Raw genomic sequence first — 71833 nt, 5'->3', positions numbered from 1 at the left:
CAGAGCCCTCAAGGCCTAGGTGGAACATTCATGGACATGCCTCAGAAGCCAATATTAAGATTGGTGAGTATGTGTCAAATGTAGCTCCTACAAGGCCTCGGTGGAACATCCATGGCCATGCATCTGATGCCAATATCAAGATTGGTGAAAATGTGTCGGAGGTGGTCTCAGCTAGACCTCGTTGGAACACCCATGGGCACGCGTCACAGTCACACATCAAAATCGGAGAACTGGTTTCAGATACAGAGCCTTTGAAATCCCGCTGGAGCCCATTTGGACACGCATCCCAGTCAAGCATCCAAATAGGGAAGTGGGCCCCATCTACAGAAAATGATCCAATACCTCATCGTAAAGCCATTTCAGGTTCTTCATCCGACTCCACAGTGCAGACACTTCTGTACAGTGAAGAGTTATCTCCCGCTGAAGGGAGCAGAAAGGAAGCGAAACTGTCACAAGTTAAGGAAGAAACTTTGCCACAGTCACAGATGCCTGACAGTGTTACAGACTTTGATGCTAATATTAAAGACAATAAAGAAGAAAATATAATGGAAAAGAAACAAGAAGGTAAAATTAAATGAAATGGAATTTATTCAGTCAGCATTTAAGGGCTCGTGAAAGTAACTGTAAATGTTCAAAATGGGTACTTACTACTTAATTCCTTGCATAATTTTTCAGATACTGCTAGAATTCAGACGAAAGAATAGAGCGTAATCTTGTCTTTTACAGACAAGAAACACAGCATTAAAAAATTCTAGCCTGAAACTCTATGAAACAGGGCATTGTGGGTTCTTGAGCAGAGAACATGCATAAAAATGGTGGGGTGGGACTATGAGGAGGGACTCTTATTGGGATGGTTGTTTCTGTGAAGGTTTGTAAAGAAATTTTGAATAACTTCAGAAGCAGATCTGAAGTATGAACTAAGTATTATAAGTAAGTATAAGTAAATGCTGTCTTTAAATGTATTTACAGTAATTGCAGACGTGGTCAACAAGGACCCTTCTCCAGACTCCTCACAGAGCTTACAGGTAAGAAACAGAAGTAGTTGTTGAAAAGATTTATTTTTCCTTTGAAGAATTGAACATACTGGTAGTTCAGGTGATAAGTTTCTCTCCTGATCTAATAGTCACTGTAAAACCATGTTGGTTTCACCTGTCTGAAATGTACAGAGTAGGCTCTTGTATTTTCAGTTGGCACAGCTGGTCAGATACACATTAAGCCTGAGCAGACAAAGCCAGCATCTCTCATAAAATTGTCCATTTATGTGTTTTAGGCAGAAGAACCTGAAAAAGCCATTCCACAAGATACTGTACCTCAAGAAACTTTAATTTCTGAAGAGAATGCTTCCAAGACTAAGGAACGGGAGGGGGAAGAGGAAGATACATGGAAGAAAGAACAAGCTTATTTGAAGGCCTTATCGGATCAGTATTGTATTGAAAAATATCAAGATAGTTATGATTTGATGTGTGAGTACAACTGTTGGAACAGTAGATCAATAGAAGATGTGACAAACCTGATCAAGAAAGCTGAGTGCCAAAAAAACCCCCTGACTTAACAGTAAATTACTGATGTTATGAACTGCAATAGCCAAATAATTTGCTCATAGGCACAAAGAGGTGTTTGTAGAGTTACCCTAGAGGTGTTTGTAGAGTTTAATAGGAACATATTATCAAACTTCTTGAATCTAATAACTTACAATGTTTATATATTTTCAAATTTAGCAGAACTACCAGTTTCTCATCTCTTGCATCATGTGATACCAAGATCATATACTTTTCCTGTGGATCCTACGGTGCAGTCGGCAACAGATGAAACTGCTGTACAGCTGAGTGAGCTCTTGTCTTTGCCAGTGCTGATGAAACGTTCTATTACTGCTCCACTTGTATCTCAGTGAGTATTTATTAGAAATTTAGCAATTAATTTAGCTGTTAATGTTGTGTTCGGTTTTGAGACAAGAGTTGCATAAGGGTGTGTTCTCTTAAATTTACTCTTTGCTCCTAGAAGTGATTCAGTGGATGGTCCACTACTAATTAAAAAGTTTAGATCTATGTGATAAATAGTAACATAAACTTAGATTTTTATGTATGAATTAAAAATTTGAATGTCTGTTTGAAATACAAGGGCTTAGAGGGAAGTGTTTGCTCTCCAGCTTGTGGATTATGCAGCGGTGATTTTGACACCATTGGTTTCGTTGTTCTTTTAAAAAGAAGGTATATTGTTTATAATGTATATGGTTTTATTTGGCAAATGAAAACTAAGGGAGTAAAAGAAGAAAAATCTTTTGATTATGTGGAAGCTCATGCATATTGATCAGGGCATATTTCATGTTTCTATGGGAATTCCAGCTTCAGGCCTGTTTTGAAGTATAATAGAAGCTGTTCTTGTTACAATTGGGATATACAGTGAAACCACATATATGTTTTGCAGGTATATCTAATGGTGTTTTAAATAAAAGTTTTTGCTATTATGTACAAGATTAGCTTCTGTCACGAAAACAGTTGATCACAGATGCATTAATTCCCCTTTTGGAATCTGCTTTCTTGTAGGTCTGAATTTCCATTTACTAGCTCTGAGTACGCTATACTCAAAGTTTGGTGCAATGTAGAAAGATATAATTATCTAATTTAATTTTAAACATCCAGACTGGCTCCCAGAATGATCTGTGTACAGATTCACGCATCTGGCAGAGCAAAGTGAGCAAGCCCGAGTTGTGTGCTGGCAGAATTAGCCAATCCCTGATAGGCAAGTTAAATTATTTAAAGCTATGTTGAATACCTACATTACACTGTAAACTGTAGTGTAGACCTGCCATCAATGTCTGGTGACAGAGCTTTACCAACTAGTGTAATTCTTCTTGGGGATTTAATAGTCTTTCTTAATCTATTTTTGTAGATGACAGAGATAAGAAGGTTATTGATAAGATATTGCTCCAGGTCCAGCAGCATGTTCTGAAGATCTTTACACGTAGCTGGCCTTAAAATACATCCCCAGTACTGTTCAAAGCCCAGTTACCTGAAGTGATAGGTTTTAATTCTGGTATATTCTGGATGAAGATTTTTTGTCTCATTTTTTTTGCCTAAGTGGATATCATACTGTCTTAAGTTCTGAAGCATTAATCTGATGTAGCCACAGCTGAATGTTAACAGTAAGGAAGGCATTGCATTTAAGTATAATACCTTTTCTGTGGTTTTATTCTTAGTGTTTCTCTTGTGAACAAAGCAATAGTTGATTACTACTTTGTGGAGCTGAACGTAGAGAAGCATTTTGAAGCACTGAGACACTTTTTATTAATGGAAGATGGGGAGTTTGCTCAGTCACTCAGTGACCTGTTGTTTGAGAAGGTATTTGCTTTGTTGTCTTAATCGTTGTGTTTGGGTTGTCTGTTTCGGCTTGATACCTCTGAATTAATTTGGATGGGAATGAGGGAATGGTGTGAATTAGACCCTGGCTTTTGGCATTTGCCTCTTTTGTACTGTGTTGACAAGTCTTGTATCAAGAAACTGTTAACATTGTAAGGACAGAGGCAAAAGGAGGTCTTCGGCAGATAAGGAGTCATGGAAGGGTATTTCACTCTTTACTGTGAAAACTGCTGCATTACTGCTGTCCCCTCCCATCTGCTGGCAGCAGGGCTGGAGAGCCTGTAGCCATTTGCTAAAATCCACTGGAAGGCCCTGTGTTGCTAGATACCTTCCCTTACCTTAAATATCCTTAAATAGAGAGAAAAGAGAGCTGGGCCCTCTGATGAGACAGTATTTTCATGACTTACTGCTGTGTCTGGGGGGAAGACAGCAAAGTAGGAGGGTTAATATAGCTGGTTGCCAGTGGAGATGGGTGGCTGTAGGGGAGTTACAGCATTTCCATGAGTCCTAAGAATGCTTTAGACCCAAACTAGAGAAAGCACTCAATGAATGGCTTTATTTGTAAACCTCTGAGAGTGCTGAGTTGAAGAGAGAGGCAGATTCAAGTCAGGTAAATGCCTGTTCTGTCCCTGGCTTTCTAAAAACTGCATTCCCTGCTGGAGGAACGTGTAGCAGCTCCTGAACCACAGCAGACATATGAAAATAAATCAGTCCAGGTATGAGATTACCTTCATGCTATGAACAGCAAATAGTTCAGAAGTTGCTTCTTATGCTGTTCACGCATCCCTACAGCAGATGTAAAAATTTTTAATCCAGGCAGGGTTGTCACCACTTTCTGCTTTAATTCACCTGTTTTCAGGAGCCAAGACTCTTTACTGTGTAATTGGGATTTTTTTTTTTTTTTAATCCCTAGCTTGGATCAGGACAGACACCTGGGGAATTGCTGAATCCACTGGTTCTTAATTCTATTTTAAATAAAGCATTACAGTACAGTCTTCATGGTGATACCCAGCTTGCTTCCAATCTTTCTTTTGCCCTCAAGTATCTTCCAGAAGTGTTCAAGCCCAATGCACCCGATGCTCTGAGTTGCTTAGAGCTAAGGTACAAGGTAAGAAAGCATGCAGAAAGGCAGAACAGTGCAATTATGCCATGGTTCTTATGTACCATGGTAGAGTGAATATGTTCTTAAGAATGGAGTAAAATAATTGTGTAATGGAAGTTACAGGATTTATTGCACTACATTATTAAAATATGTACATTAAATTGTTGAAATACTTGTATTTTTAATAATCTTATAATTTCTAACAAACAATGTAGTATGATCAGCACTGTTATTTCTTTTAGGTTGACTGGCCTCTGAACATTGTCATTACTGAGAGCTGCATGAATAAGTACAACAAGATCTTCTCCTTTTTGCTTCAGCTGAAGCACATGGTATGGACTCTCAAGGATGTTTGGTTTCACTTAAAACGTACTGGTAAGTATTAGGAGTGAAATAGAGAGCATCCTGTTTAAAATGCCTTTAGCACCTTCTGCTAGACAGTTGCTTATAAAGAGTCATGTCAAGCTTCAAAAGCCATAGTTTCTTTAAGAATCATCCTTGGCATTTTAGACAGACTGTACTAACAGAAACCTTCATTACTTTAAAAATCCTGGGTTTAGGTGGTCTCTGTGGATGCTGACGATAATGCATTTCTGGTTTTATTTTCAGCTTTAGTGAGTCGTGCATCAAATTCAGTTCAGTTTCGACAGCTCCAGCTGTATAAGCATGAAATGCAGCATTTTGTGAAAGTTATTCAAGGTTACATTGCTAATCAGATTCTTCATGTTACATGGTGCGAATTTGGAAACAAACTGTCTTCTGTGGGCAACCTGGAAGAAATTCACAGAACCCATGCTGAATACCTCAACAAAGCAATCTTCAGGCAAGCTACCATTCTTATTTTTACTTCAAATATTTAGGTTAATGGAGTGACCAGTCCTAGCCTAATGTATTTGTGCAAAACTGACTTCTACCTGACACACTAAGTGTGTAAGTGTTTCATAAAAACTACAAAAGTATTTTTATGTAAGGAAAACAAACTTCATGGTATGTTATGAGGTCTGTACTTTTCTGATGCTTTTCCTCATCTATCCATCTTTTTCATTTCCCTGAACTCCTTGAATTACCTCCTGCTCCTGTTCACTGTGCCTCTGCAAGTTTTCCAGTCTACTCAGGACAGCTCTAAACTAAGACCTCTAAACTAAGGGCACTCTTGCCACAGTTCTGTTTTGCTTTCACCCCATCCTTTGTCATAGCCTTTGTAAATTACTGCTGTTCAATTCAGCATGAGTAGTGTGCACAAGTAAGCCTTGCTGAAGGATGTAAAATGCTTCTCCTATACCTTTTATGTGCCTTTAATATGCAGTGACCAGGGCTGGGCTTTGAAGGGACAAAAAGATGTCTCTGTCTACATTTATGAGCAATGCTAGAGACACCTTTTAGGAATCACAAGCTTTTAGTCCCTTGGTTACTGTATATGAGGCAGAGGGGTGATGTGAAGAAAGAAGCCTAGAGTTTATTTGGTTTCTTCTTGAAGAGTGTACACTGGAATGATAAAGGGGTGATATGGAGGGAGAAGAGATGATAAAGAACAGAAATTATGAACAAGAGGAGAAACCTCTCCTTTCACGTGTCTTCCAGTTTTAATCAGAAACAACTTACTAGAGCTGCTGTTTGGATACCGGGGTGGGTGGGATGAGAGAGGATTAAAGTTTAAAGAAACTCAGAGCATAATGTTTTTAAATGTCATCTCTTTTGCAAATGCAGATATCATTCTAGAAATCAGGTCAGTTTCTTGGAAGTGCAAGCAAAGTATATTAGTTTTAGGCACCTCATTTAAAATCTCCATTACAGTTGGCTGCAGTCTTGTGGATTTTTTTCAAGCAATTACCTCCTTTAACCTAAGGGATTGTCGCCCCATTGTATTTTTAGTCTTGCAGCCAATAAATTATGTCACCTAATTTCTAAAGTTGTTTTTTTTTCTTTTAGGGGTCTGTTGACAGAGAAGGCAGCCCCTGTGATGAACATCATACACAGCATCTTCAGCCTTATTTTGAAGTTCCGCAGCCAGCTCATCTCTCAGTCATGGAGCTTCGATGCAGGGAAGCAAATGGCTGTTCATCCCAACTTTGGTCTGATGCAGCAGTCATACAATACCTTCAAGTATTACTCCCATTTCTTATTCAAAGGTGAGAAATTGCATAAATTTTAGATAGAAGAAAAAATAACTGACAGCTGAAAAATTACATAGATGTTTTGGTAGTGTAATGTAAAAGTAGGAACATGTGTGTACTTAGTGTTAGAAAATGTAATTCCCAAACGAAAACTTCATTATTGTTGTTTGCAAAGATCTGCATATCCATTAATTAAAATGTCCACACAACAAATCTAACAGATATCCCAAAACTGTAAGTTTTTGCTAATTTACAAAATAAGCATTTGGTATTTAGCTCTATATATGTGCATACATTTTTTTCTTCTCTCTGGAATTGAGTTCTGGAACTTTTTATTGGCAGCAATGAGAGATAACTAGATAACACTTAGAAGTAATGTTAGATATATATGCACTAGTTGAGTATTGCTATGGGTATCAGATTTGAGAATTCTGATTCCCATGTTGGATTAAAGCTCAGAGAGCCTCCTAGCACTAGCTGGAGCTTAAAGCCAGTGCTCCAGGCAAGTGTTTTGCAGCTACACAGATCATTTGCCAAATGTTCTTTCCTTTAACATGATAAAGTTTTATCTGTCAGCTTAGGCTATAGTGTGAAGAAATGGTTACCTGTCTTTCCTCTCCATTTCTCTTTCAGATCTTCCTTGTGTTTTTAGTACAAGTTCCTTATCATTCCTCTAGTACAAAAGTGGTTCGTGGGGTTTGGGTTCCTTTTTCTAGAAAATCCCGAATCCCTGAAGGAGGTGCAACTGTTTTCCTTAGATCTATTTCTAGATCTTTTCTAGAATATTTTCTAGTCAGACTATATTCTTCAGGAAATGAGCTGCCCTTTTTATTCTTTAAGGGTGTCCAAAAATGGTGTCAAAGGACCAAAAACAAATATTTCAGGATGAGTTAGAATGGCTGCTTCCAAATTCTACAGGAAGTCAGAACACCTCTGGGAGCCGCCTAAGTCCATACTACGAGATCTATGGTTGCTTCATGGACAGAGATTAATAGACCATTCCGTAAGGAGATTTGATGAGTGACCCAGTTCTTTACACCCTCATTATTAAGCACTACAAAGCAAATGTGTGCTTGTTCATTTCCACTTGTACCTTTAGTCACCATGTATTGTAAAATGCTCTCTTTCCACAGTGGGTTGATCCAGAATCCATTGAAAGCCAATACAAAGTTGTCTGGACTTCAATGGCTTTGGCTCGGGCCCTAACTTCTAACAATACACTTTCCCTTCTTCCTTGCATGCTCCTGCTGCTTGCTAATTCCCTTTATATTAGTGCATGGGATATTTGTGAGCTTAGGGAGTTTCTACTGGCTTTTTTCCTTTGTAATTAAGGATGTTTAGAGTAGTTGGTTTGTTCATTCATAGAGCCTGAGGGGTTTGTCCTAGGAATTTTTGGTTTTTCTCTCACAATGGACTTTGCTCGAGAAAACTTCAGCAGAGCTGAAGGTCACCAGAGGACCTAAATGTGCTTCCTGGTCAGTTGAAATTATGATAAGAACATACTACCTAACTGTGAAAGATTCTATGATTTCCATGTTTCTGTGAATGCAACTTGATAAGGAAATGTTCTGTTAGAATAATACACTTTCACTTAGAACCAACACATAGTCTTCTGCATCTTTTTTGAAATAGTTCATAATTCCAGAAAGAGATACTGGACTTACGTTGAAATGTACATTTGTTTTTATTGTCCTCAGATTTCTACATTAGGCACTTTTTTTTTTTTTCATTAAAAGGCACAGATACTGTCAAGGCTGACTTTGGAATATTAATCTTAGTTGAAGCTTACTTTTTTTTTGTTTTTCTTCCAGTGGTAACGAAGCTTGTAAACAGAGGATACCAACCACATTTGGAGGACTTTCTGCTGCGAATCAACTTTAATAACTACTACAAGGATAACTGAACTCTATATAGAGTAAGGATGACTGATAACATAGTAAAACAGAAACTATATATATATATATATATGCTTATGATTTATAGAAGCTTTTGCAAATGCCATGCAAAGGGCATTTTTCTTCAGTGAAATAACCCACTATCTACAAGCATGAAGAAAATAACCACCAAATACAGAGCATGATGCTTAAAAATCCACCAAACCTGCCCGTTGTTTGATCTGCTGAAAATTGATGTTGTCGTTATTGCAGAGATAAAAAAGCTGAGTGCCAGATCTTCACACAGAAGAGTGCAAAACTGTATATCTGTGAATGTGTAAATGTTGTATTTTCAGTGATGTGAATTTCCTTCAGTGTAAATACATGTATATGAAATAAATTAACAGATACTTTCTAAAACTGCACTTGGTAATTACTGGATAAATCATGCCAAATTTAGTTTCTTTATACCTAATTTAAGCTGTGCATCTTATTTGGTGGTGATTATGTAGAACATCAAAAACAGAAATTCAGCATCACTAAAGCAAAACAAAATATATTCCCAGTATATTCCAACTACTGCTTTCAACTGAAGGATCAAATTTTCAATTTGCTAATAATTTTCCTTTTCCTTCTTCATATTTTTTTCTGTATTGTGAAAAGCAACAACTGAACTTTCATCTTCATGGTATGAGAAGGTTTTAGAGAGGCAGTCAGCTTTGAAATATGTTGATTTTGAGATTCTGGAGTCACAGTTGCTTAAAATGTGGATATATTCATCAGGAGCTCTTTGTCTGATTAGGGAACACTTATTTAAAGGTGCAGGTCTGGCTAGCATGTTAACAATACCATGAAATATTGAATAAGATTATTTTCTTCTGATGTATAGGTAGTTTTATGATTTTTTTTTTCTTAAATAGAAATAAGCATTAGAGTCAGAACATACCAATGGTGAAGTTGACCTGAGTGTTTCTGCTCCTACTCTGATTCCAAAGTCAGTGTAAAACGTGGTAATGCACAGTTGTAACATACATGTTCTATGCTGTTTCTTTATCTGTGATGTATTCAATTGACTATCTGCCTTCTGTTCTACAGAACAGGGGATTGTAAGAGCAAATGGCTTGCAGACTGAGCTATTTTGTTGCCTGGGCAGGCAGAGAGCTATTTTGGGAATTTGTAGGACTGGGTGTCTATGTGCCTTCTGGTGCGAACTGATGTCTTGTCATGAAGCACCTAGACTTCCCACTAGAGAGCAGCCACACAGCTTCATGGGGAGCAGTATCTGATGTCTGGGACTTTGGAGATTGGCACTGCACTGTAACTGTAGAAAGACAGTTTTATCTTTCCCATGAGCCCAGAGTAACTCCTGGAGGAACAGCACACATACCTGCTAGTCAGCTCTCCAAAATGCCTGAATGCTGCTGACATAGGCAGCCAAGAGAGGGTAGAAAGAGGGAAGAGAGAAAAAGGGATTCAGAGCACCTAAATGAAAGTCCTGGTATGATTACACAAGAGGAGTAGCCTTTTCTCGCTTGACTTCTGAAGGAGCACTCCCTGGTGAAGGAAAAGACGGGCAAGATTAGTAATAGCTACAAACTTCTCAAATGCAAGCCCTGATGAATACTGCAAAGTTAGGACTTAAGGTGCAATCTCAGAAGGATGATCTCCTTCCTTAGAGACAAGCCTTCAGAAAAAAAATGAGAGCAAAGTATGGAAATTAAGACACATAACCCTCCCACACCACTTCCTTATTTTCATTGCTGAGCACGATGCTATAGAGCATGGATTAGCCCCTTTGGCCAGCTCAGGTTAGTTGTGTCCCCTCCTAACCACTGACCTACCTCCTGGGCAGGGGCCAAGGGAGGGAAGAGACAGCCTTGACACTGTGCAAACACAGTTCATCAACAGCCAAAACACAGCTGTGTTATCAGCCCTGGTTTAGCTGCAAATCCAAAACACAGCCCAGCAACAGCCTGCTAGGAAGAAGGTTAACTTCATGCTGTCCAGACACTGCACAAAGGAAAATTAACTTTGATTTGGAAAATACTGCTTGTTTAGGAAGAGCAGTTAGGAAATATCAAGAATGTCCTAAAACTAAAAAAACTAATGTGTATCTTCAACTATTGTAGTGTTATATAGGCACTTCATATAGAAGTGGTTGTATTAGCTCTCTGCTTTTCTGCACAGTAAAACTTTTGAGTGCAAGGGACTGAAAATCATCTACAAATCAGAATTCTGATCCACACAGTGGCACTGCTAAATCCTAAATAAAGGTGGAAGGGTGAAAGCCCGACAGCCAGCACAGCTACAGTGTACAGAGCCTGCCAGAGGCAGCTCAAGAGCATTCCCTCCTTGACCTCCTTTTGCCCTGGCTTCACATTTATTGATAGGGGATCTGCTATCTCCACTTCTGGGAAAGAGTTAAAGGTGGATGGATCACCTTTTGTTTTTTTTGGCTGCAAAGGAACAGAGGTGAAAAGCCAGTTTAGGTAGGAGGAATGTGGAAATGCCAGTCCTGGTGCTGAATTAACTCAGGGGAAGAGCATTTCAGATGGGAGATTTCCTGTCTGACAGGCTGAGGGGGTAGAAGCTGCCTATTACTGATCCCAACACTTCGCACAGTGTCAGCCCAGGTCCATTTCTGTGTGCAGCTCATGCACCACACCACAGCCTGCTGCTCGGGGCATAGAAGACCTGTTCGGTCACCAGCCAGGCCTGGGAGCCAGCACAGCTTTGCTGTCTTCAGCAAAATCACCTAATCTCTTGGTGCTTTAGATTTTTTACCTGAAAAAATGGTAGCAGTATCCATCTTTCTTTGTACCACTTCAAAAATAAAAAGGGAAATGCTCTTTAACAATTTAACAATCTAATGTTCTACTGTATAAAAATGTCAACTTCTAAATTGACTCCAGAGTAGAAAACACGTGAAGTAAGCTTTGTAGGTCAACTTTGACTACCAAAAAAAAAAAAAAAGAAAGAAAGCAGCTTTCTGTTTATACTTGCCCAAAGTATCATTAAATCTCACCTCTGGGTTTATCTGCTGAAGGTGCGTGCTCAGCAAGAGCTCTGCAGTGCTGCAGCACTGTCCTTGCCCAGCCAAAACAGCAGCAGGGACCTTCAGATGTTTTGCATGCCTTGGCTAGAGACAGATAAGCCTTCCCTTGGGGTTTCTGCTGCCTGGTTAATTAGGCATCTGCTGCAAGAACTGCACGAACAGAAGAAGGTAGAGTCTATACTTGTGTGCCTGGAGCTTCATCACTGCCCCTCATGTCCTTTGATTTACATAGCCATGGTACCTGCCCTGACACAGCCTTCAGTTCCATGGCTGATTTGGGAGTGAGGGAAAATAGAAGTGTTAAGGGGAGGTGAAGGGACCGAATGCAACATTTTTATAGAGTTGAGAGGAACTGAGAACTGTCACTGCACACAAAAAACCTCCCACTGTAAATGCAGGAAGCACAAAGTCAAATGAAAAGATGTAACAGAGGTAGTGGCTGCATTATTTAGAACTCAGCCTTAACTGTGTGATGTTACACTTGATGTGACAGCATCATGAAACCCTCCTCTTGGATTCATATCCATTACCCCCAGCTGTCACCTGGCTCTGGAGGGGTAAGTGCACGTTACTGCCTCCACCTGTCTCATCGACCCTGGTCAGAGGTAAAGCTGCCCGAGTCCCACCCAGCTGTGTTAACAATGCTGAAGGATCAGCTGAGAAGGGGCATTGGTGCTGCTTGGACATTACTGAGCAGCCAGAGCATGGGGCACTGTGTGACCTGAGGAAGGGTGCAGTCTGGAGGGATACACACTCAAATGTGAGAAGCACAGAACTAACAAAGGCCTGAATTTGCTCTTTCAGCGGACTGTCTGGATGCACTCTGTGCAAAGGCACAAGCAGCAGGTTTGACCTAAACCCACTTCCATCACAGACAAACTCAAATGCAGAATACCAGAAACCAACCTGTTCAACAGATATTTTGGAGTGCAGAGATTTACCCCAGCTGAAGCACCCTGAGAAGCCACATGTGTGTTTGAATAATTTGGCTTAAATAAACTAATAAACAAAATACAACTTCGCTTTCCACCTAAAGGCCTATTTCTGTGAGTTAAAATCCCATCCTGCATCTGCTGACACCAGGTGATGCATTTAATTCCAGTGACGTAAGGAAGAATTTAAAAGAGGTGTCAGCACAGGTTTATGGCCAAGTGGGAGGGAGGTTTCCCTTTGAAAAATGTGAGGGCCTTACCTTGCTCCAAGCATACTACCCAAATAGCTCACAAGTCAGGAAACTGAGTTCTCTCTTCAGAAAACACTGCAAAAATATGAAGTGAGGTTTCTGTGATATGACCTGGCCATCTGATATTAACAGAGCGAATACTTCTACAGAAGTGAAGTTGGCAAATAGCATGGGTAACAGCAAAACTGTTTTCGGAAATAGGCATGAACAAGAATATTAAAATTGCAAGTTTTATTATTTTTAATAAAAGAATCAAATCTGTAGCACTTACTGGGGAAAAAAACCCACAAACAAACAAAAAACCCCAAATCCAAAACAACCCACAAAACATTCCAAAGTAAGAGCTGACAGTAAAACATTTGGCAACTGTAGATTCACAAGCTCATGAAGCAGAGTTACAGTGAAATCTTACCAAGTCACAAAAGGAGCCCCACTCCCATACAAGACTACCCAGAGACAAATCTCCAAGAGGTTTCAGTTTTACAATCTGGGTACCACTTGTTTTTATGCAAGGGTAGTTCACATATATAGCTACAGGCTGTCTTAAATAAAGTATTTCCACAGAAAACTGTTGATAAGAAGAGTCACCACTTTACTTTGAGGACAGCTCAGAATCACAGAATCATCTAGGCTGGAAAAGATCAGAGTCCAACTTGTGACCGAACACCACCTTGTCAACTAGACCATGGCATTACGTGCCACATCCAGTCTTTTCTTAAACACCTTCAGGGATGGGAACTCTACCACTCCCCTAGGCAGCCCATTCCAATGCCCAGTGACTTTTTCTGTGAAGAACTTCTCCCTGATGTCCAACCTAAACTCCCCTAGCACAGCCTAAGACCATGTCCTCTTGTCCTACTGCTGATTGCCTGGGAGAAGAGACCAACCCCCACCTGGCTACAACCTCCTTTCACGTGGTTGTAGAGTGATGAGGTCTCCCCTGAGCCTCCTCCTCTCCAGGCTAAATAAAGCTCCCTCAGCCACTCCTCATAGGAACTGTGCTCCAGACTCTTTGCCAGCCTCACTGCCCTTCTTTGGACAATCTCCAGCACCTCAACATCCTTCCTAAACTGAGGGGCCCAGAACTGGACACAATACTCAAGGTGTGGCCTCACCAGTGCTGAGTACAGGGGCAGAATCACTCCCCTGCTCCTGCTGGCCACACTGTTCCTGATCCAGGCCAGGATGCCATTGGCCCTCTTGTCCACCTGGGCACACTGCTGGCTCATGTTCAGCCTCCTGTCGATCACAATTCATCACCATTCTCTGCCCGGCTGTCCAGCCAGTTCTTAACCCAGCAAAGAGTGCACCTGTCAAACTCCATGACTTTTATACAAGCAGAATATTTGACCAGTAAGTAATATTACTTTCAGGTTTATCTATTGCAAATACAAGCTGCAAAAATAAAAAAGCAATTTATGATTCAAGTATTTAGACTCACATGCTATATGCTGTATTCCCTTTTCTCTGAAGAACTGTGCTAAGAGATAAAGTTCTTACCTGGACAAAATTTGGTCTAATTGTCCTGAACAACCTCTTGCTTCCACACTGCTCCACGAACAAAAAGACAAGAAACTATCATCGGAGATGAAACTATGACCTGCCTTCTGAAATGAGAGTGCTGGAAGAGCACAAGCATTCCACTTGGCTTTGGATCATCACACTTCTTCAAATACAAAGCACTGATGTTACTGCATGCACTGAGAAACTGAGCAGTTTTCAGTGGATGCTCAAGGATGTCAATGCTGTTAGATTATGTGGATACACTCCATATTTTTATCTGTTGGTGAAAATCAATGACAAATACAACTTTATTAAGTAGCACACCAAAGCAGCCACACCAGACTGCTGCATCCATCATTTCAACCTTGCTAGACCTATTACACTTGATCTACACACGTAAGCAAAGAATCTATTTAACAGCAAACATCATAACATTTTTGTTTCTCACTGTAGGATTCATTTTCCTTTTTAAGGATAAAATTCCTAGTAGATTATTTCAAATTACCTCTTTCCATGATTTTGGCATTATAGGTGACAATAATTTGGTAGTTAATTAAAATTCTCCTATGTCCAAACACAGTTGTAATATTTTTCTCCTTCTCCATACCACTATTAATGCAGATCTACTCAATGTCCCTAAATTATTATCAGAATGCCATAAGACTTTATCCCTTAGGTATGGTTAAGAATCATTACATTTCAGACCACTCTGTTAAGCCAAAAGCTTGGACAGAGCTCCTCTAAAACTCTGTTCCCCTCTGCCTCCCACAAGGAAGGACATCAATTGAGAAACATAATCAGCCCAGAGTTATCTTAAGTTGATCAGCTTCGAGCAACATCTTCCCACTCCATTAACTCCCTTCTGGACCAGGCACACCATAAGAGAACACTGATTCTGCAGGGAAATGTCTGAAGCCTCTTTCAAACTGCTGGCACACTTTCCTTCCCTGGTGCAGCTCTGACTTTCTGCTAGAAGTTTCCATTAAATGATTTGGTTCCTTCTTCTTAGGTTCCATTAGGTTCCATCCTAGAAGATGATCAGCTGCACTGGCTGGCATTACTTACTGCCTACTTCTTCGAGGTGCTTCCTCTTTCAGCTGCACCATTCTTCCATGGGCTACATAAATACACCTTCAAAACCTCACAGAAAGTGCTGTGCTTGTCAGAGATTCTAGTTTGTCACAAATCAGTTTCTTCAGCTTGAAGGCAGGACAGAGTGAGTGTTCACATTCAAAACATTGTCTACATACTGCAGCAGCAAGGAGGACAAACTGATTATTAATACAGACAGATAAGCAGCAGTCCAACTGTTCTCCCCGTTTTTCGACAGCTTGTATTGAGGAAGACTTAAAAGAGCACAATTCTACCTGAGCTAATGCCAAGCTTGCACAGGGGTAGTGGAAGAATTTACTTGAGTACACATAAATCACAGTGTAAGACAGCGGTCTCTTTGGAAAAGAGGAGTTTTTGCATTAAACCAAACTTTGTAGGTATCTGAACCAGCCTTTTAGAAAGAAGTTCAGAAAGCTAAGTAACAAATAATTACAGAACAATTCTCTTTTGCTAATGTAGCAATCATGGCAACCAACTTTCCCCTGAAACCTCAGCTGAAACTTTACCAATAAGTAACTTGCAAGCATGTCAGCTCCTGTTCTTTTCCCACATCCTCCATCATCTTTCACACAAGCTCAAATAGCACACTTCTGAATGGCAACTTCCAACTTAAAGACTTTTCAAAGACCATGTAAGTAAACTAAAGGTGCAAGACTAGACTGGGAATGGAAGAATCCCACTGACCAGTGTGATGAGCAGCTACCCCACCTACACGCTTCTCATACAGGGAGACTGAGAAGCTCAGAAATAGATACACAGTGAACCTGGATTTGAGTGCTAGGGCAGTTTAAGGTTCATACTAATTTGGCCTATGGATCCTGCCTGAGGCAACTGGCTTACGAACTGCACTCATGAGTTTAGTAAATATTTACACACGTTGTATGCAACATACTGAACCTGAATAAACTTCACCACCAAGTTTTCAAGTGCAAATGTATATAAACTCCCTTAATTCTGCTCTTAAAAAAAAAATTCCTCCCCCCAAACTTGAGCCTGCCCTGCAAAAATTCTCTGAAAATAGATAATGATTAAATACCAATCTGAAGGTTCACAAGAAATGAACTACTTAATTAAATGAAACATAGCTTCAAACAAGCAACACTGAATATGTTCCTCCATTAAAGAGGACTAAAAGTCCTTGCATAGAGAAAGCAGTAAATAAATACTAGAAGTACTATTAGTTAAGACATCAGACAAAAACAGATCAGATTCCTGACTTGCTGTTTTTGTCTTCACATAACAACAACTGCATTTGGATGTTCAGAATTCAGCCTGTCTCAGCATAAAATATTGCTTTATACTTGTGATGTAGTATGGATAAAGGAAAGACTTTCAGTTTCAAAACATTTAGATTACTGATTTATAGGAACTGTTAATTGTCACGGGTTTGTTCCAATGATCAACACTTGCTTCAACTTAAGCACAGCTGAAGAACGCTGCAAACGCATCCAAATGTAGGGTTGTTTCAATAACTTAATAGCACTTTGACGTTTGCCTTGCTGAATTCTTCACTGCTGAAGGAGGATCAGAGTCTTCAGTTCACAGCAAAAAACAAGACAAGGCAGTTATGAAGATCATGTAACGCAGAGCTCTGAAGCCCAAAGCGGAGGTTTGCTGCAATATGGTAGTCTGCTTCTGGTCTCTTCAGCACAAGCAGCTGCTGTAGCAGTTGCTCCCTCCTCTTCTGCATCTTCCTTTACCTCCCTGAAACCCTCTGCTTCTTGGAACGGATGCTCTAAAAGTTTCAGTACATTTCTTACCTAAAGAGAAAACATTGCATGGTTACGAGAATTTAGAAAGTGAAGGGAAAATGATGTGGAGAAGAACTTCACACCAAATAACGAGTATAATGTATTTAATACATGAACTCCAAACAAGCCAAATATTAACTAGCTGAGCAATATACACATCAAATAAGCTGAAATCAGAAAATTAGTAATTGTAACTGGGTTTGTATCTGTATGGGACTCAAGCTCAACTAACCTGAAATGCAGGTACTTTTCTCAAAATAAATTAATTTCCCCATATTATACATGTAACATTCCCTGTGCTGAAGCCCACAGGTGAAAACCAAAGGTGAAATCTTTTAAAAGATAACACTTAGCACAGCAAGGAACAAGTATAAATTGATCCTCAGCTGCACCCAAGATAAATGCCACTCTCAGGAAAGAAAAACCAGGGTTAAGTGTCTTGTCCTGGGGTCAACCTACAAAACCTGGTGAAGAACAGTCAGATTTTTGATTCAGTTATTTGTTCTGCAGTCATTAAAATTACAGCCTCCTCAGAAACAATATAGACCTCCTGAACAGTGAATTCCCAGTGTCCTTACTGCCCGAGATGCCAGACAAAATCTCGCCAAGCATAATGTCAGTCATCTATAGCAGCACTACATATGCATGCAAACCTAGAGAGAGTGTAAGTATTAGTAGCATACCTCTGAGAAATCCCCATTTTCAGCTGCTTCTATGGCATTCTGGGCAATATAATTTCTCAAGATATATTTTGGATTGTTTGAATTCATGACCTTCACATGATCAGTGTTCCAGGCATCAGCATCACCAACACTTTCTATTTCTTTTTGCAAACGGACTCTGAAATTAAGCAAGTGACAACTGGTTTGGATCAAGAATCACATGTGGAAGTTAGTATGTTTCCCTGCTCTGAGATCCTTAGTTTGCAGTTCTTAATAAATATTACATTATCTATAATCCTCTCAGTTTATAAAACGCAGCATAACAACAGAATATAAAACGTCACTTCATTCATAAAAGCAGACTGTCCTACAGACTGTCAGCAGGTCCTGACAAGGCTCAAGGAAGTGGCACACCACAGCTTTTGTGTTCTCCCAAAGTCAGATCAAGACACTGGTGCATGGTCTGTTCTGCACTGCTCCACAAAGACTGCCACGTTCAGGTTTTGTCTTTTAAGTATTTCTATGCTTGTTTATTGGTTAAGGTTTTGCTGCTCTGATAAAAGCAAAGGGATGCAACACAGCTGAGGCAGCTTGATCTACTTTTTATCAGTAATACTTACTAAAATTCAGCCCCACTGGAGAACAAATCAGCCAGGTAAAGAAAGGACCTAATCCACACAGTACAAACAACTAATGCTCTACTCAGGGGTTTTCTTTACAAAAAAACCTGCTAACACTTAGGCTTTAGAACAGTCTGGACATTTTTTTTCCTGGCCACGATTTCTTTTACAGTTACGCTTTGATTAAGAATAATTCTACTTGATCTACTTGATATTAATACATAGATTTTTCTTTCAGAAAAAAAACTTCAAAGGATAAAATGCTTAGAGGTCAGTCAGTTGTAGTTACTGAGCACTTAAAAGTTCACAACTAAAATTAGTCTCTGTTAGAATTAACATCAACACTCTTGAAGCACTTTTAATACTAGATTTGATGCTAGGCGATTTCTACACCCTCACCCTACCTCAAAATCTGGCAAACAAAATATTACAAAGATGCCCTTGAACTTTCACAGCAAGAAAGGCACTGATCATGGAAGCAGATAATATTCTGAGCTGCATGTCCTCCCTGTTCCTCCTAATCTATGAGAGAGGGTGCCTTTCATGAGACAGGCACATCATTCTCAAAATGCAGAAATAAAATACAGTGCTATGAATACTGAGAAGCTTTACCTGTATTTCTCCAGCCATTCCTTCCAGTGTCTTTTATTCCTGCTGAGTAAATCAGCGGCTGTTAACTGCTGCAGTTTAGAGAACTGATCAACGCGTTCTAACTCTTTATTTATGTTAGCTTTTGTTCCAATTAATGCAAACAGCTGCGGATTAGACTGAGCCAACATCAGCATCATTGAAAGTTGTCTGGGAACAAAAGGAACAAACACATTAGATATTGAAGTTGAGCTGCCTGTCAAGAAGCAACTCTTAGCAATCAAAGTAGATATGAAAACATTCACAACAAACTATGATTTAGAAATAACAGAAATTAATAATTAAGAAAACCATTTTAAAAATCATATATTATGCTAATGTTACTGTTCTTTCCCCCTTCTTCAGTAGAATTCATACTTCTGTGGTATATAAAGAGCAGACAGTAGATTTTGAGAATTACCAGTTGAGTTTAGTTGTGCAAGTCTCATCAAAATACCCTTGGAACTTTGAAATTAATTTGGAATAAAAAATTTGATCTTACTTAGCTATCAAGATAATACAGAATTCACAGGTTTTGTTGTTTGGGTTTTTTAATTTCTTTAATACCTCCTGATTTTATCAGTAGTAATAAAATCCTAAATGATATGGGGAAAGATACTTCATTTAAATCTCATGAGACAACATTGTGTTTAATGTTTTCAGTTAGCCAGCCTAAATCACAGAATGAGAATTGCATTTCGGTAATAAATTCCTAACAATATCCAGACTATTTTGTTGCAAGTATGACTAGGACTGTATTTTTTCACATTTTACTTTTTTAGCTGGTGCCGTACAATAGTTTCACCTTATTTTTTGATACCATGCTAGCTAGCTTTTATTTTTCCTGGATTAATAACTAAACTACACCATAAAGTAAATTAAAAAAACAGAGTTGCAGCCTATCAAAATACAATAAATATGTTTATAAACAAAGGAGAAAATAAATATTTTTGGCCTCAAAAGACAACTCATTATATCAGGTTATAGTTTCCTACTTTTAGTAAGCAGAGATAAGCTGGGTGCTTTGATTTCTGAGTTTATATAAAGTACTATCCAAATATGATTTATACATCTGACATGTCTACCTCTATGATATCCAACAGCTGCAATTAAAAAAATCAGTTTTGCACTCACCCACATCATGATGATTTATAGCTGCTTTTCATGTTTCTCTAGACCTGAATGCAGCATTTAAAAAACACTGTCTCATCTCTATCACACAAGCTATACTCATATTGTGGTATCAAAACACAGAAAAAGCTGAAGAATTTGGTAGTTTGTTACCTCCATGGAGCACTTATTAAACAAGTGTTGGGGGGAGGGGAACATACTGGAAAGACCTTTATTTTTTTCCCTCATCTGCAAAAAGTGAAAACCAGATGCAATTGCTGTTATAAGCAGCAGTTGAACATGCTCAGAGTAGCTGGGCTGCAGAACAAATTGGACATGGACTACACCTAAAGTGGGCATTTAGGTTATGCTTAGGCCAGAACACTGGTGACTGAAAGTGACCTTTTTTGCTGACAGTACATTAGCAGAACACAGTAGCATTACAGTTCACATCCTTTTTTTCTGTAGAATACTTTTGTATCACTTCATTATTTGGCACTCTCATTGCCTCAGTCAGCAGAGACAGGGAAATAAAAAAAAAAAGTAGCAACTAAAGCTTGGAAACTTTAATCCCAGAGCCAACTGCTACAAGTCATAGATGTAGATCATGACCCATCTACTTGACAGTGACATTTCCATTGTTAAAATTAGTCAAATATTACATACTCTGCATACATGCAGAGTTCATTATGATTATACTGAAACTACAAGCAAAAGCCAAAAGCATTTAAGTAGGATAATACCTTGGATCCATCTGTGGTTTGAAAGCAACTTTCAGTTCTTCCACAGAAGCACACTGACTTGTAAGCTCTTCTAAGAAATCTTCAAATTTTGAAGGATCAGTGTCTACTGAGAACGAACTCAGCAAGTAGAAAATATTTGTGAAGTCTCCACCTGAAAAAGTGTGGTATGAGTAATGCAACTAATAAATCAACAGGAAAACTGTCCCATACCTCCTTTCTACCTCCCCCTACAGCAGTACCAGTCACCACTCTGAAGAGGCAAATAAACTATTCCCTCAGTGAGGGTGCAAATGAGAGACAGGAGCCCTATATAAGGCAACAACTACTCCACAGTTCACGATAAGGTAATTATTTTTCAGTCTTTTGTTCTTCTCTCAGATGACAATGTAGTTGCACAAGGCTACTTTCTTGTAAGGTGAAGATATAAATTATATTTTGGGTTGATTATAGGTACTGATGGGCTATTAAATAATAACCTGTGCTCTTCACCAACCTGTGAGATGCATGGTTTCGAGGAGTTCAGATACTAGCTTACTATCTTCTTCTAATTCCAGCTGGATTAGGCCTAGTTTTTTCCTCATCTTCTGCAAATAATGTTTCTCAAATTCTGCATCATATTCCTCTTCCAGGATGAGCTCACTTATTTCCAAAGGCAGCTCTGGAACTAGAGCTTCAGCAAGTTTCCCCAGGTTCCACTTGCAAACCTCTGGCTGTTTGTTGTAAGCATAGCGCCCTGTATTATCAGAACCATTGCAAATGTGCTCAGGGTCGTACCTACAAATGAAGAAATAGTTAGCATTCTTCTAGATAACTGTACACCAGAACTGTGAAAAGCAGACTTTTATTACTTTAGTCTGCTCTAGGAACTAAAAAATTTGAGAGGGAACACTCCTTGATTCTTTTCCCAAAGCCATGGGCTACAGTTAGAGATGTTGTGACCAGTTTAAAAGAAGTTGAAAAGAAGACAATTAGAAATAGCTTAACCTACTCTGCCGTAAAGAGAATTAATAAAACTGCTTTAGAGTTAAAATATGAGAGCAACCATGAATACTAGGACTGTTCTACACAGCAAACACATATGCACATTTCAAATAATGCTGCCCACTGACCTGTCCATGAATCCGAAAGGGCCGTAGTCAATGGTCAGTCCCACGATGCTCATGTTATCTGTGTTCAGCACGCCATGGCAAAACCCAACACACTGCCACTCAGCCACCAATCTCGCGGTTCGTTTGGTTATCTAAAAACAAATATACTTCTTTCATTTTTCATCACAACGTATTTCCAACACATTCATGTATTTCCAAGCATTTCCTAGTCTGAACTGATGTTTCTCCAGCTCTGATGGAAGCAGATTCCGGCCCACAGTCATCTTAAGGACAGCTTGCCTCTCTCCTGTTGTTAGTAATTGTCCTGTTACTCTGTCTCCCATTTCCATTTGCCTCCTATTCTCTCCTTCCATGCTTAACTTGCAAGTCAACTGAATAGCTTTAAAATGCACTGGAGACAGACTTCAGTACTAGTTCTAGAATTTTTCAGTACTAGTCTAACCATTAAACAAATATACTCTTTTGCCTATTAATAATTTTAAAGACTAACTTCAGGCAGGAGAACGCATAAGCAAAGTCTAGGAAATAAAATTAACTATATGCAACAAAGCCCAGTGTGATGTTATTCTTTCGGTTTACGTAGGAGTGATTTACAGGATGTTAAATGGCTTACGCAAAAAAATTATTCCCTGGGAACAGGTTTGAGTGCTGATAAGCACTACCTTCAATTTGCTGAGAGTGGAAAAAAGCTACAAGACTAAGTAAAAATATTCCAAGAATGACAGTTTTATTTAAATGCAATTCTTTACTGCATGCGTGCTTCATCAGAGATATTTCTGCTGCTTAACTGAGAGTTATTTTTATGGAATCCTTAACCGCAATCACTGCATGAGCCTCATCCTCCAAATAAATAGTGGAATATTCTAAAGTAGTCCTAATTATTTAAATATATTAATCCACCTATCAATGAGAACTACTATGTGCTATGAAATCTAAAATTCAGGAAGCTAACTTGTTTTTTAAATAAACCTAAGTAGTTCTAAATACCAAATTGCTGTCAGTAAAAATTTTATGTAACCATTAGCTAAAACTTTTAAATCAAATTATTTTCATAGCTAAAATCACTCATCTTCCCAAATAGCTATCAGTGCACAGAAATTCAAAGCGACTATTTGCTCCAGACTGCAGTGTGAGTGAATTTCATTAAGGTTCAAAAACCTGTCTAGGAATTGTTTCTCCTTGAACATTTCTATGTGTCTGTCTTCAAACTCAGAATTTTTCTATTTTTCTTTTTTTTTAAAACATGTGCAGTCAGGTAAAGAAGAAAAATTAGACAAATCTTGCTCTGACAGGTAGTGGAAACTACAAATGGTGCTTGGAACATAAGCTTTTGGTTCACCTTGAGATCCCATGCTTCTACTTTTTCCAATATTCTCTTGGGAGGTACTTTGCCCATTTTTCCTGAACACTTCCTCGAGGGGCAGTTGGAAGCCAGCAGCCAGCTACATGTGTCCAAAAAAGATGACTTAGGCCCTAAACCAGTAGAAGAGGCACACCCTGCGCAATGGTTCTGTGCCAGGAAGATGGTCCAAGCTAAAAACAAAAAAATCCTGGCCACCAGGGCTGAGATGAAAGCACTGCAGTAGTAAGGCAGGATGTCCTTGTATGAATCCATCACATACCACCAGCGTTGTGGTAAAAAAGAAATCCCTCTAATGAGAATGCCCAAAAGCAATTAAAGCTTGGGTGCCACTCAAAGATGGGTATATTGCTGAGAAAAGATACAGCTTTGCACTCACTTTGACCTTTATTCTTTTTGATCAACATTTTTCTACTGCTAGACAAACTAGAAAACAAGTATTTTGTACATATAAATAAAAGCACTATCTGAGGGACATGCTCATTTAAATTTAAACAACAGCTACAAATTATTTGAGAGGTACAGACAATGTTTGTTTCCTCGACAGTGCTGTGAAATGCAGTCACTTGTACTTTTTTTTCCATTTCTTTCACAGTGCAAAAAGAAAGATAAAACATGTTAAGAGTTGAGCTGACAGCACTTCCCTGCTATTAAAAAAGATGGATGTGTTTGTCAAATTAGAGAAGGGACTGGTATGCTTTTCAGGTAGAGAAAAGTCTAGAAAGTCTCCACTTTGAGAGAAAGGATGAGAGAAAACACAGGAGGCGGTGCTAGCCCAGACATGGAGTGCAGACAGGCAGAGGCAGGAGAAGCACAACAAATAAACAAAAAAATGGATATGGGGCAATGAGAAAAAGGATGCAAGGGGGTGGGGGGGCAGTCAGGGAGTGGGATGGGGCCCGGAAGAAAACCAGTAGTAACTGGGCAAGGAAAAGCAGTCAAAAGCAGGAAGAGGTAAGACTGGGCACTGCACAAACACCTCCAAGTCCCATGCCTTTTCTGCTATTAGGAAGTAAACATGCCATCAACTACATGCACACAGTGGGTGACAAGCCAAACTTCTCCTCATCAGGTGATTTGTAGTCAACAGTCCTGTTTGTAATTTGGAAAAATGAGACATAGGAAGTGACTCAGCATTCTCACTATTCTATAAAACAATGCTTTTCAAGTGATGTTTCAGTACTGTCAACTCATCATCTGACACTCAGGGCCAGAACTTTCTCTCACAGTCCAAGACAGTCTCAGCAAATGCAGAGAAGTCTTGGGATGCTTCCCTAGAGCAGGGGAAATCACGATCTACTGTTCAGAAGGTAAAACTGCTTTCATCGGTTGGATCAGTATCAACACTGCTTTCATCAATAAGCAGGTCTACTTAAGAGTGCTTTCTTTGAATAAAAGAATAGTTCAGATAATGAGATGATACAAAGTATTAACTGACTCCAGTCATCTGTGCTTGCAGATGAAGCTCCTAAAGATGACCACTATGGATTATGAAGAGACTCTGATTTTCCTTACCTCTCTGAAGAAAGCAGCATTCCTCTGAATATTGTTATCTGAATAAGCCTCCTGGATTTCTGGGTAGAAAGTGCTGATCACATAATCAAGCATCTGTATTCGAATATCATTTCGGTTAACACTGGGACCCTTGCGTCCAGTGTATTCATCAGGAGGTTTAAAAATTTCAAACGAACCAAACCTGTTTCAAAATAACAAACATGCTTTAGAATTATCTGATACTATTAACTTCATTTGATATTCAATGCAGTAAAACCATTTACTGTTGTTGCAACAGCACGTTATCTCTTAAGGCCAATCCTTCAACTGACTGTGAGAAAAGACCTCCAAGATTCCTACACTGAACCTGGTGAGGCTCGGTGGCTCCGTGTAAGGAAGCACATACATCCACTGAACCAAACTGACAGATCAAGACCCTAGCCAGTACCAAACAGCAGTTCAATACAGTTTCTTACAACCGCTTCTACAGAAGAATTCTTATCCTGAGTAAATGTACAGAAATTGGACTTTATTGCTAGACTGTGTATCAAGCATTTGAGAGGTTTTTCCACACATGTATACACACACAAGAACATATACACATATAAACATACAGATGTTCCTTATACCTCACTTTCCTCTAATATTCTGGTACCTTTCAGGAAGCAGTGCAACTTCTGAAATGCCTAATGACTTCTGCTGGAGCAGGAACCTCATACACTTATCAGGCAGGGAAAGTACAACCAAACTTTGACAGTACTACATTAGAATTGGAATTAAGGGTAGAGCTACAATCCACCACTACTATTATCATCAAAAAAAAAGCATGTCTTCTGTGTAAGCATAAACATGAAAAATCTCTTAATAAGTCTGCAGAACTTCCTTCTTTCTACCAGGTTAACATCCCTAGTGTTTTATCTGTCTCTGTGCAAAGACAACAGCTCATCCCATCTGCTGGGCAAGGAAAACAGCTTCCTACAGCCCAGCAAAAGAAGTTCCAAGCCTCCAGAACAAGAAACACACAAACAGTGCTGTTAGGGAAATACACTTAAAACGGTATTTTAAAAAACTACTGTGCTTGGTTTTAAAAGAAAAACAAACAAACAAACCAATCAACAAAATAGGTTTTCACCTTAAAAATGTGGAGGCTATTCTCAGAACAACTGTACACCTTTCGTTTTTTGGATTCCCATCATAAAATATGTCACGGACGACTTTTGAGTCAGACGTCACACATGTCCCAGCCCTCGTTGTTGGTATTCCCAGGTGAAACATCGCCTCGCTGCACAGGAACTCCCGTATGCTTGACCGCAGGACCTTCCGACCATCAGCTTGTCTGCAGCAAGAAGACATGGACAGTTTTTAGGCTATGAAGGCAGGAACTCCTGCCTCCTCTGTAGGAGTGGAGAAATAAAAGCCTGAAAGTGTCATGCTCTGTCCACAGTTACACAAAAAAGTAGTGGCATATCTGAAAACAAAAGCTGGACTTTCAAACTTCTGTTAAAGTTCAATTAGATGGACAAAACAGCCTTGCAATGAAGACCACACAGATGAAAATAAACCTTCCAGTTACACACATCCCTTCTAATCATTAACTCTGTTGGTTCCATTTCCAAAAAAACAAAAAAAATGTGGACAAGTATAGCTATTTTATTGTATATCAAGTGAATGGTTTCCTCTTAATAAAATGAAAAATATTATTTTGGATCTTTCTGGGTAAGTAATCTAGAAATGGGGTGTTAAATATGGGCATGCAATAGTATGCATTAAAAAAACCCTACCTGAACAGACAGAAAATAGCAAACTAGTTCATTTAATAGATATTAAGTAAATAGAACAGACACAGGTGGTTTTCAGCCCACACTCCCAGCCCTTTAGAAGCCACAAGAAGCAGGAGAGCTGCCCAGGCAGATATATGATGCTACTACCAAATCTGGTATTTTTACTGTGATTTCCTTAAGAAGACCTGAAGGAGGCTGACAGAGGACCACATGTATGAAACTAAGGTGTCACTGAGCCTGTGCACAGCTGGAACAAAAATATGGAAAATGCAAGTGGGAAAAATTACATGAAATATTTAAAGTAGTGCAGACTCATGGACTAATGAAGATACACAACCCTTGCAAACAATTTGGTCAGTATGCCATTTTGGTGGCTTTTCCACTATTCCCTCCCACGGTTGGGAAGAACGGGGGGGGAAGGACCAGCAGCACAACCAAACACCCACATTTAAATACCATTTGTGTGGGCCATAGAGCAGCAAGCAGCCAGGTGGGTATTACACAGTGCTGTCCCCACTGTCATCACGGTCTCTGTCCTTCCAGAGGGGGAAAACCCGTACAGGCTGAAGTAACATGCCACCTGAAATACTTATTTTCCAGAGGAAAAGTTTGCCACCTCCCGGTCTGGCATTTAAATACTACACTTGCTGCTACCAAGATTAAAAAAAAAAAAAAAAAAAATCCACGAGGGTTTAAGGGATGATCTCTGCCTGGGGAACGATCCTCAGCACGGAGCCAGCCCCTCGCTAAGGCGATCTGCGGGCCGGCAAGCTGGTCCCGGTCCTCCCTGCACAGCGAGCTTGCCCCGCAGGGGGCACCGGGCGCTGCTCCCCAAACCTGCGCCTCGCCGGGCTGTTCCCACACGGTTCCGCCCCGCTCCCCCCGGGCCTTACCGGGAAAAGGGGGTGATGCCGGCGCCCTTGAGCTGGATCTCCCAGCGCTCGCCCCGCGGGCTCAGCACCTCGCCCAGGTACATGGCGGCGCCGTCGCCGAGCTGCCCCGCGAAGCTGCCGAACTGGTGCCCGCAGTAACAGTGCGCCGCGGGCTCCGCGCCCGCCAGCACCCGGTTCCCGCTGAAGTACAGCGCGGCCTCGGCCTCCGCCGCCTCCGGGTCGGCCGCGGGAGGTTCCAGCCCCAGCAGCGCCAGCGCCGGCAGGGACATGGCCACGAGCCGGGGGTTGTGCAGCGGGCTGGGCCGCACCCGTGCGAAGCAGGCGCCGGGCACGGCTCGCGGGCCGCCCTCCTCCGAGGCGTCCACGGGCAGCGAGCGCAGCGCCAGGTTGTCGAAACGCAGCGCGCCCAGCCAGCCCCCGCCGCCCTCGGAGCCGCCCGGGGGCTGCTCCATGGCCGTTCCAGCGGAGCCGCGCCGGGCCCGGCCCGACGCCGCCAGCAGCAGCCTCGAGGGGAAGCGCCGGGCGCTGCGCAGCGCCGCGTCCATGCGCCCCTGCCGGGCGGGAGGGCCGGGGGCGGTGCCGCAGGGAGCTCCGCCCGGACAGCGGTGAGCAAGGAACGGGGCCGGGCGCGGTGGCAGGGTGGGGACGGGCAGCGGGGTGGGGCCGTGTATAAACCCTGGCCGTGAGGCGCGGCAGCCCAGCCCGTCTGGCTGCATCGCGAGCGATAAACCTCTAGAGCCGCCCCCAGGTTGTGGTGGGCGCTGTCGGTGCCCTGCCCAGGTGCTCGCACTGGTGCTCTGTGCCCGAGCCCCGGTGCCGCTGAGCCCGAGGTGCCCTCGGTCAGCGCCCCGCCCTTCCTTGTCAGCTGCGCCGGATCCGGCCGGCCAGGGAAAGCCACAAGGGCGCTCCCGTGGTCTCGCCCGAGGCTGTCCCGGCTTGGTGCCTTCCGGGGCTAGCTGGCACTGAGATGTCCTGGCTAACCAGGGGGGGGAAATCGAAGGAGAAGGAGGAGCCAGAGAGCTCCCCGACCCAGGAGGAACGGGGACTGCTGGTGCAAGCCATGCTGGAGCACGGCGGGGACCCGTGGGACTGTAAGGTGGTCGGGCAGGACCCCACGCTAGAAGCGGCGGAGCGGCACTGGCTGAACTACGTGTCCCTGTACCATCCCAAAGGAGAGAAGAAGTGCTCGGCACTGCAGTGGCTGCTCTTCAACCTGGCGCGGGCCTTACAGGCGGCGGTGGAAGAGAAGGAGCGGAGCATCCAGAGCCTGCAGGACAGTCTGCAGCGGGCCCGCGACGAGGTGCTGGCGCTGCGGTGCGATAGCTCCCGGCGGAGCGAGCAGGACGAGCAGCTGCGGGAGGAGCTGCGGGCCGAGACGGCCGAGAACGCCCGGCTGAGACGCAAGGTGCAGTGCCTGGGCACCCTGCTGTCCTTGGGGAAGGGTCTGGGTCGGAGGAAGGTGGCGGCTCTCAGTAAAGGAGACTGGGACCCAGAGGTGTGGGGTGGGGACGCCTGGAGTTTGGACGTGCGGGAAGAGTCGTCGGTGCAAGGCATGTGTGCTGGGGCTGCGAGGAAAGTGAAGCCGGTGGAGGGGGATAGAGACCAGGGAGAGGGAGAAATGTCCAGGAAGGAGGAGGTTTGGAGAAAACAAAAGGAGGGATGGCCCGTGTGGGTGAACCGAATATGGACCTTGGAGCAGTGTACTCCATTCACCCACGAGGCGGCGAAACGGGTGGTGACAGCCATCGGGCTGCCCTGGCCCAAGGTAGGGGCAATTATCAGAGCCCTGCCTGCTAATGAGATATTGGGAGGAGAGATTTTAAGGCTAGTGATCAGAAATCTGGGGGAGTATGAGCCCCTCAAAGACAACATGGAGGGGGCACCTTGGAGAGATGTCCAGGAGATGTCAGCCTACGTGTGTGGGAATGTCTTACTCCGAGCATTAAAGCAAAGGGAGAAACCGGTGACCCCTGACTTCGATATCTTTGAGGTGCACGTGGAGCAGGGGGATGTGGGGGTGCTGGCCTGCCGTGTTCCTGAGCTGCACAAGGGGTTTTTCATCAGCATGGGGTCTACTTTAATTGGCCGCCCCCTGGGTGAGTGCATGGCTACCTTGGAGAACATGGGCACCCTGATGGGACCCGAGGGGAAAGGGATGTCAAACAAAGACAGGATTGGGGCAAAGGGAAGGAAATACATTCCTAGACGGACAATTTGGAGATATTTAATAAGCCAGGGGGTGAATGAAGAAGAGCTAGATAGTCAGCCCACAGGAGTTTTACTTGCCAAAATGAAGAAAATACTTCAGGAAAAGGGGATGAAGCAAGAGGAGATTTGGGAAAAACTGAGGCAGATGAATCTGTCGGCTCCTCCCCCTGTCCCAAAGAAAAAGCTATACCCACGCTCAGGGGACCCTAAAGATTAGGAGTCCCAACTCCTGGTGTCACTGGGACTAATTTACATGTCACTGACCTGGTGTGCAGCAGGAAGCAGCTATGTGGAGATACTATGTCTGTTGAAGGGGCATTGGGGGATTTACTGTCTTAATTGCTGTGTGACAAGAGACATCACTATTAGATTATCAGGGTCCTCTACTCCTGTCTAAATCAGTCTGGATATTGGGAGTAGGAAGGGGTAAAAGAAAGAGAAAAGAAGTAGAAGCTTAATTGTGGGTAGGGTGGGATAAACTGGATGGGTGTATAATTCTGGTAAAAGCAGGTGCAAGTGTTTTAGAAATGGATCTCCTATCTTAGTTCAAAGTAGATTTGTCCAAGGGAAAATTGTTCTACTACTGCCTCAGAAAGAGAAGTGATCACAGGAATCCTGAAGTCTGTGAAGTGCTGATCTAAAAGTAAAAGAGTAATAAGTATAGTAAATGAAGAGCGTGATGTCGTTCCAGCCAAAGACCTGCCTCTTCCCACCCCAGTACCCATATGGTACAGAAGGGCCATGAGGAGACTCAGGGTGTGCAGCAAAGGCTGAATAGACTTAAAATCCCTATTTTCACAATTTCTGTGGAAGTCCAGGGATGTGGAGTACGTAGGTGTTGGAAACCCCTTGCAGGAGTTTTTAAAGGGTCTTTAAAGGTCCCATCTAACCCAAACCACTCTGAATTGTAAGGCTGTGTTGGGTAATGGCTCTGACTCCTGGGAGTGGGCACCACTTGAACAGTTGCAAATTGATTACATGTACCCACTGCCAGGAAATCAAAGAGAATGTTTTTGTCTAAGGTTGGTAAGATTAGTCTTCAGGATCAAACATGGCTGTAGAATCAATCACAGGTGTAAACCATGGAGTGCTTCACTGAGAACAGTTGTCTTCAAGATGCTTATTGTTGTTTTAAGACAGCAGCAGGAGTGTTGTTAAAGCACTGCTGATGCTGTTCATTGTTCTGCTGGCTTCTAGGTATAAGAGCAATGGTTTGGATAGGAGAGGAGCATCACCACTGCTGTTAATAATTTTTTATTTCCTTCAGAAAATATGTCAAAGGAATTTTAATGAGATCTGGAGATGATGCGGATGACCTCAGATAGTTAGCTTCTCAGAATAGTTAGTTCTTCCAGAATTAACTGACTTCACCTGTAAGACAGCATAGACTGAACGAAAAGACTGAACTAATAGATTGGATCCCAGTGTGGGTCAGCTGCAGAAGTTGCACACAGTACCAATGGTACCTTTGCAACCAGTGAGATGATGGGAGATGCAGTTGTGTCACCTGATATGCTCTTAATTGTTCAGGTGGTGCAGTTTTAGTTTTGGCCACTGAGCATGTCTAGAACTAAAACTACTCCATCCACAAGTATCCACAAACCTTATAGTACCCATAATAATCTTCTAAGATGGGGAAAGAGATGGAAAATTGATATATGAGACATATAACTATTCTAGAATACTCTGAAAAGTGACCAGTATGTACATGAGTTTTGCATCTGTTATGATTGCAAAGTCTCCATCGCTGGAGATACTTAAAAGCATCTGGAGACAGTCCTGGGCAACCAGGTCTAGGTGACCCTGCTTCAGCAGTAGGTTAGATCAGATAATCTCAAGAAGTCCCTTCCAACCTCAGTCGTTCTGTGATTGTCTATGAAATTGGCAGTGTTTTTGAATCATAGACAAGGTAAATGGATAACAAACTTCAGACTGCTGTTTAATGCAATAGCAGTGTTACCTACCAAATATGGCAACTGCCAAGTTAAAAAAACCCAATCAAACAAAACAACAAACTGTAAGGGATTAAATAATATATCTTTTGAAGTCAGACTCAATTTTTAGCTATTAGAACAGCCTTTTTCAGATGGATCAGCTCTGTTCTTATGGATAGTACAACAAAAAGATCCCATATTACAAGGGAAGTGTCATCAACTGCTGTTGCAAATGGACAACTAAATGAACCATATGTGCTCATTCTGTACAGTCAGCTGTGGACTCCTTGAGGATGTTGCTGCTCATCAGTGGAGCATGTTAGCAGGGCATGGTGTTTGGTAACAGTGCAGGCTGTGCATGTGTTGCCTCACCTGTAATGGAAGAGTGGGAGGCTCACATGGACCTGTGGCTCCACCAGAAGATGAAAGATATGGTATTACATCCATTGCCAGTGTACATTGATTTGCCTGTTCTCAAAAGCAGGATTTTGTTACAGACTGAGGGACTAATGATGTCTGTCTGGGAGCTGAGAGGCCTAGCTGGGAAGAGATCAACGTGACAGCACACAGAAGAGAGCTGAGAAACCAGAGAGCAGACAAGAAGTTGCAAGCCTGAGACCACCTTGGCGGCGAGTAGGGAACTGTCAGAACTGAGGACTGAAATTGTGAACCGTACATTGCTGGCATGACATATCCACAGGTTGGTTTCCAAAAGTACTTCTGTGCAGCTCTTAATGCACTTAATTCTGTACTTGTTATTAGTTATGATAGAAGTTGCATTGTTCTTTATTTTTATATACTTTGTTTCAGAAGGAAAGAGTGTGTGAGTAGGTGCCTAGCCGAACATCTTGCCTGTGTTGCTAACAGCTGTGGTGGCTTCTAGCCAAAAGGGATTGAGCTTTCTGGGCACCCAGAGTGTTTTGAATGTCCTTGAAGGAGGGCAAGCAGACCAGGGGGTGGCTTGTGAGCAAGAGGTTCTGGTGGAGCACACAGCCCCACAGAGCTGAGGCCCCAGCAGTGCTGGCAAAAGGGAGACAAACAAGTGCCTCTGCTGCTGTTCTCCAGTATGTAAACTGCCAGATAAGATCCTGCTAGTGCTTGGTCAGCTTGCACAGGGATCAAGGCTAATGTGGGACAGTCTAGTAACAGCAGGAGATAAAATAAACCCAAGGGGAGAACTAGGAGTCTTGGGAAGCCAGGATGCTTGCATCGAGTATCCCTGCCAGTAACACCATATAAGGCTGGAACTGCCTGGGTCAGGACATCAGAAATACCACAGTTAGGTATGGCTGTAGAAAAAACAGGACCAATGGGGAGGAAGTAACTGGGGGCAGTTTATTTATTTGGGAAGGATTTGAGTGGAGGAGAGGAGGTGGCAAAGGTGGGCCCTGATGCTGAAGGAGAAAGGATGAAGTGTGAAGTCCAATGAAGAAGACCAGAGGGCTCCACCTGATGACAGAAGTGTGAACACCTATGACCCATAACAACGATAACCTGCAGATTCCAGGCCTGGGAGGCTGGAAAGCATCACCTGGAATAATCCACTGGATTCACTCCATCAGGTCTGTGACCATCTGTTGTGGCATGGGGAAATGAACCTGCACCTTGGGACTTAAAAAGCCTGCTATCTATATAAATTATATATAAATATTTATATAAAAAAGATAAAAATTATATATATATAAAAGGCTGTGTGTGAGAATCATTAGATCTGAGATTGAGAGTTTGTAATTTCATAGCTGTGCCTTACAGTTTTCATAAATATGTAACTTGATCAGTGTATGGTCCTTAGGTTGTTTTTCTGTTTGGCTGTTTTCCTTCTGGTGTGTTCGCCAGTCAATAAACAGTGTGCCTCAGTTATGTCTCGGGTAACTGGTCTGAAGACCCGAGAGCCACACCTCAGCACAGGTGAGGAAGAGGAGAGCCACACCTCAGCACAGTCACAGAGCTGTGGTCCATGGAGCCCAGCTGTCATGGGAGTGCTGCTTGCCATGAGCCTTCCTCTAACAGGCCTGAGCATACCAGAGAGCATTTAATCCTGTACTAGCAGGCCCAGGACAAGGTCTGATTTACCCGGGAACACCATTATTGGCCTGCCTGTGCACAGTCAGAGAGGCAGAAATCTGTGTATGTAGTGGCCAGGCAGAAATTGCTGATAACCATGATAAACCATCAAGGCTGTTATGGGTTGCCCAAGTCCTCCCACTTTGCCCAACATTGAAGAGCCAGCACCAACAGCCTGCCAAGGTGGTCATGGTAGATGTGGTTTTGGGTAAGATGCTCACAGTCTCCAGTTGCCTTGGAAGAGCAGCAGTCACTCAGTGCAACAAACAAAAATGTTAAAATTTTTGGAAGAGTGAGAGTAATGGTCTTCCGAGGTGTTGGGTCTTACATGATAGGCAAATTAAGTCTATCCTTGAAATGGGATAAATTAAACCATTTGCACCAATTTAGGTAATTTTAACCCCCTGATTCTTAAAAGACTAAAATGGTGGTGTGATTAGCAGTGTAATTCTTTCTTTTCTATGAAGTACCCTGGAATCAATATAATTATGGGAGATACTTTTTTTTTTTTTTTGAGGGAAGGTTAAAATGGTATTGCTGATTTATCAAGAATCTGCCTCTCAAGCATCAATACAATCACAAGAAGAACAAAGATAAATGAATGCATACCACAAGTCATACTTATTCAGGATGTTCCTGATTTGTGTCATTTCAGTTAACAGCAGGTACCACATGGGTGAGTCAAGACTAAACCTCTCCAAGGTGTGCACACTTACCTTCTTCTCTAGATTAGCCTCAGAATCTATTAACTACCTCCACTTGAAACTGGACATACTGGGTAAACCATATGCAGTCAGTAGGTGGCACCAAATTATTACTATTACTTGTGCTTTCCAGCTAAATGCAACAGCGTGTCTCAGCTCTAAAGAACTGGGGCTGTAATCATGAGGTGAGACAACGGGTATGGCAGCAGGGAGGTGGAGAGAAGATGCTCAGTGGCAGGTGGTGAACACCCAGAACCCTGCTGCACTCATGCAAAGGTGAAGCCCTGAGCAGTCTTGCCCACACACAACTCCAGGGATGGAACAAACACTCCAACTGGCCCTGGAGAAGGCAGATGTGTAGTTTAGTCACTGCAGAGACACATCAAATTAATAACCACCACACTGTAATCAAGTACTACTCTTCATTTCTCTGTTCAGTTTCTGAATCATCTCTGTAGCCTAAAGCAGAGACATCTTACCACTGAAAGAATGTCACTTAGCTAGGAGGAGACCTATTGCAACCAACCTATTGCAACCAGAAGTGTACAACAGGTGGTGGTTTTTGTTTGTTTGGGGTTTTTTTAAAGTCTGATCCTTCCCACTTTCCCTCTTGCATCAGTCATGATACATCAGTACCAAATATCTTGGATAAGGTGAGTGTCAAAGTGACTGTTTGCATCTTCCCCAACCAAACTAACACTACTAAAGCTTCCCTGTGTAGTACTACGCAAACTGACAAAGCATCCAGCAAAAGTGTTTCCTCATTTTGCAGCACAGCCACCCCCAGCAGGGAGATACTGAGGAGGAGTCAGTGCCAGCCCAAGCCTCAGGACCCAAAGGACAAGGTCTTGTGATGGAACAGTGCACAAACGCCCCCACCTCCCCGCTTTTCCATACAAGGAGTGAGGGTAAGGGTAGCCCCACCTCATCAGAAAGCAAGCTTCCTTCTGCAGCAGGCAGAAGGCAAGTGACAAGGGAGGGATAATGAGACATCCCCCTGCCAGCTTCTTTGGCTGGGACCTGCTGAACAGGACAGCTGCTTCTGCTAGTCCTGGTCTCTCCTCATGTACTAACTGACACAAGACCTGCTGCTGTGGGGACATGCACAGCTGGTGCTTTTTTTCACCTGAACAGGCAGTAGACCCATTTCAGCTTTGTATCTTTGGAGTTACTTTTGTCCTGTGCTTGATGTCTTCCATCTGCATTTCCACAGCCAACTGCAAGGGCTCAGCACCACACTGAAGTCTGTTCATCAGTCAGACACCCTTCTCCTGCAAATGCTTAAAGGCCCACGTATCTTACAATAATGTCAGTCTCAAAACACTCAAGTCCAAAATTAAAGTTTATTTCAGTTTTAAAAAGAAACAGGGAAATATGTACATAAGTACATTAAGAGTTACACAAGTGATAATGTGCTGTTTCTTTTCCATGTGTAGTTCCCACTGCCTGGCACTTGGAGATAACTTGATATATTTCTCAGTGCCTTTCAGATATTTGACAATACACACAAAAATACAACTTCCAGTGGGAATCCCAGAAATTTTAATCCACCTCAGAAAGTAAACTTTAAAATTTTGTTCAGTATTTGGTATAGAAAAGACACCTCAAACATGAGCTGGGCCAGCAGTATGCCTGTAAGGCTGGTGAGCGATACTCTGAAAGCAGGCAGCTGCCTTCCACCCGCATGGAGGTGGCAAACTGAGGCTGCCTGACCCAGCACTGCTCAAGAGCAGAGGTGCTGTGCAGCCTGTTGTCTGCCAGTCCCAGGGAGAGCATTTGACTGCAGGATTTAAAGTTGTTCCTTCCACCTGAATGGCTTACCCAGCACTTCTTTGCAGATGCAGCTCCCAGTGCAACCAAAGGGAACTTTGCCTGATCAAGGAAAACGGGGCTGCACTTTGCTTTATGTACAAACAATCAAAGAAGTATGGACCACTGATTGACAATGGGTACAAACACAGGGCTATTCAGATGTACACTGTCTGTATGGAATACAGCTTATATACTTTCAGTATGAATACAAGGTCTCTGTATTAATACATTTTTTTTTAGAAATGGTCATATTGATTTATCTGGCTCAATTTGAAAGATTAAACTCTTTGCCACTCATTCAACATCTTTTGCACTTAAAGGGTCTGTCTTTAATTCCCACGTGGAGAACAGCACTTTAAGCACAAGTGACTGTGCCTGATTTTAGGCCAATGTTGGAGCTCTTTAATGGTCTGGGACTAAGGCCAACATCTCCTTGCATGACTGAGCACTGGAGACATTAAAAGAAAAGCAACAACAACAAAATCAACTCACCGTAATTAATTCTGGACTCTGAATTTAAGTACTCACATTGAGCAGTCAAGTCTCCCTGTGTGTTCAGTAGGGCAGGGAAACTATCCTTTCCTCTCTTAAGCCATTACATGTGGTAGGCAAGATAGTTCCTCTACTTCATCATTATGATCAGATACCCCTCAGCAGGAGTTAATTAATTCAACTAATGTTCTTCAGAAAAATGTGTTAGATAGTGAAATTATCCTGTACTAGCTCTAGCTAATCAGTGTTTGCTCTCAGTAAAAATACTGGTTAGTAAGTAAAACAAATGCCTTCAACAGAAATGGTGGTTAAAATATTTTATTTTTTATATAATAGAACATACTGCTGTTTACTTTAAATCACTTTAGAGTAAAGGCACACATTGTTAAAAATACTTCAAATTTACATTACATGTACAAATGCATAAAACAGATGTACATGCCACCAAAAAAAATACAATATGGCTTCATAAGGTTGAGGCGGGGCTGGGACAATTCAACATATATTTAAATTTTACAGGATGCTGTCAACACTGAAAGGACTGACTAGAACAGAAGAGAATGGACCTAAAACACTGATTATGTTATATAAAATTACAACACACTGAATATACAACATCGAGAATTTTTGTATGGATTCATAGAATTGTTAGCTCTGCAAATTCATCACTTTCCAGTGCCACTGAGTAAACAGTGCATGCATATGATCTGCCAATTTGCAACAGTGGGAAGATAAACTGCAAATTCTCCATCCACAGACAGGTTCCTTGAAGAATCTGCTGATATGCTTTGTAAAGAAAAAATCCGAAACAACAAACTAAAGGTACTGACTGGAAAGAATAACTGAATAACAAACAGACAACTTAGATGGTAATCACTTTTGGCTAAAAAGCATAAAACATTAAGTCTGCAAGAATGCTCCATGACAATCATTTAGCATTAGTCCCACCCAAGTTTAAGGCTCCTATCTAAAATTTATCTTAGATTTGTTTTCCTTTGTGTAAAAGTACCTGAGCACAGATATCAAAGATCTACAGAACTTTTAAAATATCTGCAGATACTTTAAAAATCTGTAGGTAACTTAAAGCAAAAACATCAATATATTGAATTCTACCAGCTAAATATTCTTAAAAAAAAACAACCAACAGAACAACATTTTGGTAAGTCAGTAAAGCCAGGAGAAGAGTGAGCTTAAGCTTTTGCTTTCTTCTTTTAAAAATGTACATAAAATGTAATATAATTATTCAAATAGGACTGCTTAATTGTAAACAATACATTAAATGTTTTTTAAAAACAGGAATCAAAATTCAGGCAGTCACTCTACTCTTCTATAAATGGTTTATAAATGCTGCTTTTTCTCTTGCGAAAAATGGCTGGTGGTTTCTTAAGCAGTGATAGATAAAAAATAAAAGGACCTGCCCCCACTGTATTCTGTATTATCTTTTACACTTTGTGTCCGAGAAGCATGAATTGCTGTCATTCTCATTTGCAAAGGTTTATTCCCTGCAAAACTGTAAGGCCCAGAGAAGCACCTAGCATCATCTTAAGAGCTCTGCAGGATCAGGTTAGATTCAGTACGTTTAAAGATAAACATGCACTTCAATAATTTGCTGCACTGGAACTCATAAAATTTTCAAAGTGTCAAGGCAGAAAAGCATCAGGTTGCATGGACAGACCAGCTCCCAGCAAAGTCAATGCCACAGCAGAGAGGAGCATCAGACCCTTAACTTAATTTTAAAAGCTCAAAAAAGACAACACTACACAGAAGATACAGGTACATACTTTCAGCAAACAAAAGACTGTACAGGACCATTTCCAGCACAAGGCTTTGGAAATACATCCCACTAAAAGTGGCTTGTTGATTTCATTGAGCCAACTGAAAACAACAAAGGAACAGAAAACATATCACCTTTTCTTCCTCCTGCCTCACACACTGGTTCCCATCTTTCATTCCCAAAAGAAATTAATACAGATAAAAACCTCACTTTACGCAACTGTCTAAGAGCCTGAGAAGCAAATGGGACTTCCATTCAAATACATCAGGTTAAAACTTTGATATGACAATGTTATCTGTATTGTTGAACTGCGACTAGCTGATTGCAGAGGGCACTTTACAATCACTGACAATCCTGTATAAAGGGAGGGTACAAAAAAATTCCTGTGAATTATGAAATTAGAATAAAAAAAAAAAAAAGGAAGAAATAGATTGATGATGGATGACTGTTCTGGATAATTATGAAAGAAAATAACAGCAGTCTGTAGTACCCATAATTCTATGTATAAATAGCAGGTAATACAAATCAAATGCTAGAGCTAGTTTGAAAAACTAAATTGAACATTGCTTTCCTATTAAATAGATTAAAATACTCATCCACTGGGAAATTACATTGATAAATAAAATATTTTCATGTATCAAAAATGAGGGGCAGGTACTATCAATTCCAGACTTCTTATCCCAAATATGAAAGGTCTGAGAAACAGACAAAAGTAAATTGTACAGTAGTTCTAGCCTCTTAAATTTACAATACTGAATCCAGCAGGATTTGGCTAAATAATACAGTTTAAATAAGCTAATCTAAAGGAACAGAATGTCCTATAAACATCTGACACAAACCACATTGTGTTCTGATGGGGTGGCTATTCCTTCTCTATGCAGGAGAAAGACAATTCAACTGGTGATGGTAACAAGGGATGCAATCTAAAGGCAACGTTCCTGTTCTTCAGTAAGGCTTGTAGAATTTTGAGCAGTGTACGTATGACAGCCTGTACAACTCTGAAATTCCTGGAAAGCTCTCGAATTAAAAAAAAAAGCCTAAATGTTTTACGTATAAAACACACATTGAGAAGATGTCCTTTTAAATTATGTGTAAAAGTGTCTGGCACCAGAAACAACCACTTGGTATTATTATACCTAAGAAAAAAAAGCAAAGAATCACTCAAGACAAGTGTCCCTGAACTTCGGCAGAGATGCAGCCGATTAGGTTACTTGGTGTTGTTCTGTTCCTCTGGAAAAGAAGTAATGAACACACACTCTTTAAGCTGCCTGTACTACATCATCAGTAATATATATATTATATATACAGTATGCATATATAATATATATATATCTGCATACACATTTCTTTTACCTCAATCTGGAATCATCTGGTTTCATGCAACACAGTTACCAGGAATCAAAACTATTAATTAGGTCATAGCTGGTGTAACTTTAGTATCAAATCTTTTACTGTATAGTGATTGACATTGTTCAGCATCAATCAGCTCTGACTAGAATCCTCATCTTCTTTAAGGACAGTTCACGGGTTGCCTCTATCACCCTTTTTTCAGCCCCCTTCTTCACACAGTGCCTCCACTGGATATTCAATGCTGAGGCACCTCTGTCAGCCTCTGAAGATAGCTCTGTGCTGCTGGCATCGAGAGAACAAACTGAACTGTCCTGTGACCTATTCGGTAGCAGCCATATCCCAGCAGTCCAAAAACTGTTGCTTTTAAAACAAATTTGAAAATCTTACTTGAAGTTGATGGAGGAGGCACACTGAAATGAAAGATAAAAACCAGTATTAATATCTGCATGGCTGGAAAGAGTCAGCATTTTTCAATCAAAACAAGGATCTTTTCTTTCCCCTTCCCCCTTACAGTGTAGGAAATTTTCAGGTAACAGATGCATCATGAATGAACAGTGCACTCTTTCATGTTCAAGGGCTGTCTACAAATTAAATAACAATAATAAAGCCTTTTCTACTTATGTATGATGCCACTCTTAATGGCTAGGGTCTCTCTAAATCTTATTTTAGACACCTAAATACATCATCTAGGTGGGTCACAGTTTTTTCTGATTTTCTTAGACTGAAGAGATGGGTGAGGTGGTTACATAAACACAGTAAACGGATGTAATAAGAAAAAGTGTCAATATTTGAAAGGCTCTATTATCATAAAGCACCACAGACCAATATTACCAGGTCATATTATAATCCCTTCTGTATTTCTGAAGTCCTGACCTTTGTGGCTTCGTAGGATATGCAGTCTGAACATTTTCGTTCTTCAATTCTGTCTTTTAAAAAGCACATGGATCTATTTTAATAGGTATCTGGAGCATGGCTTAAATCAGCCCATATTTAGGTATACACATAAAAACAAGTCATTGCTTACATATACAGTTAAAAATAGGCTACAAGCAACTGTGACACTAAGCTTGCCAGAGCCAGCAAGCAAAAGCTTTAAATCCAATAGTTTATATTTACCTAAGGTAGACTGGAAGCCTGGTTTTGTTTTCACCATCTTCTATAGCTCCAATTTGAATTCTCATTTTAAAAGACTTTAATGAGGACCAATCAATTTTCTTTCTAGATAAGGACATTCTCATCTCTACTTCCCTCCATATTCAACTATTTACTTTTTTCCCTTTGATATTTTTCTTTCCTTTGCTGTAAGCACAATCTGCAAGCACTGCATAGCAAGTCAGTGAGCTGACAGGGTAGGGACGACAGGAGTGATGTTTCTTCAAGCTGTGACAACCAACCAAAAAACCTCCAAAGGAACTAATTACTGCTGGTTTTTAGCAAGAGAAGCAGTTACACCAACATGTAGGAAAGGACGACTTACCTCATTATTTCCTGGATCTTTAAGTCAGAATTCCAGTTCTTCTCAATTCCAGGTACATGACCCATGCCAACAACACCAACTACAACAGCTGGGATATACCTTCTAGGCTCATCTGAGAAACAGAGGTGGAGAGAAGGGAACATACTCATAAAAGAACTCATTTCAAGCTAGAAATAAATAGCAACGTGTGAGAATACAAAATTCATTTTTCCAGCACACGGGGACTCCTACGATCAGATATTGAAACCCTGTTATGTACTCAGCTCACCTACTGCCTCTTTCACTGGAAGTCTGAAAAAATCAGCACAGTTTTTGGATTTTCAGGAATCACTTTTGTAAACAGACATGGTTGGTGCTCATACTCCAGCCTCAGAGCTGAAAGGCTCAGCAGATGAAAGGTAAATTAATTTCTTTCTTTCTCCGGGTAGGTCATGTTTCTTTACTGCTTATCAGGAACAGTGCTGGTCTTTGCTGTCTACTGAACAGAGAGCTTTCTCCACCACTTTGGACAGTGGCAGCTGGCACATACCCAAACTGTGACAACACCTGGGCTAACAATCAGAGAACAACGCTTGAATCTGTCAAGTTTACTGTTACAGACCTGGCCTCTGCAACTGCAAAACCCAGACCATTGATATGCAGCAGTTGACCAGTCAGCCTTAGCCCACTGCAACACGTGCCCGCTCTCATCCTCACCTCCCAGCTACCACCCAAATTTCACAACACCCAGTGGAGATCAAAGTATTGCTCCTGCTCTACGTGGTATCAGCCAAAGAGATTAACAACCCTTCTTAATTTTTTTAAGCACTGTATCTTATGTGACATGCGGCATTCATGAACAGAACATCCCAGATTTCCTGAGAACTGAACTTTGGACCAGTACACAGAGAACACCTTGCTGGTTATGATATCTGCTTTAAAACAATTACTTTCTGAAGCTCGAGGTAGTTCTATCTGCTTTGCTGCTTGCTTCAGCATGTATGTCAAGTAAATATCTCGTTCCGAGACAATCGTTCGATGAAGATCAGGGAATTCTCCAATCATTTCTGCCATCATCTGCTCCAGTAAATCCTTTTGTTTGCATTTCTCCACATCATCTTTACTGAAAGAAAGGTAAGTTTTCTCAGTATCTGTTATGGTTTTGGAGGCCAACACAGACAAACCAATGAATAAAAACAATTGGGCATTATACACATTATTCACCTAAACACACATTCTACAGTTCTCCCCCAGTTATCCTTTCAAAAAGGGAAACAATCTCCATAAACCTGTAAAACTGGACACGTAACAATGCCTCTACAGTGAGGCAAAGGGAAAGAAGAGAGGTCACTTGCCTTTAGCCAGTTCAACTGGATTTATCCCCTTCTCACTTTAAAAGCTGACAACTCAACCCAGCAAAACCACTAGGGCTTCAAAGGCAACACTTATCGTGGTGCCCACTTTCAGTCTGTATTAAAAGCTTAGAAGAGCCAACACAGAGCACTCCTGAGAAGCAGATCACTGAACACTCAGAGGCTCTACTTAAGGAACAAAAAAAGCACGCCATAAGGCACAGTCTGAGGACACGTAAAGAGATCTGCAGATTCTTAGTGTCAATCACAGGTCTTCAGCAGGGAAGTCAAAGTTTTAAGTCAGTTCCCAGAACAGAATAGAAAATGGGCAGGAAATGAAAAATAAGAACTGCAGGAGTAAATGTAATGAGCTTTTCTAATTTTTGTAGGTGCTGTAAACCCTTCTGTTTGCACCCACAGCTGTGGTACAGCCATAGTTTGCAGCAACAGAATTATCTGGTTTTGCATGTCTACTGAAGAATTACGTCAAACACGCTTCCTTTAGTTTCCAAGATGAAAAAGACACTACAAGAGTTAACAGGGGAACTGAAATCAGAAATGCACTGCTAGCTTCCAACAGATCACAGAAACATCATGTTGAATTATTACTCCATTTTCCATAGAATCTCATGTGGATGGCTGGGTGCACAGTATTCCTCACCCCCTGCACCCTCCCCAACGATCTCCCAATTATAAATACATTTCCTTTTCAACCTCTATCCACATGTTATGTTAAAAAATCAATTGTATGACAACAACTGAGATGTTACAGCCAGGCTTCAGGGGGAAGCTGGCATATATATACCACAATTAATAAACTAGGAACTCTCCAGCACCAAATCTTTCACTTCACCTGGAAGTAATACATCAAAAGACAATTAAAGAAAGAGCTGGAACAAGATCAGGAAGGAAGCTTTCTTTTCAAAAATACCTATTCTTGCAGGGTAGTTTGTCTATTTATCCTTCTTGCTAACTTCAAATTTTATTGCATCAGGCTGTGTACCCTTATACTAAAGTCAAACTGAGGAACTGAACAATTCACCCTGACAAACATATGGGATGCTTATTCATACCTGATTGGGTCAGACAAGAAGCAAAGGCCCCAGCCAAGCTTGACTTTTTGCCAGAAGGAAAGTGCAGCAATTGCTCTCTTAAATGTAACAGGGATGGGTCGGTCACCAAGATGGAATTTACAGAAGGGTACTTTACTGGCCTGAAAGAGAAAATACAAATCACTAGTCAACATTTCATACTGCAGCACACGACATTCTTATTAATAGAATGTTAACATTTTATTGTCTTATCCAAGGTACTGTGAAAAAGAGCAAGTAGTGTCATAATTCGACATAAAAATATTTTGGCTTTGCAGTAAATAAAATTTACAAAATGCTACTTCATAAAGGAATAAACCAGCTACACAGTGTAGTAGGTATTACAGTTAAAACATTAAGTTGTAAAGCCACACTTTTTAGGTTAATTTTACTAAAGCAGAAAGCTTCTGTTTACTACTACATAAGGTGAGCATCTGGGTCTGAATAAAACTGAGGTGAAACAACTGTGATCGTTTCACTTTTACCTAGGATTTGTCAGGATCAATAATTTTTCAGTTTGTCATGGTAAAATATATTCAAGTAGGAGGTTATGAAACAAGAACTGATACCAGATACCACGAGATAACGTGAGGTGAGACTTGGCTGTAGCTCATACTGCCAAATTTTAGCTTAGCACAAACTTTCTAGAGAATTCTTTCCTATGCACAGTTGTTTAAAATTTTCAAGCAATCACTTTAGAATAGGACAGAGCTACTTTTTTTTTTCTTTCCCACTTAAAATGTTTCGTTCTGGTCTGGAATGCTCAAGAAAATACACCTTGAAAAGTTTTCATTTTATTAAGGATAAATACATTAGATTATTCCAGATTCTTTATCTGCAATGTTATCTCAGATTTCCTTATTAATACATAATTTCCATAAAACCAGCAAGATGCATTCTGCAAGGTGGATACATTCATGGAAAATAGTGTCCCACTGCTCCCAGACAAACAAACAAAAAAAATTAGTGTAACTCACTGCTATTTAATTCCATGTATCACAGATGGCAGCAGTACAAGAGGGAATGTTAAAAGACCAGATAGGAGTAACAGAGCAGTCAGATATTTCACTTCCCCAATCTTTCCGGATTAATGTGTTAGATCTCATTAATACTTTAGAGTTGGTTTTCACAGCCTGAAATCCTGACATCACCAACGGTGGGACCACAATCAATTTTCAGAATTCAAAAGCAATTACTTAAAAGGAACTAAATTGTTAATGAAAACAAGTGCCATCAGAAACACCACCAAGAAAAACCCTTATTGTTTGAAGCCTTTTAGGAGTTGCTTTTTGGAGTATGCACTTATGGCTATAAACTTTTGTACCTTTGAGTACACTTTGAAGCCAAAAATTATTCTTACTTTTCATTGGCTTCAGCAGAGGTATAGCCAGATTGCTCTTTTAAGTTAGTGACAAAATGATTTTATTTAGTTCGACTCTGGGAGCAAAAGGCCAGTAATCTGACCTCAGAAAAGCCATTTCAAGTTCACACCTCTTTGAAAGCCTCCCTGAATTCTCCTCCTGGGGCCATTCCCAGCTGTTCTGTGATGTGAGCAGAAACCTTCAGAAGCAGCATTTGCATCAATCCAGACATGACTCCGTTCTGGCAGAAGAGGAATAAAACAAACAAAAAAAAATCAATAAGCTGTGTGGATTTCTAAGAATGCATTATTCACAGTAATGAAAAAAAAATTATTTTAATGAAGAAGCAGCACTGAAGCTATCTTTGGAGCCAATTCACTGATCAAGACAGCTCATATTTCAGTTTTTATCAGTTTACCTCACTGTGCAGCCAAAGTATTCTCACCTTCAACAAAAACGTATGGCATTTTTGGTATGTATGGCATTAGAGTTAAGAAAAGAAACGAGGGCAGCCAAACTTATTTCAGCCTATATTTACTCTGCCTGCTTGAAGAAAGTATCTGAATAATTTTTTTGGATACAAAAAAATGAAGGAATCACAAGAGTATACTCCACTGAATGCACAGTGAATACCATGTCATACAGATACTGAAGTGAATATCCAGTGGGCTAATCGCAGACACGTCCACAATCCTGGAAAACACAAGGCTGAGGACTGGTTAGGTTAACAGACACAGAAACAGAGAATCTAGCATTGTACAAGAAATTGCAGAGCATGACTTTGCTTAGAAGAGACCTCACAGTCCTGAGTCTGACTCACTCCCACAAGCAGACTGAAGGTTCCCTATTACTTTTTTTGAATAGAGACTTAAAATCAAAGGGCACTGGCCCTTCTCTCACCAAAGGTTTATTTCCTGCTACATCACCAGCTTCACACAACTGAAAATGAGGCTACACAGGACAGTTTGGGTTAATGTAACTGCTGGAAGTTATCAGAGAAAGGTCCTGGTCTTCATTCCTTGCTCAAATGACCCACTCTGTGCCAGAACTAATGCTTGTGTGACCTCTCCAAAGGCTTTAGGCAGTTTCTGCAGTTTAATGGATTCGAGTCACTGAGGACCAGAACTGGCAGAAGAGGGGGGCTATTTTCAAAGACAATGTTTTATCTGCTTCATCATACTACAAACTAGCAACCATGGCAGAAAGTGAGGTGCTGGGCTCCTGGAGGGAGCCGAGGAAGAAAGGTAGTGAGAAAAAGTGTTGTCACTATCCCTGAGATTGAGTTAAAAGTGCCTAGGGAACAAGGGTTTTTAGAAGTTCAGAGAAGATGCCCACCAAAAAAAAAAAAAAAAAAAAAGTAGGATAATGCAGCCTGAGGTTATTTACTGGTTGATCTCCTCTTCATGATTGGTGCATCTGAAGTTGCATTTTTACATTGTGACAGAAGATTCATCCTACTGGCTAACAGAGGGATGCATCTATGAAGTGTGTCTGAGTTGTCTGTGCTCTTAACCTGCGAGAAACTCCTGTATTTGTTTAGCATCAGAGAGATAACAGGTGACAAGCAGTCATATGTAGCAGCAACCAGCAATAATTGGCCAGCCAGATACTGTTGGGGGATAAAGAGCAAAATGTACAAAAAATGTTGAGAGCAAAACAGTAAAGGAGGTTATTATCAATACCAGAATTCAGTGTCAGATAAAGGAAAGCTGAACACAAAAGAAAATTAAATCCTGAGTGCATGGCAATAATTTTGTAGGTGAGATGCAACAATCATAAACACAAAGCAATTCACAAGTGTACATAAATTTAACTGCACAGGCAGAAGGATGCAAAGTTATTAGCACACAGGAAAGAGAAAGCAAAACACCAGTTTTATCAGCCCAATGTTCAATAGCAGTCAGAAAACAAGAAAAGTAAGAGGGATTATCAAGAAAGGAACATTATGGAAACATGAATGTGCTGCTGTACAATCTTGGGCAGACTCCTGTCTTGAAAGCAAGATACTTCAATTAGAAAATGTGCAGAGAAATATCAAACATATGAGAAGAGATTAAACACATTAAATACTCATGAGGCTTGCAAAAGATGACTGAGGAAGATACACTCTGCTGGACACCATGACTAGCATGGAGACAGTGAGAAGGACAGGAAGAGGGAGGAATATCCAGACAAATAACAACTGCAGGTTTCAAGGCCTTTTCCCACACATCTGCTATTGGCAGCTGCCAGAGGCCTTCTGAAGAACATAAATCTTCCACTGGACTCAACACAGGAATGCTTATACCATGTATGGGAACACAGCCTATGGAGGGGGCCTTGGAGGTACTCTCTGACCACATAGCAAGCCACAGATCCAGCACCAACTGCAGAAACAAACCATCTGTACTTTCATCTGCAATTCTTTTAAAACCCCTAATTCCCATGGAAGAAGCCATCACGGCCTTGACACCCAGACCCCGCAACTTCTTTTCCTACTGCTGCAAGCGCAATGGAGGTTAGACTTTAAAACACAAGTGAAGGTAGCAAGTGAACAGCAGTCTGCTCCTGTCCACATGGACGTTCCCACCACCTACCAATTCACATTATATCCATTTTATTTAACAGGACAACAATTTGGGTTACCTAAACTTGCAGGTCTATACTACAAAGTGCAAAACAAGAGCTTTTTTCACTAGCCAGAAGCATTCTGAGAACCAACATAACAATATATTCCTCCACAGGTAACTTCAGACAAAAAGAGGAGGTTAAGCTAAGATTCTGCTGTCACTAGCTCACTTTCTCTTCTGCCCCAGAACAAGGTTTCTCAACTTCCCCTCTGCATCAGGACTAGAAACCTTAAACCACAGGGAGATGATGCAGCTAAAAAACAAACCCTGTTCAGACTAACACAGGGCCACTGTATGGACACAGAAGGGATAGTGGAACCAGGAAGTCAAGGGAGAGGATAAGACAAAACCTGTCTTACCAGTTAAGTTCAAGCCAAGTGTTACTGTGCAACTTCAGGTAATCCACATTTGAGCCAAATACCAGTTTGCACAGTGCTGCTTTGCTTAATGGAAAGCAAACAGGTACTTCTCTGCAAACAACTGTAACGGTTTTGAAATTCAAGGAGGGGCTAAAGAAGTCTGGTTTTAACCAGCAGCAACAGCTTGATAAACAGTGGATGCCAGTGACCCATTGCAAGTATGTTCGCTTCATGTTAACACTCTGCTCGGTTTCCATCTTCAATTAAAAGCAACGAAATGCAATTTTGCTGCTTCATATTAATGTAAGTGATTACAAAAAGACAGTTTAAGGTTTTTTTCCTAATTCCCTAACTCAGGATGAAAGTTGCAGCTGTTTTGACTTTCAGTGTAGCTTTTGGGCCTGAATGCACATTTCAATATGAGGAGGCAACTAAAGCACAACTAAGCAACTTAGCAACTGTTTTGATTCTTAGTAGAGAAAAACAAAGTCTTTAGCATGAGATAGTTGGACTGTTCTTCCTAGTTTTCCCTATATAACCCACGCTGCTAGTGAATCAAAGGGGAAAGGCTGGGTTTTTTTTTTTTTGGTTGAGACTATCAATAGAGAAATACATTCTTTAAGAGGCCCACTGTCCAAATTTTATTATTTGCATTAACCCTGGTGCAAAGGAAACTAAGACTGAGCTGTAACAACAGGAAGGATCCTTTTATTGTCCTCTGGCTTTGAAGCCAACACAGTCTGTATTCCCTACTCTCTGCAAACAAGATCACTTCAAGAGCTGGTAGGAAGAAGTAATTACAAAGCTGCCAGCATGAATTTACATCACGGAGAAAAAAAGTCTGGTATTTTGTTTTCATTGTCCTTTTCCTCTTAACAGAGAAGGAGAGCAAAAACTGTTTCATTTAGCTTTGACATTAAAAAAACCCCCCAACTTCTGTGTCTGTTACAAGGTCAGAAGATCCTCAGCTATGGCACTGTAGTGGTTGTGAACATGCATTTTTTGACTCCATGCATCAGAACAATCCACCTTACCTAAAATAAACAGATGGATGCAGCAATTCATGCAATATGTAAGTGTTTTACAATGTTCTTTCCTTTGATAGGGCATAAATAAAGAAAACAGGAAAGACGCATTATTGCCTAACTCTGAGTCAGAAAGCCTTCTCTGAAACACCGCGTGCACACACACATAACCAGCCCCAAGCCACTGCAAGTGCTCCTGCAGATTTTATTCCTATTGGGGGTGCAGTCTTGGAAATTCTCCAGTTACACCAATAAAACAATTCCAATATACAATTACCACACCCCCAAAATAACAATTTATGAATGTCTTCATCCAACCAGACTCCAATGTCCTGTCATTTTTAAGTCAACTTTGTGCTGTTTCATTGTGCCTAGTTTAAAATTACTTTAAATACAAGCTAACTGGGTGAAAGTGAAAAAACACAGGACAACACTTGTTCTGCACACACATCCCAGACACGTCAATGTCAAGCTGCCAGGGTAGTTACAATTTGTAGAGAATTCCACTTTTCAGCCCAGATTTTTCAAAAACCTCCGTCAGGGTCTACTGTCAATTAGAAACTATTCAAAAGACAAGTGGATAGGAATTAAAGAGCAACATACTAGTATGAAGATGGAATGCATCTTAACACACAATACCAAAATTAAATGCTCCTTAAATAGGTGTGATACAGATGCAGATTGCAGGAATAATAATTGCAAAGTTAAACTTGTGTCCTGCAAATGGAGCAGCTGTTAAATACAGGAGGATTCCTGCCAAGGTCAACAACTGCCCAAAGGATCCTGTGAAACAACCTGCCAAACAATATTGTGAAACAAAAGTTCTTGATGCTCTGTCTGGAAAAAAGAAAATACCCAAACCTAACTTTGCCACTGTAACAGTATTCTCACTTTGGACAATATTAGGTTCCCAACTGGTGGGAACACTGGTTGTGGTTGCAACTTGACAAATTGCTCTTAACATAAACCTTTAATTCTCACTGTAGGAATCATACCTGCTTTATAGCTTGTTGAAGTTTTTCCAAATTTATTTCTTTGGCTTCTTTTAGTAATGTCTTTTCATCCATCTTTAACATAGAAACTCTGTACTGGCATAGTTCCACCACAACTACATCAGGCTGCACTTCTTGTATTGTCTGAAAAAAACGAATTTATTTACATTGCTTTAGAAAGGAATAAACATAAATGCAGCCAATATCAATACTTTAAAGAGAAAAGGGACTGGAAAAGCACATTCCAACAATCATATTCAATTAAAAACCCAGTGGAATAGTAAATAAGACTTCTCCAAATAGCTATATATTGAGAAAAATATTAAAGAAGATGACAGCAAACTGCCTTAGTTCTTGGATGCTGAGGCACAGGAAGTTGAACAACACATTGTGCTGCGGGGGGAGAGCAGGAAAGAAACACTTGATGGTAAACTTTTCACATTCACAAAATTAATTTGACCACACTTTGTGACTATTTGGAATCTGAGTTAGAATACACTTTGGAAGAACCATGGTTGATGATTCTGACACAATATTCCTCTCTCTCTAGCTCCTGAATAATAAAGCCACTCTAAACGGTAGATTTCGCATGAGGTACAGTACAAAATTTTTCCTACTTGCATCATTCTTGAGAACGGATCCAACTTTGGGACAGCATGGTTTTACAGCCAAGTATTACACAGGCAACTTAAGTTTCACTAGTGAGACTTCAACTTGCAACACTGGCCCTGTATCTGCATTTTTTTTAAGGACAAATAAAAATATTTGAGATGGGAGAGCAACATACTGCATCAAAAATTATTACTATAACATGTCTGCATCTCATCCCACAGTGCTGTTAGCCTTTCAACAGCCAACTAGACAGAGCCTGAAGGTTACAGCACAGAACCAAGTCAGACAGCTGGACTTTATTCTACTTAGTGCTAAGTTGACAACATTATAAACGTGCTGCTGAAGGGCTCACACTTAGCATTTACCTTCACTACATCCTTTTTGCTGCTGTCACTGAAGTGGGCTGTTCCAACCACATATACTTTAGAACCATCCTCAGTGTCAAGCTCAGTCACAGTGCTTGGTAAAGCAGGTTTTTTCTGCCTCTTCTTCAACTTCATCTCCAGGAGAATTTTAAATGCATCTGCATCAGCTATAAGTGTAAAGAAAAATAGAAAAGAAAAGCCCACATGATATAAAGTGCAGGTAAGTAAAACAGAAAATAAAAGTGTCGCCACTAAACAGCAGAGCAGAGCTAAAAGACCATTGATTTACCACTGTAATCTTACATTCAATTCTGAGGCTACATCATTGAGAGTGCCATCACTGGAGAGGCTGCCTCCAAGCATGGGTCTCAGTCCAGGTTTCCTACCCTGTGGACACTGGGACAGGTTGTCCACGCAGTTCAGTAAGGGAAAGAGAGAAGCTGTGTGGCAGGTGAGGTGGATAGAGAAGCAAAGAATACTTAGAAAAGGTATACACTAAATTAGAAATTAAAAAAGAGCATTTTTTAAATTCTAAAACAAAATCATCCCCTTTGGGGATTTTTATCTATATAAAAGATAGCAACACATGTACACTGGTGTGAATATGCTGGCAGTCACCTGCACATATTGGCACATACAGGATACCTACAGTACCAATCTTATCCTTTTCCATGACTAACACACCAGAGATCAATACACAATTGAAAATTAAACCTCAAGAGGTAGTTAGGTCAGAAAACCAATCATTCTTCCCTAGTTTCAACAACAAACTATTTAAGAGCAAAATAGTACAACGCGAGTTTAGCCCATCTATGTCAAGCCTGCCATAAGGAAAATAGGAGGATCTATCAGTTCTGTCACAGTTGTTTGTTAAATGCCAGATAGCCTCATTAACTGAGATAGAGAAGCTTTAACTCTGCATCACTGGGAAATGAAGTCACTTTGAATGAGTATGTTTTGAGCTGTAATACATCTTAGAAAAAAAAGCATCAAGCAGGAAAGCAGAGTTTTGTTTCCAACCAACTCTCTTTCTCTGGCAAGCTGCTGTACAAGTTAGCAGAGGCCTCAAGTGGTCTCCAGAAGCCTGGAATAGGATCACAATCCCAGGGGAAAAAAAAAGGTTAGTGAACAGTTTGCAGGCAGGATGTCAAAGATGCAGATAAATTAGTCTCCTACCATACATTCATTTCATGAATCTGGTTTAACTGTGTGATTCTGGCCCCAGATCTGTCCCACAAATACTTATCTCATAAGGTTTTATGTAAAAAACAAACAAACAAAAAAAAAACCAACAAAACCAAAACAAACCAAAAAACCCCCACCTAAATAAAAAAACCACCAAACAAAAAAACCCACCCAAAACAAAAGCAACCTTTCACCATCCTTCTCAGTCAGAATTTTAGCAGCCTACAACTTCATGGTCAATACCCAAGAACCTGGTGTGTTACAATCAGTACTGTCTGAGCTAAGACAATGTTGCTGCCAAAGCAGATGGTGATGCTAAGGAGGAGGTAGGGAAAACATGACTGAAAAAGGAAGAAGAGGTGGAGCTGTTGCATTTGTAGCACTCTCAGTCACTTACTTAATCATAAAAGTAGCCGTAGTAGATCAAACAAAATCTACCTAAGCAAATCTCCTGCCTCCCACAATGGTCAAAACTGCATGTCTAGGGGAAAATATGATAAATGGGGAAGTGTGCCCATACCTGCCCCAAATACTCTCCTAGCCTAAAGATATTTATGGTTCAGATTCCTCCAGCTGAAAGTGGTTTCTACATATTTGGTAACCCTTAAAAGATGTAATTTGTATTTATTTTTCAAGCCTTTCCCTCATACATATACTCAGAACTAGACTGAATAATGTTTCATGTGAAGAAAAACTGCTGTAATGGTGCAGTACTAGATGCTATTATTTAAGGACATAATCAAGGAAAACATTCTCAGGAGCAGTTATGGTTTTTATTAAACCAACTTCTGTATCTGGAGAAAAAAGTAACATAAATTAATCTGCTTCTTTAGGTCTGAATACATTTCCCATAGCTTTAGTCAAGGCTCTCTTTGCTTCCATGAAAGCTGAGATTCAGCAACTTCAGCATTATAGTAATGTTGCCATTACTAATTTGCCCTAAGGTGGTTCAGAGCCTATTATTTGCCAGAAAGCACAATCTGAATGTTCCTATGGTTATGAATGAGCACTGTTTACATTAATATCACAACAGTACGTCAATATACATACAGCAAATCATAAGAAGCCTTTGTTTTCTCCTCCTGAGAAAAAAATGCCTGCCATTATTTGATCCTTACCAATTACAGGGAAGGATTGATACACTTTCTTGGCTTCACAGGACAGTTTTGGTTGGAATACTTCTGTTCTTATATCCTGTAGGCTTGGCCTTCATATCAAAACATTATCATGCTAGCATGGGCAACGCATTCCATTTGAGACAAGTGATCAACATTGAATCACTAGATGCCAGACTGCTGAAGCAAACACATACTTATGCATCAGTGGCTTAGTAAGCAATGACTGAGCTCAAAACAGTATCTGAGTGTATCTATTAAATCTAAAAATATTTACTTTCTTTTAAAAGTATGGGATCAGCAAACTGACAATCCACATGTCATTACTCTTTCTAAATCTGATTTACACAACTGGGCCTTGAACTGAATCATGAACAGATTAAGTCAGATGTGACTTCATTCACACCTCCCTTTGTGCTAACAGCCACATCCCTATTGGGTAAGGAAAAGTTAAGGACATTTAGTTTAATACACTTCCAGTGTGATACACCCTCCCCAGTCAAACCAGAAACATACAGATATTCTGCGATACACTGGACGTTTCCTTTGGGCCATCTTCTGGTGCATCAGAGGAGGACATTGGATCTGCAGCAGCCTGTATGAAACAAATTCAAAAGGAGGCTGGGAATTATAATGAAATGTTTTAATACACCTTTCCCTTTCTGAGTTTGCTCAATTTGAACCTACATATAATAATCAAGTAAGTAAGTAATGTAAGCAGTGTCACAGTTCAAAACATCCATGGTTTTACAACTATTTTTCCCAGCTGCATCAGTATGAGAAAGAACATATTATAAACTACTTCATGCCTACTTTACAAGATAGTATTTATGCCTGACGTGGAGCTTTAAAATAAACTGGACTCTAGATAAAAAGAACAAATTTATCTCTAACACTACTATAGCATTTTCTGTGTTGGAAAATAAAATGCACACTGATTATTTTAATACCATTTAACTCAATTACCAGTCAGCATTAGTCTGTCAAAAGTCTGAAAGTGAATCAGCACTCACAAGACTAAACACATCCATTCTAGAAGAGGCCAAGTATTTTATTTGTTGGAATAAGTGTAAGGAAATTACAAAAAATGCACACCCAACCTTACAAAGTTTATGTGCATAATGACTTTATATATATATCAGAAATCAAAGTAAAAAAGAAACACGTCATCTGCATAGTTTTGCTCTCTAAAGGATCAGAAGGTAACTGAAAAGATTCCCTAAGACAGACTCTTATGTATTATCACTAGAAGTACATAAATGTGGGTCTTTGGCTAACAAAAACCTTTCTTATTTTTAATTAACAGGCAAGTTTTAAAACCCATGCATAGAATTCAATCAATCCCAGACATTCAGCTGGTGTCAACCAAGCCAGAGAGGCAGAGTTAGTGCAGAAAAGAGACTTAGGAATACGGGAAAGTTAAACCATAAATTATCTTTAGGCACCTACATTAATTCAAAGTTTAATCAAAATTATTATTGGGAGAATTTGGAATTCCTGAACAACATCGAGTAAAAAAGTTAGAGACAGGATGCGAATCCATCATAATTCAAGTAGTTTTCAAGTGAAAGGCAGTATTAATGAGTCAGCAAGCAGGCAGCCAAGTTCTCTTGACCGATGCCAGCTCTTTAGCTAAATGACTGATTTATTTACTTTGTACTTAACCTGGTAAGATTGTAGCAAGAATGTACAAAGCACATTCAGTTGTTAAGAGCTTTCAGCAAGAGTAATTATTTTCTTCTTGCATTCCATTATGCTAAACAGGAATATTCAGAAAATAAAGCCTGGGTGTCTTACCATGGCCCCACTGAAGGCAAGGGAAAATTTATGGTAAACTTCATGGAGCAAACTCAAAAAGTAAAACAGCTTTACAGTGCAAAGTTTAACATACTCACAGCAACAGATCATCCTTTCATTACAAAGCAAAAATCTGTTCATTGACAACTGCAAACTGCAATTACGTTCACAAATCTAATTTAACACCAGCTCAGCTTTTGATCACAACATATGGCTTGACTCTATTGCTTGCATACGTTAACTCTAGTCATAAAAATATTTTGGAAAAATTTATCCATCTGTAACATATGGAACTAATCCTGTCACTTATGCTGGCTAGGATCACAACATTGCAGAGAGAAAAGCACTAAGCCACCACATGAGGAGTCTGTTGTTCTTTTTTTAAATTAATTAACAGGACAAAAGAACTGACATTCTTGTATCTCATACAATAAAAATTCCCTGAATTCCCCAATTATATCAGAAAAAGGTTTTGAGATATATGGATATAAAAGCAGAAGAGAAGGAACAGAAAGGTTAGAAAAAGCACGTCACTTTAATGTGGCAAGGAACTTAAGCCATGCACAGTGAGATGATTTGTATCTAATCAATTTCTTTAATTTACTCACAAAATACTTTTTCCTCCTAAATGTTTAATCTCATAGGTTAGGTTATTTTCTGCAATTCCTCACTTGCAAGTGGATTAATACAAAAGATCCTATTTAGCTTTTGCAGTTGGAGGGAAAAGGATCCTGAAAAGAACTTTTTAAGGTGGCAAAAAAATAGCACTCAGTTCCCCTTCCCCCTGTTTTAAAAGGGGTCTCACGCTGGTATTTTCAACCCTACAACTCTGCAGAACTTCCCAAAGGATGAGTGGAAGAACCTGTCTGATTTAGTCTTGACTTTCCCTGCAATTATCCTGAGAAACAAACTTGTCTCCAAGCCCTACCTCAGGCTGTTGCTCTTCTTGCATCCCTGCAGCGGAGGCTTATTTTCACCAACCACACACGAACTGCAAGAAGTAAGAGTAATAAGAGAGAATTAAAAATTAATGGCATCACCCAGAATACTTGATTAAAAACTGTAAGAGGGGGAGAAAAAAGCAGATGTGTCTCTACAGTTTCCAATAAAGGCTGAAGTAATAAAAGTGGCAAACTGAAGATGTAGAAATGTCACTTCTTCAACTCTCCTGCTGTTAAAATAACCACATCAAACAACAAAAACAAACCAACAGCAACTCCCCCCATCAGCAGGGTAGAAGTAGCCTGTTTCAGTATGGTTCTTGAGGTGGCTCTAAATTCAGAGCACAGTCCTGTTCTCACACACACTGAGATTATCTTAATAAACATGGGTAGATTTCAGGGGAACTCAGAATTTGCTTTTTTTTACTGTCTTAAAAATGCCTTTTTCCTCCAGATCAGTTCATAAGTAATTCAAGATACAATACAGTTGTCAAAAGGGTTTTTGCAATAGCAAAATAGTTCTGCCTTGTCCAAATAAACTACACTAAGACAGTTTTTAGGCAAATTTTAGGAATCATCTGTATTTCTAGGACTTCATCGCTACATGGAATAGGAGAGCAGTCACAATCTTAATATTCAGCTAGAGCCACACACACTGTGATCGGCATTATGTGATCACATATATTTACAAATACAGCAGAGTGAGAACATCAGTAAGATCATATCTGTGTGAAAAATCCAGGAAATTGGGTTTTCAAACCCTTAGTGAATGGTTTCCATGTCTTAGTTTAACAATATGGGTGATAGAAGGAACCTTAAAAATCCAGAGTTTTTCATGAAGCTGGAGAGCGCTGTTTTGACTTAGGTGGTACTCTAAGGGGATTACACAAGACACTGAATGGGTGACTAGCACTCATTCTGCTTATTTTCACTGCTATGCCACTAAAATTGAAGAACTCAAAGAAAATGCTGCTTCTTTACTACAACATTTTGGGTTATCTCCCTTTGACTTGTTTCACAGTATGCGTGAACAGTGTTTTATTTCATTAGGTTGGAGAGCAGTCCTGACCAACTTATTCATACAATATGTTTGCAGTCCTGCTCTAAAGAGTGGAGGGACAAGTTTGGCTCCTGCCCAACGCTCAGGTGACAATGGAGGAAAGCTGCATGGCTGACTATCTTTATATGGCTGTGTATTTGAGCACACAAACGTGATGGGAAGCCTCCCCATTCCCCAAATGCAAGAGTCTCCTGCAGTCAGTTTAGTGCACTGCATCCTGGTTTCTTGTCTTTACTTTCAAGTCAGCTGTTCTGCTTGCTAGCTTTGCTTAAAATATGTTTCTTTAAAAGAACATTTGCCTGGGCAGTGTGAAGCACGTGAGTGTAATTTCAACCACTGGCACACCTCCCTCCATGCGCTTGCAAAGGGATTTCAGCAATTCCTGCCTTTGCACCGTCCACTGCTAGCAGTCAGCTGGCAAACTGGAGATCACAGCTGCAGGCTGGGCAAGAATAAAGCGGAGTGGCCAAGATCCTGGCTTCTGCATGGTCCCCAGAGTAAAATCCCCATGAAACCCAAGAGAGCCTCATGCCTCAAGCAGGCAACAGTTACAGACAGAGCTCCCGAGCTGCGAGACAAATACCTCATTAAAACAAAAATACACACTGCAAACAGTCCAAGAGGTTCAGTAAAACAAACTATTCAAAGAAACGAGAGAAGTCTGCATAGGCAACATAAGCACTCCACCGTTCTTGCTACAAGGAAACCTGGATGTCAGAGTAAGCTGAAATGGCAGATGAAGCTGAGCTGCTCTTGTTTCAGTGTTCTCAGAATTTACATGTGGTGCGGACAGACCTAAAGAAGCACAGCAGAAGGAAACTCCTGCCAGGAAACCTGCAACCTGAATGGGACACACCAACCCACGGGCTCCTCACTCCAGACTGTCTGCTGGCTTTGTGAGTTTAAGTAAGCCCAGAGCCTGTTTTTTCTCCTATCCCGTCTCTGATAGACTGATTTAAGTACTTGTTGACTTAGGCAGTAAACTAGACTGAAGAGCAGATTCAGATTACAGAACAACCTTCTTTCCCCCTCTCCCATTCTACCAAGGCATTTTAAGCTCAGATGACCAAACAGCTGTAGGAACATCTGCAACAGCAAAACTGGAGGGATAGCATGAAGTAGAGATGCTGAAACCAAGTGCCCTCTGAGAACATACTTGTCCAACTACAACATCACCCAGGGTATACCAATACTCTGATGCTCAGCTCTGGGCTTGGTTCTCAACTGGTTTATGTGCAAAATACCACAGTGTTTTTCTGCCAGTGAATCAGCTGGCCCTAAGCACAACCTAAAGTTCTAAGCTTGGTTAAGGCCTGCTGGTGTTTGAAAACGTCTCTTAAATGCAGAGTGCTCTTAAAAATAGTAAACTGCAAGTTTTGGTAAAGAATAGACTTCTATACAAAAGCACTGAGTGGTATTTTCCCCCACCAAGTGACATTTTAGAAAACCTCATCCCATTCTCACCACTGACTAAATTATATATCTGATACTGGCAGAGGGAGGCAGGGAAAGAAAGCAAGAGATCTTTGAAGTTTACTCATGCTAACTAGCGCCGCTTTTCAACTGACCTGTACAACCCTTGGAAAAAGCAAAGCTGTTTGTTCACTGTGGTTCCCAGCTCCAGACTTGCAGGGAACCCATGGCACAGTGCCTTGAGGGCCAGATGAGAAACTGGGCAGCCACAATAACAGGCAAGTATGCCACTATTTTCTTCTAGGACAAGCTCAAGGAATGGGCCCATAGGAATCTCACAAGGTTTAACAAGACCAAGTGAAAGGTGTTACACCTGGGTCAGGGTAACCCCTGGCATCAATACAAGCTGGGGGACGAAGGGATTGAGAGCAGCCCTGCTAAGAAGGACTTGGGGGTGCTGGCGGATGAGAGGCTGGACATGACCCAGCAATGTGCACTCAGAAAGACAATTGTGTCCTGGGCTGCATCAAAAGCAGTGTGGGCAGCAGGTCAAGGGAGGGGATTCTGCCCCTCTACTCTGTTCCGCTGAGACCCCACTTGGAGTGATGCATCCAGCTCTGGAGTCCCCAGCGCAGGAAGGACATTTACCTGTCGGAGCAAGTCCCAAGGAGGCCACCAGGATGATTAGAGGGATAGAGCATCTCTCCTACAAGGAAAGGTTGAGAGACTGGATTTGTTCATCCAGGAAAAAAAAAGACTTCGGGGTGACCTAATTGCAGCCTTCAAGTACCTGAAAGGGCCTACAAGACAGATGGAGAAGGACTTTTTACAAGAGCATATAGTGACAGGACAAAGGGGAATGGCTTCAAACTGAAAGAGATTATGTTTAGACTGGATATTGGGAAAAAATCCTTTACTGTGAGAGTGGTGAGGCTCTGGAACAGGTTGCCCAAAGAGGCTGTGGATGGCCCATCCCTGGAAATGTTCAAGGCCAGGTTGGATGGAGCTCTGAGCAACCCAGTCTAGTGATGGGTGTCCCTGTCTATGGCAGGGAGGTTGGAACTAGATGACCTTTAAGATCCCTTCCAACACAGGACATTCTATGATCTTGTTCTCAGGTACTCAGATCTGCTCAAGTTCCACTGGAGGTGAAATTTTCCATGCAGAAGACCTGTTTCTGCATTCACCAGAGTACAGACAAGTCTGGCTACTCAGCTAGCCAGCATCCTTCTCAGCAGCAAAGACAGAAGTCCACTCTCCCGTATTTGGGGAATCAGTCAATACCTTGGACTCAAGGCGGACCTAGCTCAACCACATTGAAAAGACACTATACCTGTACATCCATGCATTCATACAAGATTTCTGTATGCCACAACACTAGAAATATAATCTTGAAACCTCTAAGGAAGACTGAACATACCTTGCTGTTACACTGATAACGAACTGAAGCACACGAATCTGTAAGCGATTCCTTCCACCACATCCAACAGCAAGGAGAAGTGCCGATTCAGATAAAATCCTGGCAAACATTTGAACAACTTAAATCCATGCCTTTCCAAATTTTTTAGAGCTTGACTTCTCAACCTGTGTTTTCTTCTTTTTTTCTGAAGTTTAACTTCCTAAAGAAATGATGAAGGTAACAGGGCACTTATTTGTCTGAGCATGCAAACTCATAGGTGAATTTTAAACAGACCTGGCAAGAGTCTCACAGTCATTTAGAGGCGCAATGCACAGCACTACTCCTCCAGGAAAAAGAGATCACTGAAGATTACAGGGGGCAATGCATGTGAAAAAGACATGGTCGGCAGAACCTGCCAGGGAACAGAAGGAAATTCAATCCCAAGTTGTAAAGCCACAGGCAAAAGAAGCTGTTCAGACAATTATTTACTGTGTTCCATAATATGTATACCACAACATCTCATAACCTCAAGTTCTTCTACTTACCATGAGATTTGGCACAAACACATGAAACCAATCAAATACCCCTTCTCCAGCTACTTCAAAGGCCTGTAAGAGGCCCTCACAAAATAAATCACACACTGGAAATCTCACACATGACAGTGCATTTCTTTCAGACAAGCTGGGAGATGCAGCTTCTAGGCACTCATAAAGATCAGAGATTAGAAAGTATTTCTGTTCTCTTATCTGCCAGAAGACTGTCTTAATTGGGGATTCATTCTCCTGCTGAGAGTGCAACCAAGAAAATTCCCCGAGCTAGAGAAAAGGAGGAGGAGTCTGATCTGGCTCCTTATGATCCATGAAGATTAGGCTTTGCCTCTGGAATTTTCTTCAAAGGACTCCTTAATGACTGAATCCCCAATTCAACCATCTTTTTTTCCCGGCAAGTGGAATTCTTGTGCTTGTTGCATCTTTGCTAGTAAAAGGGGGCCTGCCATTCACTGGCCGTTAAAAATTGGTTTTTATATATACATGTGTGAACAAATGAAGCCCTTTTCCCAATCCTTAAGATACCTAGGCAACCAAACAGGAATTTCTGAGACCACCAAAAAAACTGCAAGCCTAGAATTTAGCCATTACTCATTTCTACTGATAGGCACCTATTTCCTATCAAGGTCTTCTTGTACCTGACAGCACACGCAAGACAGCCATTTACACTGGCAAAAGCACTGCTGAAGCTGTATTTTTCCCATGCATATGGGCATTATTCTCTTCCCCCAAAAATAACAAGTTCAACATCTTCTAGCAATGTTTACCCTGCAGAGGTTGATAAAGCAGAGTGAGAAAGACCTCCCCACCAAGCTTACGTCACATCAGCCCTCCAGCTTTCCTAATATAAAACAGCACTTCCTCTTTGCGTGAAATATGCTCATGAACTACTGGCTCATTTTTCAGACTTGGTAGTCTTAGCTAACCAAAGTGTTTCGGTTTCAGCTGCATATTTAGGTATCTGAAACTCTCTTAGCTTGCAGTCTCAAGAACACAAGAGGTACACACACTCACAAGGGTTCTAGCAAGGCAAGTGAAAGAACAAATGTCCTTTCTTGTTTCTTTTCAATGATGTAGTTCAGTGAGAAAATTCAAGCACAACACAGGGCATGGACAGGCAATTCAATAAAGTATCCTACAGTGGGGCTGCATTTCTTCTATTGTGTTGTTTAAATTTGCTTTCTTCAGACAGTGGCTCAACTAAATCAATAAAAAAGTTCTCAAAAAGCTCTCATGCTCCAACCTATAAAACAACCTAGTCAGCTACTCTTTAAAAAGAAGATTTTTATTGAATATTTTCCTTCTGCTGAACTATAAAAAAATTCAGTAGCAGCATTTGCTTTCCTCAACATGTTGACGCTGCAAGAGGGAAATAAAGTTCTCTCTCATCTCATAATTGCTCTGTACTTCCTATGACTGCATACACATCAGAATAGCTGCAAAAGATACTGGGAGCCACCTAACTACCACAGCTTGTTTCATCCTTTATTGAAAGGGACAGGCAACAATTTTTATGTTTGATCCCCTGACAAACAAATCTAAATGAACCTATTAATGTTTTTGATAGTTACAATATTCATGAGCATTGCAGAAAGTACCCACATCTCTTGGTACTCCAAATATTAATCCTGTAGCCTCTGAGATCGGATTGTATGTACTTCCCTGTTTACAAATGAGGAACTGAGGTGTATGAATGCTTAAATGCGTCTACAAGCCTGACCTCTGGTAGCTAAACAAGCAGTTAGAAGGTTGCTGGAACTTTCAAAGCATTTCAGTTTTGCAATCTGAATTTTCCTTTGTTTTTACTCACTGGTCCTTCTTCTAAGATCCTCACACACCCTCCAGGATAGCACTTCCTCATGGGAACATGCCAACATCACTCATGCTTGTTCCTCCAAAGTTGCTGTGGAAAAGATGAGAGGTAGGCTAAGGACAGAATTTTGGAGCAAGCTGTTGAACAATAAAGTGGGAGTTTTCCACTGAGAATACTACACACCTCTCACAGGTCATGCTACAACCGAGACAAAACTGACCTGAGCCAGACATAAGCCACTGGATCACACAAAAGACTACATCACAAACAGACCTGTGTGCCAGCCCTCTAACACCAGTATGCCTGGCCAGAACACAGCTCCCATTAGCTTGGCATGAGATGCAGCAATAAAAATTTATGAGCTTTAAGTGTACTGTGTTTCATCCTCTAAACTCGCAGTTTCACTAGCAATGGATATTTGGTTTAACCTGGTATACATACTGGTATAGCCTGCACACTTCAGAGTCATATTATGCACTGCATAAGCATAAGCACATCTCATTTGAATGCTGCTTTAAAAGGACCACTTACTTTATGTAAAAAGAAGAGGTATATTCAGAAGATACAGACCCAACTTTTCTCTCACTGACAAACTGTTGCAGTCATTAATTACTTGCTGTTTTGAATGCGTAACAAAGTACCTTCCATTTTTAACATTTAACCTACTAAGAGGGCAAAACCAAGTGAAAATATACCCATTTAGGTCTCAGCACCATCCTCTGCAATGGAAGGAGAGGATTTAAGACTGATAAGGCGTTTTCCATACTTATGCACATAAATCTTACAAATGTTTACAAACAATGATCTGCTCCAAATGGTGTCTTCGCTGTTGGTAGACTGCTCATACTCAGAAGGATGCATCAGCTGAAACCTGACTGCCAATTAATGCAACAGCCACAAACTCAGAAATTGGAACGTATTTCACAACTATCACTAAGGTGACCTACTCCACATATTGCATGTTATCTCTTTGACACAACCCACGCCTTTGAAACTTAAATGAGCAACTGGTTCTGTAATCACAGATGGTAGTAGAGCATGGCTCTGGTTTCTCATGACTCAGAAGTTCACAAATTTCAAAAGAGATTTTTACCCTTTAAGCATCAATGAGATATTCCTGCAAAATGAACTTTGTAGATATATGCAGCCTAAACTCAGGTACCTGCACAGTGGGGTCAAAATCCATTTACACACTTCAGAAGTTAAAAGCCACAGACAACTATACTAATTTTGTTTGAAAGGAGGTGTTGGAACATAAGAATATCTGTCCTGGGACATCGAATGCACAGGAAACACATTTACCAGTGAAAGACAAGAGGCATTCTCATATGTTTTGGGGTTTTAGAAGTTATTGCTATTACACTGACTAGGGCTACTTGATGAAATGAGTAAGTATGAGGTGAACCAGGATGCTAATGCACAGCAGAATTGAGAACAATAATTCGCCCTAATCCTTACTGTTTTAAGAGTTTGTAAAGAGATTGCTAAATTTAGGAATGAGGTACAGAAAGACTTCACTGACTGGCCCAAGTCTGGACAGGCACTCAGAAGCTGACAGTGTTTTAGAACATCAATCCAAATCACTTTCCTATTGTATTCCAATATGAATCATGTGCATTCAGGGAAGATTTGGAACCAAAATAATTTTATTAGACTTTCCTGCCATCAGCAGATTGGAGTAAGATATCAGTACATCTCCTCCCTCCAGGCCATTTAAAGCTATGAACCAAGTGATACTTCTGATTCTAGGAAACCCTCTGCAAAACACTCTCATGCAGAACAAAAGGAAAAGAGCACAGCTGCTGCATGTGTAGTTTCTATGGAGTTCTACAAAAAGCAGGTTTTCCACTCTGCTCATTACCTACAAGCAGCAAGCAAAGGAGAAGGGTGAAGAAGTTCTGCCATGGACAACTAAGTATCAGCTTGGAAGATACTGGACTGTGATCCACAAAACTTGGAGAAGTTATCTTAAATTCCACATACACACTGATATTACACGTCAGTGGTTGTCTGTTGAGATATGCAGAAGTTAGGTCTCAAGAGTACTGGCAGACACTCATTTTTGTTATAAACACTTTTAAATGCAATCCTTATAAAGGTAAAATCTATATGGGATTCTGTAGGACAAAATAATTTTGCCCAACTGCCAAGCACAGTATTTATCAGTAGTATTCTTTTGCTTGCTCCTTCCGTCCTAGTCACCAACCAATAGCTGGGAACAAGCTGATCTACTCTTTCAAAATCATTAGGTGATCACAAAGCTGAAAACAGTTACATGCCACGGGCCCAAGTGCTGGCAACAAGCAAAGACATAGAGCTCTATTGTGGCAGGAAACTGAAGAAAGAGGGTCAGGTTTCCAGACAGACCTAAGTGAGAAAAAGCTCCAGGAAAACAAATTCCAGCCTGCAGACACAGGAACCCCAGGATAGTGCTAACCTCTCAGTACTACAGACACACTCACACTAACCAGGAAAGCTGTCTTGCTTCAAAGTCCATCCAGCTGCTGTACCACTCTTTTAACACATAAAGCACTCTGCACCTGACATGTTCAGTAAAACAAAAACAAAAATAAATAAACAAATTTTGTTTTTAAACAAGAACAAAAATAAATAATCTTCTCTCAAAAGATTATTTCCATGATTATCTGCTGCCTCCAAAGAAATGAGAAAATCCCTCAGCAACTCCTGATAGGGGTTCCTCATTCACAGGTCTTCTTTGTGGTCTACACTGTAACTAGAGCTGTATTCTTGTCCTTCTGAAGGACAGCTCCCAGTTGTGCAACACACCAGACATGCGCCCTAGTGAGGCAAGATCTGGATCTCCAGATGCACCCCGCAGGTGACTGGCGATTTTTTTCAACTTCATCAGCAGTCATGGTGTTGTTCAGCTGTGGTACAGGTTCTTGATCCTTCTCATAAGTGTGCACACCCTTCCTGCACAGAGAGACAGACCTCTCAACACACACTCATCACGTTGCACTGTCTGTACAAGGTTATTTTGCAGACAAGCCTGTAGGGCTTAGCCACTTGAAAAAATGAACTCCCAGAGCTCCAGTGTAGTCTCTCCTGCAGCCTGATATGCAGTGTCAGCAGGACACTTAAATTCTTGCATGTGGATGTGCTAAGTCCCTGCAATCCTCAGTAATTTTGATCAAAACTGCTGAGCAGGTCAACTGAAGGTAGAGGAAGGAAGGAGGTAGGAGGACAAAACAGCTTCTCGACTTTTTTTTTATTAGAAAAAGAAGTGTAAAGGAAGAGAACTTGTTCCCTGAGTGCATGTATGTTTTTGTACAAATCTATAAATTGGGTAAATTGCAGTTAATATTAAAGTTATATGCCCCCGCGTCCTTTTTCAGGAAGGAAGATAAATATTCAATGCAAAAATTTTAAGTTCAAATACAGAGCGACAGTATTAACTAATATGTTCACAGCATCTAAAATTTGAGTGGCCCTTCACAAAAACTTTCAATAACTGAAGGTCTGACTTCAGAAACAATTCACACAGGCATTTGCAAATAGGTTTCCAATCTAGTAACAACCCTCCTCAAGAGAATATACTGGTGAGATTTTGTACTAAATAACTTATGACAGACAACCAGTACTTTTAAGTCCAGTGTGGACTTTCCCTGATAGAAGAAGGAGGGCTGCAGAATCCTTCTTTCCTACTGGCACTGGCTGGCAAAGCTCATGCTGTGATATCACTTCAGACAGACACAGTTACACACCACTCCCATTAAATCTGGAGCACACGTATCTCTGGTCTGCTCTCATTTCTACATTTTCAAAGGTTGCCCCAAATCTCTTTCTTCACTTTTTCTGAATAGCAAATAAGGAAAAAGAAGATGCTTTCCACAAAGTATTATTTTTAAAAAAGCACTGGTATGACTCTCCCACAACTATATGCCAATACCACGTGTTTTATTCACCACTGTGGCGGCGGTGGCAGCAATGTTTCATCATATTTACCATATGGAAGAAAGAATTCACTGAAAAATAAATCTAACTCTCCTAATATCCAATTAATATCCAAAGTCTACAGTTAAGATGCAAGAGTGCCAAACACTGTGACAGCTGAAATTTACAACCAGCAATTCAAGTTACCGAAACTTGAAAGTCTACAGAGAGCGACAAACAGCAGGGCACAAACCAATGCTACAGTCACAACCCAGAATTCAATTAATAAACTCATTTAGCTTAGGATAATTAAGTGGACATGTGTTTTTCCCCTACTGCGTAAGGGAAATCCCTGAAATCTGTTGGGTTTGGCTTTTTAAAATTTTTTTTTTCTTTTAATCTGTTAGCTTTCCAAGAAGGAATACCTGCAATAATGAACTGAACAGTAGGTGAACAGATACATATCTCTACAACGGGGAGACGTGAGGTCACTCCAAGCACCTTGAATATTTCTTGGGACTACAACTGTCCCCACCATATATGCCAAACAGCATCTAACTTGTAAAAGCCCATCCCATGCTCTCGCTTTTCCAACCCATTAGCTGCAACTTTTTGCAAAGTTTTACCAAAGAAAAATACTCTCTTTCTTCCTGAAAGCTAGCAAAAACATAAACCCCTCTGTTGTATGGATACCTGCATCGGAACATGAATTTTTCTCAGTGGGAAGGCCAAGGCTATGCCTGGGACACGAGTTATGTTCGAGATCTGTGTTAATTAGAACTATTTTCAGAGGTGAATTCCGAGAAAGCCACAACTGTTTAATGGGGAGGGGGAGAGGGGAAGAAACAAGAAAATCTGAGTCTTGGCTTTTCCGCAGCTCCCCGTCAGGACCCAACAAACCCACGCCCTTATCCCCAAACACCTGGGTCAAGTACAGCAGCACGGAGCGCTCTGTCCTCATCACGCCGCCACCTCCTCGACCCCCCAGCACAAGGAACGGCCGTAACGAAGGCGCGGACCCGGCACCTCAAAAACGACCCCAAGGGCCGCGTTTCCCCACAAGTTCCGGTAGAGCAGGGCAGAGCAGCGCGGGCCTCCGGAGAGAGACGACGGGCAGGGGCCTCCTGGCCTCCTCCTCCCCTCCGGAGCGGGGCCGAACGCCCCAGCCCGCCCGCTACGAGGCGGAGCTCGCCCTCCCGCCCGCGGGGAGGCCGCCCCCGCTCGCGAGGCCCCTCGGCTCCGCCGCCCGCGGGGTCACCAGCGGGGCAGCGCCGGACCGGCCCCGGCCGCCCTTCCCCGGGGCGCCGAGCGCCGCCCGCAACTCTCCCGCCAGGCCCGGGGAGCACTTCCAGCGGCGGGCGCTCCCCGGCCCCCGCCCCAGCGCGCGCGGCCGGGCGACACCGCCGGGCCGGCACCCGGAGGGGCAGTGCCGGGCGCGCGCCAGAGGCGAGCGGCGATGGGACGCGGCCGCACCGCTCGCACCCCGATCCCCTCCCGCGGGGCACCCGGAGAACCGCGGCAACCCCTCCCCCCGCGCACCCGCCGCGATGGGGCTCGAGCCCCGCGCGGCCCCGCCGCCCTCGCCCCGCTGACCTGCCGAGCCGCGCCGCGCCGCGCCGTGCCGTGCCTGCCGTGCCGGGCGGCGGGGCCGCCACTGCCGGGGCGCTGCGGGCGGAGCGGGCGCGGGGCGCGTTCGCGGGACAACGTGCTGCACGAGTCAGTGCCGGGGCGGGGCCGCTGCGGGGCAGCTTGGGCGCTGTAGTCCCCGCTGCGTGCCCGGGCGCGGGGCAGCGGCGGCAGAGGACTACAGCTCCCAGCCGCCCGTTCCTCCTCGCCCCGCGCGGCTCCTCCGATGCCGGCCACTCCGCTCCGGCCCCGTGTCCGCCCGGCTGCCGGTCGGGACTGTGCCCGCGGAGGGGCCGCCGCGGCTCATTGGGGTTTCTGCGGGAGCGGGCGGGGGTACCGTCAGCGGGTTTCGAAGCACCTTCAGCGTCCCTTAGGGGCAGGGGACCTTCTGGCCGGGAATTGAGCCACGTCCTCTTTGAGGCTGCTCTCCTTGGTGAGCTGGCGCAGCTCAGCGGCCGCTCTCACCCAAGCCCGGCTCGGCGCGGGAGGTCCGGCTTGGCACCGACTTTCCAGTCCCGGACTGGGAGCCAGCAGCGCCTCCCCGCCGGCCGTGCTGCCGTGGCTGCCAGCGGCTGTGCTGTGCTGGCCCACGCGTGGCTGTCCTTACGAGCGCTTTGGAAGTGTGTAAAGGTGTGGGACTGCACGGGGTGTCCCTGTGAAAACATGCCGTGGTCGTGGGTCTAATGGAGATTGAAATCGGAGAGAAATCACACTCCTGTTGGCGTCATCTCCGAAGCCATCCGTGACTTCCTCGATGTCCAGTCCTGCTTTTGCCAGGGCTGCTCTGGCCGTTCACTTTCTCTCTTCGTGGCGGGCCTCTCTCCTGCTGGAGAATAATTAATGTTTCACGCACGAAACCTGAAAGATCTGTGGTGCACCACCTGTTCAATCACAGCTGGCATTTAATCATACTTCATATTACCATGCTGACACATACTAATTTTTATTGGTGAAGATAACATTTTTTTCTGGAAAGATGTGTCGAGTTGATTAGAGCGACTGTTGTATCCCTGATACAACACTGATTGTTGTATCCCTTCTCTTTTCTGTTTCTGGTAGGTCACAGTTCAATGACAGTATGGCTAAAGCACCCATTTAGTCTAAGCACATATCTGTTATATTAATACATTTTCATTAGAACAGATTTGAGGATATGTTTTCTGATCTTAACTTTTCTTTGCTTCACAGCCAGGGTTAGTTTAGGATTGGGCTGAGCTTTGGAAGTATGTGGTATGTAGAAATCAAGTCCAGACATGTTGAGGCAGTTGGGAATTTTACTTCCCATTTTGTGTAGTAATAGTTTCAGTTTGCTGTAAAAGCATGGAGCAGGCATTTCATCTGTGAAAACAATGAAATCAAAACACACCAAGTAGGTAAGCTATGCAGACCTTCAATTCTGGGGGAAAAAAAGCCATCCAGTGTCTGACATAAAAGGAAGAAAAATTTGCTCTGGGCATTTTAATCTAGTGCTGTTCAACCAATTCCAAACATGTTTGGGGTTTTTTTCCCCAAAACTGGTCATTGAAGGCCACCGAGAAAGATGGGACACTACTAAATAAAAGAACAAGTTGGTTGCTGCTTTTGGGGAGCATGCCAGATGGCTTTCTTGGCATTCAAGGACATCTGCCCTTTGAGTACTGCCTTTTCTAGATGCAGCTGTTCCCTGCTGACCACAGCGGCTTTCTTCTGAGTCTGCTTCTAATCCCACCTCTTCCACGCATTGGCCTTGCCTCACCACAAGCTTTCCATGGCACTGGATCCGCTATGGGGCTGTCCCATAGCAGGTATAACCCTGTGAACGTGTGCTAAGCAGCACGTGAAAGGCCCCACTGCTCAGCAACCTGGGTCTCAAGTTGCAGTAGTGTCACTTACACGGCTGATTGCAGGTTTTATCCTCTTGCTCCGATTTGGTCAACTATCAGCGTGTGCCAGGCTTACACAAAATTTGTTATTTGCAGTATAATATGTTTGGTTCAAACTGTATGTCCTAAGTGACTGTTCTGCTTTTTTTTAGCTGCAGCTCCTCCTGCTGCACCACCGCTGGTGTTTTGTGTAAACTCTGTGAATCCCTTGATAAACTATAGATGTGCTCCCAAGCTTCCCACTGCTTCAGCTGCAAAGGTCCAATGATTTTTTTAGTTAGAGCTTGGGGAGCACTGCCTTAGCCTGCAGGAAGGACCTCACCTGATCTGATCTGATTGGCAAGCCCTGTCTATTTGGGAATACTGTGAATCTTGCTGGCCTGTTTTTCCTTTAGCTCATGATGCTGCACCCTGATTATGTGAACAGTGTTGGTACTTTCATGTACAATTACTTGAGGCAGTGTTTCCTTTGCTGGCTCAGCAAGAACTGCAGTGGTTGAACGTGCCTTTACAAGGACCAAGGCAAGATGCGAGTCTCTACTGACACAAAACAGTGTGGCTGGAGATTCTGCCTGTGCTGTTTCAGCCTGGTCTGTGGTACACAACACTTCTGAAAGTGGAGAGGAAGTTAACCAAACAGTAAAGACCTCTGCCAGCACTATTAGAGGTACCCTTGTGCTAGGACTGTGCCAGGGATCCCTCTGAAAGCTGTGGTGTCTCTGTGGGAGCCTGTGTAATTGTAAACTGTTTCTGGTCTGTATTTAGAGAGGGTTGTGCTAATTAAATGATCCATTTATTAGGAACTGCAAGATGGGTGACTCTTGTCTGCTAAGTGGCCTAGTGTAACATGTAAATTCTTAACATTTCTTCAAATGTCTTCTTTAGATGTTGCCATTGATATGGGATTGTTTTGAAATCAATGGCAAATGCCATCAGTGAAGAGGGGCCTTGGTAGGTGATTCATGGATTTCTTCAGTGTTTCAACTCTACTTAAAATGCCCTCTTTTTGGGATTGAGACTAAGCCTCACTAAATGATTACCAGCCACAGTGCAGTATATCTGCAGTAGTTTTATTGTGTTGCAAGTCAGAAAGGCTCCTCATGCACATGCCACTGTTCTTAGGCATAGGTGTTTCCAGGATGGGGTAGGAGCAAGGACAGGAAGCTAAGTGCACTTCTTCCTGCCCTCTCTTCCTCTCTCTTTCCTTCTTTCCCTTCCACCCCTTTTTCTCTCTTTTCTTTCTTTTTCTTGACAAGTTACTTTTACATAAAGTTTCTAGAGAACTGATAGCAGTGATGGTGACATTATCTAGAGTAGCTCAATTGTCTTCAGTGATTTCTGGTTTGTAGACAATAGAGAACCAGTGCAACATTTGCATCAGCCCTTGAACAGATTGCCAGGGAAGTCACCAGGCTGTTTCCTGGATGGCCATAAGTCTGTCCCTGTCACATTATGTTCTTAAGAACTTGTAATAACAAACAATTCATCACTACCACCAAAACAACTCTACCATTAAAAACTGAGCATTAGGAACTGTTCCAGCATCTGATCTAAACTCGTGTTTGCTTGTATCCCAGTCCAGTAGCTCCTGCCCTGCTCTCTGTGGGTCTAGAGGACAACTTTCTCTTTGGAGAAGCCTTCAGCTGTTAAACATTGTCACATGTCCTCTTGCCTTCTCTACATTAGGGAGCCGTAAGATTTTCTCCACAAGTCCCAGCCTCATGGACACTTGGCGGGGCGGCGTACTGCACACTGCCTGGAACACGCCCCTGGACCTATGGTGGCTGACGGGCCCCCAATCCCGCCGAATCCTTCCCACCGCCTCCGGCATTCCCAGCGCCGGGGCCGGGCGGGCTCGCGCGGGCGGTGGCTCTGCCGCGGGGCTGCCGCGCCCTCTGGCGGCCGCTCGCCGCCAGCGCATCCCACCGCCCTCCACCTCATTGTCCTTTCCTGGCGTCGTTCTGGGAGAGAACACCCATCCATTCCAGACTGCGAGACAGAAGAAGGAAGCACAGGCAGAATCACTAGCAGCTCCGCTGAATTTATTTGACCGACCGACCTGGAGGAGAGGAAAGTTTCTGGCTTTTCGTTCTCACTCGCTGCGTATTTGTTGTCGCTCAGCAAAGCACCCCAGGTCCAGCTCCAGCGTGCTTCACTCCCTCGGATCACG

General features: G+C 41.8%; 3 protein-coding genes across 7 annotated transcripts in view; 1 reads left to right on the top strand and 2 right to left on the bottom strand.

Annotated features, from left to right (window-relative positions):
- Window positions 1-8871, top strand: part of TUBGCP6 (tubulin gamma complex associated protein 6) — a 43810-nt gene extending 34939 nt beyond the window's left edge. The window contains 10 exon segments of the mRNA XM_027894894.1: window positions 1-564; window positions 970-1025; window positions 1271-1463; window positions 1719-1887; window positions 3197-3338; window positions 4270-4464; window positions 4701-4833; window positions 5068-5281; window positions 6388-6587; window positions 8384-8871. The exon segment at window positions 1-564 is cut by the window's left edge and continues 748 nt beyond it. Coding sequence (XP_027750695.1) covers window positions 1-564; window positions 970-1025; window positions 1271-1463; window positions 1719-1887; window positions 3197-3338; window positions 4270-4464; window positions 4701-4833; window positions 5068-5281; window positions 6388-6587; window positions 8384-8475 — 1958 coding nt within the window. The 3' untranslated portion in view covers window positions 8476-8871.
- Window positions 8872-16652: 7781 nt separating this feature from the next.
- Window positions 16653-27995, bottom strand: SELENOO (selenoprotein O). Its single transcript, XM_027894915.1, has 9 exons — window positions 27451-27995; window positions 25909-26112; window positions 24798-24978; window positions 21923-22053; window positions 21307-21587; window positions 20814-20964; window positions 18946-19131; window positions 17735-17891; window positions 16653-17060 (listed from the first exon to the last, which is right to left on the bottom strand). Exons 1-9 carry the CDS (start codon window positions 27993-27995, stop codon window positions 16866-16868), a joined length of 2031 nt encoding a protein of 676 aa, XP_027750716.1. The 3' UTR covers window positions 16653-16865.
- Window positions 27996-36966: 8971 nt separating this feature from the next.
- TRABD (TraB domain containing) lies at window positions 36967-67829 on the bottom strand. 5 transcript variants are annotated; one of them, XM_027894917.1, is made up of 10 exons: window positions 67802-67829; window positions 56036-56102; window positions 53827-53905; window positions 51011-51177; window positions 50037-50177; window positions 45179-45289; window positions 43670-43809; window positions 42195-42367; window positions 41266-41377; window positions 36967-40198 (listed from the first exon to the last, which is right to left on the bottom strand). In XM_027894917.1, the coding sequence occupies exons 2-10, from the start codon at window positions 56057-56059 to the stop codon at window positions 40024-40026; spliced, it is 1122 nt and encodes a 373-aa protein (XP_027750718.1). In that variant the 5' UTR covers window positions 56060-56102; window positions 67802-67829; the 3' UTR covers window positions 36967-40023. The 5 variants fall into 5 exon arrangements, with proteins under 5 accessions (XP_027750718.1, XP_027750719.1, XP_027750717.1 ...); XM_027894918.1 differs by having other exon boundaries at window positions 67793-67808; XM_027894916.1 differs by lacking the exon at window positions 67802-67829 and adding an exon at window positions 67098-67254 and having other exon boundaries at window positions 56036-56098.
- Between the last annotated feature and the right edge of the window lie 4004 nt (window positions 67830-71833).

The sequence above is a fragment of the Empidonax traillii genome, unplaced genomic scaffold, assembly GCF_003031625.1.
Source record: "Empidonax traillii isolate 1590-97213 ecotype Southwest subspecies unplaced genomic scaffold, ASM303162v1 scaffold447:size986111, whole genome shotgun sequence".
NCBI lineage: Eukaryota > Metazoa > Chordata > Aves > Passeriformes > Tyrannidae > Empidonax > Empidonax traillii.
Note: the sequence above shows the minus strand (reverse complement) of the source record. Positions and strands in the feature narration are given on the sequence as shown.

Coding starts and splice junctions, on each gene's coding strand:
- TRABD (XM_027894917.1), bottom strand. CDS start 56,059: ATGCAAGAAGAGCAACAGCCTGAG. Junction 50,178..51,010: donor GCAAAAAGGATGTAGTGAAG/GTAAATGCTAAG, acceptor CGTTTTTTTCAG/ACAATACAAGAAGTGCAGCC. Junction 41,378..42,194: donor ACTACCTCGAGCTTCAGAAA/GTAATTGTTTTA, acceptor TCTGTTTCTCAG/ATGAGCCTAGAAGGTATATC.